This window comes from Saccostrea echinata, unplaced genomic scaffold (assembly GCF_033153115.1).
Source record: "Saccostrea echinata isolate AGI-Se365-2 ecotype Australia unplaced genomic scaffold, CSIRO_AGI_Sech_v1 ptg000032l, whole genome shotgun sequence".
NCBI lineage: Eukaryota > Metazoa > Mollusca > Bivalvia > Ostreida > Ostreidae > Saccostrea > Saccostrea echinata.
This window is the reverse complement of record NW_026889781.1, coordinates 2,998,167-3,070,255: the sequence shown is the minus strand read 5'-3', so window position 1 is coordinate 3,070,255 and position 72,089 is coordinate 2,998,167. Positions and strand designations below refer to the sequence as shown.

General features: G+C 32.5%; 3 protein-coding genes and 1 long non-coding RNA gene across 4 annotated transcripts in view; 2 read left to right on the top strand and 2 right to left on the bottom strand.

The window, feature by feature from the left end:
- LOC133197996 (uncharacterized) overlaps positions 1-6,254 on the bottom strand; it is a 17,414-nt gene extending 11,160 nt beyond the window's left edge. The window contains exons 1-3 of the mRNA XM_061334144.1: positions 5,803-6,254; positions 4,092-4,297; positions 3,721-3,817 (exon numbers count right to left, since the gene is read on the bottom strand). Of these exons, the coding sequence (XP_061190128.1) occupies positions 3,721-3,817; positions 4,092-4,297; positions 5,803-5,968 (469 nt within the window). The 5' untranslated portion in view covers positions 5,969-6,254. The remainder of the gene's footprint in view (positions 1-3,720; positions 3,818-4,091; positions 4,298-5,802) is intronic.
- On the top strand, positions 1,866-3,138 carry LOC133197949 (uncharacterized). The gene is made up of 2 exons (XR_009722457.1): positions 1,866-1,907; positions 2,280-3,138. It is a non-coding gene; the product is annotated as an uncharacterized LOC133197949 (long non-coding RNA).
- A 14,041-nt stretch (positions 6,255-20,295) lies between the features above and the next one.
- Positions 20,296-32,568, bottom strand: LOC133197852 (uncharacterized). The gene is given in 2 exon segments (XM_061334038.1): positions 20,296-24,921; positions 32,186-32,568. Coding segments are annotated over 2 exon segments (4,998 nt in total). The 5' UTR covers positions 32,558-32,568.
- Positions 32,569-37,068: 4,500 nt separating this feature from the next.
- LOC133197948 (centrosomal protein POC5-like) lies at positions 37,069-45,934 on the top strand. Its single transcript, XM_061334118.1, has 12 exons — positions 37,069-37,136; positions 37,952-38,042; positions 38,991-39,132; positions 39,453-39,596; positions 40,016-40,308; positions 40,676-40,746; positions 41,224-41,422; positions 41,787-41,966; positions 42,798-42,951; positions 43,676-43,875; positions 44,904-45,122; positions 45,679-45,934. The coding sequence occupies exons 2-12, from the start codon at positions 37,965-37,967 to the stop codon at positions 45,829-45,831; spliced, it is 1,833 nt and encodes a 610-aa protein (XP_061190102.1). The 5' UTR covers positions 37,069-37,136; positions 37,952-37,964; the 3' UTR covers positions 45,832-45,934.
- Positions 45,935-72,089: the final 26,155 nt, after the last annotated feature.

The following is a 72,089-nucleotide window of genomic DNA, read 5'->3' as shown; positions in this document are numbered from 1 at the left end:
TATCTTCTATTCCTTGGGACTTAGCTCCTGTTTCTTCTCTCTTGTATCCTCAGTGTTTTTCTTCTTTTTATTTGGGATAAACTCTTCATCATGTCCCTTAATTTCTTTTATTTTGTCTGTTGGAGCCCTTGTTCTCTTCCCATTCTCTTCCCATTTGCTTTCTCTGTGTTTAGATTGAGAAATTAAACAGTCTCTCTGGAATATCTTTTGCTTTCTCCTGCAAGTTTCCTAATAATTTGCTGCATGCCGAATAGCAAACTTTGTTAGTTCCTCTTCATCATCTACAAATACACACACATATAACAAAATTATCACCAAGAAATGTGAGCTTTGTGTAGCATATCTGAGCTTGACCCCCCCCCCCCCCCTTTAAGAAACACAAAACAGACCCCTTGTAAGTCAGTAGGAAGGAACAAATACAAGAAAGTTATGAATATATATATATATATATATATATATATATATATATATATATATATATATATATATATATATATATATATATATATATATATTGGGTATGAAAAGTTTCCGATCCACCTATGCATTGTAGCAACCCATTAAACATCACCTTAACCATGTTAACATGGTCAGCTTATCAGAAAGTGCACTCTATTTGTTATCACGACAGCTTTTGATTAAAATTACTGTAATTATTTTGTCTAGTAAAATTTTTAAGACAGCCACCGCGCCGTGTGGCAAATTTATAATTTATACCATCATACGGTGACATACCATGTTGTGATCCATGCGACTTTATATTTCCCTCATCTTGAACCCGACTTTTTAGAAAAAAAAAAAAAAGTGGAAAATGCCTCGTATATTTTTTGTTTTGTATATATTTTTTTCGAAATGATAAATACTAAAAATGATAATTATGCGATCGAAAGATAATTAAAAAAAAAAATCATGGGGTATACAACAGCAGTAGTTTACAAATTCGACAGGTCTCCATGTGTAAACAAACACGCATGCTACATGTAATCTAATCATTAACCATGTTAACAGAATGATTTTAAAAGCACATTTCTTAAATTTTTATAGATAATACTATATGGTATATTTCAAAGTGTTAACCTCGCTGGAGTATGAAAATCTAAAAAATTCTTACCATTGATGATGGGGCCATGAATGATGGTATCTCACTTCGAATTCCGTTCTTATTGTCAACGTTTTGTCTTTTTCTCCCACGACAGTCAAACTGCAATCCTCATCGAAGTATTTTCACTTTCAAGTAAAACCAAGTTGTCAGAAACAAGTAGAAATCGGCAGGGCAATGTTTCTTTCAAAGCAACAGAATTTGAAATGACCATGCGGGCGGGATTTTGATAGCGTGGGATATCAAGTTTCTGCAGCCCCGGTTCGAAGATGCTCTACTGTTGAGGTTCACGACGGGATCGATACAAAAGCTATTACAAACTTTCCCCCAAAAACGTCTCTCAAAATAATAAAATGCGTTCTTTTAGTATTAATTTGTCGAATTTTTTTTTTTTAAGATGCAAAATCAATGTGTAGATCAATAAATTTCACTGAGATCATTTTGTAAGGCGATTCCCCTTGGCCTCTGAGAAAACACCTTAGTTTACAGTTGTTCTCGGCACATTGGAAAATCACGGAATAACCAAACAAAATAAAAGAAGGTTACTTACGGAAAGCGTTTGTAAAATTTAGCAAATAACAAGAACAGGAATCTTTGATTGCGAGAAAACTGTAGAAGATTCTAGGAAACTGTTATCGGTAAGTATTTTACAGTTTAAAAAAAAAAAGATCGACCTACGTATATCGGGATCGACAATCAATTTAATAGAATGTTACTTCCGTTTTACAGATTGCAACCCGAATTATCTCGAAACAAATCGACTCTAAAGTTAGAAGACGAAGGCGCAGAAATAATCATCATGAGCGAGGTAGGTCACCTTAAATAACATTGTTTTGTTTTGTTTGTATCGCTTTACTATTAGATTAAAAATTATTTACTTCTTGCAAGTTGCAGGGACGTATATAGATCCCTGCTACTTGATCAGCTGTTGATGATCATACAGTACATGTAAAGCAAGAGAAAAAAATACGAATGAGTTCTCATCGATTTTTTTTTTCTCAATATGTTTAAAGAAAATTAATTATTTTTTTGTTCATATTGAATAGCTTGTAACAATACAACCTACACACCAATTTCTGGTTTTTAAAAAATTAATATATATATCTTAGTCGATTAAATTAATGTTCACTTGCATGCATTTGATTAACTGGATAATAGTAGTGTTTTATTCTTGAATTAGATGTCTGACCATGAAGAGTCTGAGCTGGACGATTTGATGAGTAACATGACAACATTTAAGAAACAAAGAACCCCAACTGCCAAAAAGATACATAAAATTTAGTGATGAGGATTTTTCTGATAATGAAGAGGAAGTATTCTCTTTTCTGATTTATCTGATGAAGAGGAATACATTTTGGATGATATCACTGAAGAAATTGCAATGTTACGGAGCATGATGATCAAGACTTCCAACTTCATTCTTTGCTCTGTAACATCCGTATTTCAATAAGAGTATTCATGTTAGTGCTTGCTGTGATTTGCACTAATAATAGATGATGAATCCAACAACTTTTGAACATAATTTCAGATGTGATGCTAGCAGAACACATTTTATATACCATTTGACATATATGCATTTAACAGTTGTCCAAAAAAAAACAAAAAAAACTAAGGAACCTTTGTGACGGTGTTTACCACTTTTATTGTCATCGTTGTTTGGGGGCCAATAAAATGTTGATTGTGTCATCTGTCTAAAGGAATTTTTTCAAACACCATTCAAGAAACCAAAAACTTCTTTCTGGAAATACCTGTTATAAATCTACTCCACAATCTATTATTTTTCCAGATGGATTTTTTTAAAGCAAAATGCAAGTGTGGTTTAACAGAAATATAGCTGGTGGAACTTATAAGGGCATCTGTGATGGGACTGTAATTTCAGCTAGAAATTATCTTAGCTCAACAATGATGTTGGGAAGGACAAACACAAATGCTGAAATATTTATCTTAAAGTTTTTTAATCTATAAAGTATTTCACTGTAAATATTGCAAATGGATTTATTGTTCACAAAAGAAAAGTGAAATATAATGTTTTGCCTACATTGTACCTTTTCTATTATTTTCTAAGACCAACATTATGCCTCACCAATTTTTCTAAGTCCAACATTACGCCTCACCAATTTTTCTAAGTCCAACATTACGCCTTACCAATTTTACTAAGTTCAGCGTTACGCCTGGTTTTAAAAAGTTACGCCTGATACAAGAATTACGCCTGGCCCAAGAGGCGGAAAATGACACGTATTCCGTGTGTGCAAAGAGCAGGAATACGTGTCCTGCTCAAGTACGCCTGGTAAAGACACGTAATTCTGAATTCCGTCTAGAAACCAGCTGGTTTCCATGTCTCATCCAGCTGGTTTACGCCTCACTTGTTCGTACGGGCTGGCTTCAATAAGTTAAAAATGGCTTCTCAACAAGTTTTTATTCTGAACTAAACATTATATATATATATATATATAAATTCTTTCAAGTTCATGCAAAACAAGTGGCACTTATGAAATCTTTGAACAATGGGGAAAAACCTATACGTACAAAAATGAGCTAAAATTTAATTAGGCTCCTTGTGACCTGACAAAAATTAATATATGTGTATCTGATGTAGGGGATGTGTAAGTGAAACTTCTCACCTGCTGATAGTTTTGTATTTACATCCCACACTTTTCCATGTTTTTTCCCCGTTTTTACATGGTTAATATGATTACACTTTGTATTGCTGCAACAGACCTGAAATGTGAATGTAAAACCAATGAATCCCCAGTTACAGGTCACTGTAATAAATTCATTCACCGTTAATGAATATCAAATGCTGGGGAAAAAAAGAATTTCAATATGCATCATTTCAAATATGATAAAAAAAAATATTGTAAAACCTTTCAAAACTTTTAATAAGGACATGGAATAATGCCTATTTTACATTGAGAAAAATCCATGAAAAAAAACCTTTCAAGCTTTCAAAGTTGTTTTCTAACTAACTGGACATAAATTTATGAGTTTATACCTTTAACAAAGAAGCTAAACCATGTGTCAGTACAGAAATTGTGTGTGAAAGTTGCAATGGTAAGCCACATTTACAACATCCCCGCAAGCCCTCAGCTAACACTCCAAGTTCTACCACTCTCCTTCCCTCCTTCCAATCCTCAGATGTAGTCACTTCTCCCCCATCCACCACCTCCTCTCTTTCCAGTATATTTAAATTTGGCAATTCTATTAATAAAGAATGAATAAATAAAAATTATCACCAGGATACACATAACGTTCTTTACTATCTACACATGCTGACAAGTTGACTACTTTTGATACACTTACAACAGTTCATAGTGCCGATATACAGCATATTTTTGACATTTAAGAGGTAAGTATATGCTATTTAGCATGTGCATATATGCATAACAAAATTCATGCATTCATGGTGTTGGGATAGTTAACTTGACAGGGTTGTGCATCCAAGTTCTGCTGTTTTGTTCCATTTTACTAAGAAGTAACACAATATAAACAATTTATTTCTATTATTATGGTTTTGGGCCAGTCTTTTTAAAATTTACTGGCCCAATGTGACAGTGAAAGTACTAGACTGCTGAGTTAAAAAATTGACCAGTAAAAATTTAAGCGATAGCCTGAGTGGCCAGTGAAAAAAAAAGTAATTATTTTTAGTCCTGGACCTGTTATAAGATAAATAAACCATCCTGATCAGTGGCGGATCCAGGAATTGCATAACAGTAGAAGGCAGGGGGTATGGGGGACTGCATTGACCCCCAGTGGGTCTAGGGCAAAGCCCTGGTGGGGGCCTGGAAGCTGATGAATTCTTACAAATAAGAGATGTTTTTTCCTTGATTTTAGGATAATGGACATAAAAGTTCTACATACAAAAAATTCAAAAGGGGGGGGGGGGGGGGGGGCTGGCCCTGTATCCACCTTTGCTGATAGAGATTTCCAAAGTTTCTCCAAATATGTTGTTGAAATCCATTTTATTTGTTTTCAATCTCTTATTTGCTATGACATCTCAACCACACATACATGATGACACAGCCTATTCACACTGTGTTACGAAAATACAAACAATTAATGAATAAAGGTAAAGGGAAAATCAAAGAAAATGTAACAACAGAAAATTCAATGTTTTGTAGTTGTATATGGAATTTATTTCAATCATGAGACAGGATTTTTTTTTAAAAATAGATTTTCATTTGTGTTTTCAAAGACACTTGTGAAAATATAAAAAAAAAATCCTATCCCACTAGTGAAATAAATTCCATATTCAGCTACAAAACATTAATCATCCGCTATGTATCATGATACACTGGAACTGCATCTCAGTATTGTGATAAATATTGTGAGATTTCACCTTTCATACATTTTTGCATAATTTGTGTCAATCTGTTTTGTAATGTAACTTTCCATCACAATGTGAAGGGATCAAATGAGTATATTATTTCATCAAGCTTTAACATTTTATAATCTTTGAACCACAGCAATGAACAGCAAAAGTAAATTTAAAAAATATATATCTTATATATATTTATTACATGTAGGTTAAACTATAAAAAAAATTAACATATAGGCCTATGACTTAAAATGTTATAAGGACTAGAACGGCGCACTGTAATGGACATCGTGTGCCTTCCTTTAATATTTCTAAGATAGATCTAACATAGATGCAGATGTGCAAACTGGTTTTTCTTTTTAGATATGATACACGTATGTATACAAACCTTGATCATGATCAATGTTAACAGGAGTTGCACTGGCGGAGTAATTGTGGTCTCTAAGAATAGCTCCCCTAATCCATCGGGTCAATTGCCCTGCAGATACTTTTTCATATCTCTCCTTCTTCGTTTTCGAAACGAACCCATGGCGTCTGTACTTTGGTTTCACCATCTTAACCAAAGTTTACGCGCCGAACGTTACTTCACGTCTGCTTTTTACTTACATTATCGTAATCCGTCTCACATGTCTTAATTTTCCGCGAAATATAAAATAGTTATTATATGTTTTCTTCTGGCACAAAAATCAATATTATGTTACTTTCTACGGATAATTATTATAATTACTTAAAATAAACTATTATTTTTCTGTCATACTGAATTCTTTATTAAAACGACATTCAGACCAATTTCCGGCAGTTCGAGTTGCGCGGTGTATTCAAATTCGTCAGAAGCGAAACACCTTAAATGAATAAAATTCATCAAGAATATGCATATTTAACCACAAAAGGTTATATAAGTTGCATAGAATTTGCAACTTATTTGCAACTTCATCCTAAAAGAAAAATAACAACAAATATTACATTCAAGTTTAGAAAAAAAAAATGAATATTATAGCAATAAGTGTCCACCATACAAGTAAGGTATGAGGAGCTTGTGTTTAACGGAAATATTAACGAAGATCCAAAGAGCGATTGAAAGTTATGTTCTCAAGAGTTAACCACTGCACAAAATAGAAGTTTTGTCCAACAAGACAAAATAAATATAATTATTTTTTCTTAACCGATTGAGTATACATCCGGAAGCCCAGTAGTGCAAACGAAAACAAAATGAAAAACAAACAAAAATACTAAATAATAAACAAGAATACTAATTAAAAAACCAAAATGCTAAACAAAAATCGAAAATTACAAAATAAAAAAACCCGAAACTAAATAAAAAACAAAAGTACAAAATAAAAAACAAAATTAATAAATTAAACGTGAAAATACTAAATAAACAAGAGATGTTTGTGAAACACTTATCCCCCCCCCCCCCAAATAATTGGAATTTTTCTAAGTCCATGGGGCGTAACTCTCGTCAAAAATTGCTCGATCATACCCAAAACAAAATTTGACTTAGATATTCTTATGATAAATCTGTGTACCAAATTTCATTTCAGTATGTGCAACCTCTGCGAAGAAAATGAACGGAAACTGAAAATAATTGGAATTTTCTAAGTCCAAGGGGCATAACTCAGTCAAAAATCGCTCAATCGTACCCAAAACAGAAGTTGACCTAGATATTCTTATGATAAACCTGTATACCAAATTTCATTTTACTATGTGCAACCTCTGCGAAGAAAATGAAAGGAAACTTTTTATGGACCGACCGACAGACAGCAGCAAAGCTTCGAAGGGGGGGGGGATAAAAAAGAAATTAATAAATTAAAAACGAAAACACTTAATAAAAAACGAAATTACAAAATAAAAAAACACAAAAACACTATTGGGTTTCCGTAGTTACGAATAGCTTAAGTTACAAAGAAATTTTCTTTTGAAAAAATTACCATACTGGTTAATTATGCGAGGAATATATTTACTAAAATTCTCAAATGCCTATGCTAGTGCGCCTTTGCTTTATTTTAATAAAGTTTGGATCCGAATAAAAAAAACCACCATTTGGTCAGTATATTCCGTCTCCGATATGGGGGATTGACCACCAAACGGGAGTTAAATCATCGTTTAGTGGGCTGTGCCCAACCTATTGAATGCATATCAACTTGTATAGATGTATAACAAATACTTACCATCAAGAGAAAGAAAACAAAATAGAACATGATTAAGAAGATTTGAAAAGTTACGTGATCGTTCTTTCGTGATCCATTTTACATGTAGGTGACTACATGCACACGTGTATTATGTATTTTTTTTTAACATGTTTAATGATTAGCTAAATAGCGGAATGAGGGTAAAATCCCTAAATCAATAATTTCTTGTTTTGGATTTTGAGCATTATTCTTCCCAATATTTTGTTTAAATTCTCTAATAAACACATACACTTTTATGCAAATTGGTGCCACCATCAAAGAATCATAATATTTTTTAACTTAGGAAAGGCAATCTTTCACAAGGCTGTAAATTTCATGCCTTAATTATGTAGCAATTTTGTTTTATTTTCTCAACACTATTCATCAGTTTATATATGTAAGTAATATAGATAAAATTGTGTTCAGTCCATGGTGCTTGCTTTTTTTTTTCTTTTTTGCATTTTTTTTATTGTGCAGGGATAGGATCTTATCACTGAAATACTAAGTGCAGTATTCAAGTAACATCAATTAGATGATTTCATTTATTCCTGCATTATTTATAAGATAAACAGTTATTTCAATGTTTGATACATCTTTTTTCAAATCATTGTTTTTTTTTATTGTTTTAAAGTTTCATTTTTTGCACAATAGAAATTATAATTATTTAGAAATGTGACGAGTATCATCCATAATTGAAGCCAAAGTAAGCCAATACAATCTTAGGTAGATAAAATGCAAATGTGAAGAACATCAAAAATTTAAAAATACTTGTTTATCATTAGTTCTAGTCTCCAAGAATTATTGACGTTTTAGGTCAATATAATTTATGTCTGCTTGCCTTTCCAACCACAATCAAACAAGAACATAACTCATATTTAAAGAATAAAAATGGTCATTTATTGAAATGATTATGCAATAAATGACAGTGAATCAAAAGCACATTATAAAAACATGTACAAAAGTAACTGAAGTTATATACATCAACATCAAAGGCTAAGAGAAAAATAAAATCAAGTTTGTACCTGAGAGCAACAACGAGTTACATCAAATGACTAGATACAATTATGACATGATTGGCATAAAATATATAACCAAATGGGTCTCAAGAATGGTGTCAATCTGAAAAGGGGCGTTTAGCTACTCAAGGAGTGCAATATTCAATGATCTCGAAGTGTGATGTGAATATTGCACCTGAGAGTTGTTAAATTATCGTATTGACTTATTTTTATTAAGAAATAACAATTTTATTATATGATTCAAGGATTAAATGATACAACTCGTTAAGTAAATATTGCCATCTTTCTTGATTGCTTTTTTCAAGTTCTGTCGAACACAGTGAGAGAAGCTTGATTAAAAAAAACATATTAACAGGTAGTAATTTTGAATTAATTTGGCTTTTATTGGTCTGAAATGCTGAGTTCTTTCTTGATTGTTTACATTTTTTGAAGTCCTGTCGAACTCAGTGAGAAATGCTTTGATTGAAATTAACATACTAGTATACATAATTACTAAATAAGAATTACTTAAGCTACTTTTTATCTGTAGAAAAAAATGTTATGTTCACTTGAAAGTCAAGTGTAGGTGATCTTTTCATTACTAATCAATAGTGTATCAGTTTAGAAGTTCTGTGCAATGTACAAAAAATATTTTATACACTTAGAAGGTCTTGTGCAGATGAACATAACTTTTTAACTAATTCTGCCAATTTGGAAGTCCCTGATCTATTTTTTTTTTTTTTTTTTTTTTTTTTTTTTTTTTTTTTTTTAGAAAAAATTTATGTTAATCTGGAAGGTCTTGTTTAGGTGCATATTCCTCTTGGTATGATTTCTACAATTTTGCATCTCAGCCAATGAGAAATAATTTAATGTAGGAATTACTCATGCAATTGTACAATAAAAACACACTACGTTTGTACACATCATAATAATATTTAACAGATATGTAACTTCTTAAAGAAATAATATATATGCAACCATTTAAAAAAAGGACTTCAGTTTCTTCGGTACTGGCATATGAACGTTTTAGACGACTAGATATATTTACTTGTTTTAAAACGGGCAACTTGATTAGTTGTTAAAAATGTAAACGAACGTACGGTTGGTCAAGAGAGAAAATTTCCGAATAAATTACCCGAAATTCATTTTTAGATGAAATTTTCCGGTTACATATAACTTACATGCTGTTGTTTGTATTTCTATACATATCTCAATAGTTATTTCATTAATTTCCATTCTTTATTTTAAAAATTATTCTGAATTTGGATTTCACTGACATAAAATCATTAAATACACTAAAATTGGGTATTTTATACTTGAAAGGTGCCAAGAATGGTGCAATACACGTTTATCTATTGGTGTAACTTAATTTTATTTAAAAATCCAGTTGTGCTTAATGTAAGCATTTTTTATTTTTTGAAATATATATTGTTATGCTACAATCCTCCGGAACACTTATCTTGGATTATTCTCAGGATATCTTCAATTCTTATCAGAGAAGCCATTTTAATCTTGCCAAAATGATTACATGAACGGGTATTAAGCAAGATTAAAGTTTCCTGAGATATGTTGACAGACCCCTTAAATCTGCCATGATATATCTCCTGTCATGAAAGACGCAAAGACAGTCTTTGATCGTATATGAACTAGTAGCTGAAGATCACTTAGATAGTGATTAGTGTTTTTTTGAATAAAAATGTGTGAAGTGCAAGAACTCTAGCATGTTTAACAGTAGAGTAAAAATTATACTTACAATGTATTTTCTTGTTCTTTTTTATGCAATAATGATTCAAATATTTTTAAAAAATATTTCACATGCTTTTATCAGTATAAGCCTTTTAATATTATCATCTTTTTTATTTATTACAGCTGTTCCTCCAAGATTGCAGTTCAGGGTGACATATGCTATGGCTTGCAATAGGAAAATCTCTAGTAGTTGTTATCAAATCGTAATATAATTCTACTGATAGCTGAGAGAAGGAAATATTGATTACAGAAAAATCTGAAACACGCATTACTGTTGCTGAAATCAAACCTCCGTCCCTTAGATATTTATCTCATTCGCCTGAGCACTCCAAGGAGATTTTTTTTTAATTTGCATATGTCTACATCAATCACTTGGCATTGTTTAAAAGCATAATAGTATTGATATAGTGATTACTATGTTATTCAATTCAATCATGTAATTGTGATTCAGCTTACCTTTGACAGTGAATGTCCCCTTGTTAATAACAAACAGAAAGAAATAAAACAATTTTTAAAAGAATGGAGTGTGGGGGAGAAGTTGCATAAGACACTTTTTAAACAGAATATATAATAATGTCAAAAGGTTATAGTTGAAAGAAGTAGATCTCGTTTAAAAGAACTGCGAACGATAGAATTGTTCTCCCGCCTACCTCCAAGTCAATTTTCAAAAGTTAACATATTTGAATGATTTTTTCATAGATACAGTGTATACAGATATTCATACGAATTTTCATAAAACATTGCTTCTTTTGGGAAAACAAAGAGAGATAACTCTACAATTTTGGTAAAACTTGTGTTTTCACTGTAGAAATCAACGGAAAATATTTTAAAAACATCTCTCCCCCCCCCTCCCCAGTGAAACAAAAATTCCTTTTTACAGGTTATATGGACTGTTATTTCACAAATTCATACCAAAGCTTTTTGTGTTACACGGGGGGACATATGTTTACAGACAAAAAAAACTACTACAAAAATGCTTATTTTTTTCACAAATCACAAATTTTCAAAGGGATTTACAACTAAACATTGTATTAATAACATATGTTTAATTTTATATGAGTAAAACATAAGAAAAGATTTAAGGAACATTTATTCATATTCAAGAATATTTTAAAATGTGGTGATACTTTAAAGTCCCATCTCAATGAAAAATATCGTCTACCCCCCTTATTCAAAGAGCTGGAATTAGGGGTTATTAACTATTTAACACTGGACTTAAAATCAAATGTTGTCTTCAATTCGACATTTAGATATTTAGACGATTTCTTATCAGTAAGCAATATTCATTTTCAATCATACTCTGATTCTATATAACCTATTGAACTAAAAAAAAAAAAACCACTAAAGAGTCTGACACATTTATTTAATAATTATTTGGATATATCACTAGAAAAAGATAGTGATGGAAAACGAACAACTCAAGTTAACGATAAACGTGATGATGTCAATTTTTCTATCATCAACTTCCTTTATCTCTTAAGCAATATACCATTATCGATTGCATATTAGTCATGTCTCCCAGTTGATTCAATGCATAAGATCATGGTATACAAACGATCAATTTTAACCGAGTTAAACTACTCCAAATAAGTTAATAAAAAAGTTGATGATATAAGTATATATCATCTTGTATTAAGTCAACATTCAGCCAATTCTATGTTCATTGTACATTGTTTGCAAAATACATTATCGTTAGGTAGACTTACGTTCCTCATACAAATTGCTAGGCCGATTTTTCACATTGAATTATCTACGTATTTCTTAGTTTACTCGACCTTTACAGGGGACACCCAGCAGGTTTGGCCGACTGGCAGGGTATACTCATGCCTCCATGTCACCTTATTCTGCCTCAGAAATCCGCTCACAATTTGTATTGTTTAATTACATTTTTGAGTATGATTACTTAACTGCGCAAGACTAAAATTGCCTGGTTAAAAAAAGAAGGCCCCATTTTTTTCATTAATTTTGCATCATTTTATTTATTTACATTATAACACACGAACTGGTTTTTTCATATTAAAAATGACATCTTGCAGTTTGGAGTAAAATTCAATCTAAGAATTCTATAACATTCAATCCACCAAATTTAGAGAAACAATAAATACACGACACTGTAAATGTACATTTTCTATTAATCATATTCCATATTTGTGGGATAGACATATTACAGCACACATTTCTGCACAAACTTGAAGTTATTAAATCATTCATTATGTTTCGTTGTTTATTTGGAAAATTCTTTATTTGGATTTCCCTGGCATTAGTACATATTATTAGCGTTATTATTATATATTCAGTTAATTGCCATGATAAGTGTTCAGCATTATTTGATTTACCACATTTGTTCCATATGCATCAACTTGTTGTGTTTATCTATATATTGTAATGCTATATTCATCCGAAACTATCAAAAGAACATATTCTAAAGATATTAAGTGAAGGAACCTATTTGAAATTTGTTTACTGGATCTTGTCTTTTGATCGTAAATGTAAATTTAAAGCTGCCTAGTAGTGTCCAGAAATCTGTTGACAGATCTTTAAAACCTGCCATGATCCATCGCAGAGGGAGTATCTCCTTGGTCCTGGTGGACTAATAACTGAAGATCACTCATTGCTGATCCTGCTTTCACTGGATCAATTTGTGTGAAGCACAAAAATTCCAACAAATATAACAATAGAATAGTTGGAATAAACAGTAGTTCAGATCTTTGATGCTATTCAAACCGCATTGCTGTTTTAGATATGATTCTTTGATATAAAAGATTTTTTTTCTTATTTTCCCTGCCTCAGCAACTTTTCTCTTGTAAATCCAGATCCATTTCTATAATTCACTTGATTCGATCTCTGATTTTCTAAAACACTGATACATGTGTCTTATACATATCTGATTTAGCTTGACCTTGTCACGTAGATAAGCTTGTATCAGCTTGTCGGTAAAAAAGCATGGATTAAAATAACCTTCAGAAACATGACCAAATTAACTACTAATTTGAGCATGTACCTGCATATTTTGTTAGCCTTATACTTAAGTTTGCTTCTACTTTTGTTAAAGTACTGGTTGTGTAATGAAAATGCAGTACTATGAAAAACAGTGAATACCATTTTTTGTATCAAGACGACTTGATACTGTGTCAGTGGTTTACGAATCAATTGTTCAAGAACTTGTAGGCTTTTTATGCAATGGACCAGATCTTCTTTATATAATAAAGTACATAACCCTAATTCTTTGAATGTTACATCTCTGACTTCTATCTCAGGGATGAGAATTTGTTCATCTGTGCAGATAAGCTGCCTTGGACTATGCATCACATGAGTTTTATAGGGGTCGGTGGAGGAACTGTATACAGGGAAGCCAACCCTTCCTTATAGAATGCATGCAGTATTATAAATAAATGTTGCGTGGATTTTGCTTAAAACATGTTGTTTTCTAGAATGAAAAATAGGACTAACTCCTTCATACACACATTTAAGAATAAAATTAAAGCTAATTCAGAAACCCTTCAGGAGATTTTGATGACACCAGTCTTTCTTTAAGTTTATCTGAAGCACCCAGAAAACGGATGTCTTCATGTGATAGGAACACAGTAATTTTTCCTCAGTATTTATCCCATCGTTAATTACTTCTGTTAGAAACAATTTAAGCAAGTCATATGTTAAAAACTGACAATGGTTAATGGAGTACACAAGTTTTGTTCTGCAAGTTAAAAAAAAAAAGATTCTCCTTTTATTGTGTTCATGGTTTCCCAGTTTGTGTCCTATTGGTACAACGTGACATCCGTATTTAACTATTTCATGAACTATATGAGAGTGAGGCCAGTCTTGAGACCTGGTTATCCGTGTGGGGGCTGATGGAGGCAAAAAGTCACAAGCGTCAAATTCCATATCGTACATATAACATCTACTACTGATCCGTGTTCTGTAAAATCTGAAAATAAGCCAGATAGTGTGATTCGTCGAAATGCAGAATTGTATAGAAAAACTCTGTCATCCATACCGATACATGCTGAATACACACTTCCCATATATGTTGGTGTCAATAAAACTAGAAGAGTGTGACCTTGTGGGCTTTTAGAGCAGTCAGAGAGAATCAATGTGTGTATATCCATGTTGTAATTTTAAGACTGCTCCATGTTCCAGCTAACTTAGTGGTCTTTAAAGCACAACATAATGTCTGTATCTGATCCCTTAAAACGGAATCCTGCTCTGCGACTTTCGGTGGTATTTGACATGTCTGAAAATCTGATCCTCGTAACTTCTCCACGATATCTATAGGATCCGCCACATCTTTTCTCATGACCACCTGTTGAGGGGTCCCCACAGTACAACACATTACCTCAAAAACTAACTAACTAACTCTGACAAACGCTGCATACTGATTTCTCTTTTGAAATGCAAAAAAAAAGAAAAAGAAAAAAAGATAGATGGCATTAAAAATATATAAGAGTGTTTATCGACCCATTCCATTTCAGTTGGAATGGTATAGCTTTACTAAATAATGAACGAAAGATTTATTTGGTTTTTAAATAAGTGACAAATAAATGAAATAGAGATTATTTTGTATCAGACAATATTTTTGTGTGCTATAATTTCAACTTTTGTTAACAATTTAAAAGAAACACCACAAAGAATATAATCATGCAATTTTTCTCCCGTGAATTGGACATGTTGGAACAAAACAATTCATTACGATTTTCTAACTATAAAGTGCATGCACTTATGATTCAATGATAAAAATGCATTGTACTAGGATAAATGAATCTAGCCCTGGCATTTAAATATATATTTTTGCCATTCCTTATATTCACAACTATGCATGAGATGGATGGTTTGCGTATGAGAAATAACACAAGATATAACTTAAGTCTGTGGCAGAGAGTCTGAACCTATTTCTTCAAAAATTACCAGTAAAATCCTCAGTTCTGTAAATATAACAGAAAATCTCTTCCGAGATAGTATTTGTTTGTAGCGAAATAATGAAATCAGCGGACTTAGACTTGACTCCACCTGAATATGGTGGTAGAATGCACAATCAAAAATTGGTAAACAATTAATTTATCTGAGGATTTTGCTTTTCTCAAAGTCAACGAAAGGTCGGTGAAAATAATTATCCAAGTTTTACGTACTAGTACTTTTTGCTTCTTAAAATTTTATACATTGAATTATAGATAATCAGATGAGAAAGAATTACCAGTGATGCCAAAAAAAAAAAAAAAAAAAAAAAAAAAAAGACACCAACGTTAAACTTTGAGAAAAAATCAGTAACTCTCGATCCCACAAACAGACTTCAAAAAGGTATTGATGTAGATATTTTTTTACATTCCTCTAAGACCCTCTAAATTATCTTATTTTGCATAAAGTTATTCGGATATATATATCACCCATATCATTCATAATCCAATAATTGACTATGTTATTCTCTTAAAGATGAAATGTTCTGAAAGCTATCAATTTAAAAAGTTTAAATTGTTAGATGATGAAAGTTGTTTTATTACGTAAACAGAACACAAAAACAAAGTCAATAGTATGCATATCAATACACTGTAGATACATTACAGGTAGAACATTCGAGTGTCTTTGACCATGTCTAAAACAATATATATATTTAAACGATCGACGTTTCCAATAGCACTGAATAGCTTGACTGAAAGCGTGGCCTTGTGTATGCACTATTCGTTATGATCCCCTAAAATCTCGTCTGATCTTGAATTGGGTTCAGTCTTGGAAACCATGTTTCATACACAGTTAAAATTTAATTGTGATCAACACATCGATTTGTTTTGCATTGGCACAAATTAAAATGCTACACATCGCTTAAATTTTTACTATCATGCCGTATGTGATCATATACAACAAATATTGCCACAAATTAAAATGCTACATATCGCATATAATTTTTACTATCATGTCCTATGTGATCGTATGCAATGTGATCCTGGAATAACTGGCAGATTTGAGATGTTTATAGTTCTCAAGACGGCTCGTCTGTGATCAGTCTGTCCAGCGTTTTTTTTTTTTATTTTAAATACTGTGACATTAATAAACTCACTGTTGAATATTGTAAATGTGTAACTGCATTTGATCGATGTACATGTATATCTTATGCCGTATACCCCAGTATATGTCAATCAAATTATATTTTCAATCAGTTCACAGTTCAAAGATGTTGACAATACAGAATGATAATTTGACATTTGATCTCAGAATTGATTGGTGTCTCTGGTGTTTCATGAATGTTTCTTTATTTTCACTTTGAAATAAAATTTCAATTTACTGTTCCGATCAAACATAAATATAATTCTACCTATGTCTTTTACAGGGTTTTTTTTTTTAATATGAATAGACCTTATTTGAGAAAAGAAGAGTATTTTGATACGATCAACGGAAGGTTATTAAGCAATTAAAAATTCTATATTTTATTACCATCCCCAGTGAAACCACTACAATAAAAGAATGTTTTGCGTTGACACATATAACAAGTATCTTATTTGCAATAATTTTTGGAATGAATCTTGAGATATACAAACTATCTCTTAATTCATAATCTTTAGAATTTGATTATCTTCATTGGCATGTTCTGGACACATTTGAATGATCTGTGGGTCAGTGGAGTCACATACTGACATAATGCTGGTCATAGAATATTATTTCAATGTCCGTACGTTAGAAAACTATGTGTTACCTTAGTTTTTATATCATATACCTTCTATCTTGTATTGTGAACTAAATATAGGACTTAAAAGAGTGTAAATCTAAGGGAGACGATTTTAGAACAGAAAAAAACCGTAAAAAGCATTTCAGACACCAAGGGAAAGATTTACGTTTATACTTGACAAATTTATTACGACCAATTCTCTCTCTCTAAGGGTATCTTGACCTGCTGGAAAGAGGAAAGACATATAAAATTATGTAAATATACAGTAAATCTCAACAGGACTGGACACTTTAAGAATTTGTGTCATGGCTGACCGTAAGTTGTAGCGCCGACTGTCACGACTCCTGGATTTTCAGACATCTTTACATGTACCATGTGGGGACACGTGTCCATAAATGACCAAATGTGACGCTAATGGACAAGAGAGGTAGTTTGCAAGGAGTATTTTAAAAAGTATCAAGAGAATTGTTGGAGATTTTCATATTTTTTTCTTGACATTTAACAGAAAAATGTAACAAAAAAAATTCATTACATGACTGTTTTATGTCGAAAAGATGGTGCATTTTTAAAGCTACAGTTTAAAAAAAAATACACGATTATATATCGTTATGTGCATCGAGATAATGCTCATATCGTAATGATTGCTGATAAAACAAATATTTTGAATACTTGATATACTTAGAAAGGTCTTGAAATAATAGAAATGCCCAAGTATAATGCAGCCTGAAGGTGTAGGTCAGTTTAATGTTTCAGGTTTTTGCTGAAGACAGCAAAGTTTTTTGAAAAAGTTATACTTGTATTAAATACAATTTCCTACATTTTCTATACAGAACGTTTCTTTTCCAGATGGTTCTTTTTAAAGATTGAAAATCTTGAAAAATTAATGAGTCGTAAGAAAATTAGCACATCAGAAAATTATATCCCTTGCCTCGAACAGCATTTCAACCAAAAAATAATTGAAATTTTTCTCCTCATGAAATTTTTTAACCATCACAAAAGAGGAAGAGCATAGTCCGAAGACTGTAAAATACTTCAACTCTGTATACCGTCTTCCAAGGAAGACGGTAATTATAGCTTGAACCTGGATTTTTTTTTAATTTAATATTAATTTTTCAAGATTTTCAATCTTAAAAAACCGACAAAACGAACAGCGGAAATGGCAGTGAATGAAATTAAATAATTTATCATGGAAATTATTAAAAATTAAAGGTATTTATAAATATATTTTGACATGGTAAACAGAAAGTTTCTTTATTGCATGCCAATATTACAGCTTATATTTATTCTTTTTTCTTTATTTTGCACTGTCTTTCATATGGTAGGGCTAATGTCTGTAAAACGTTGTTGAAATAATACAAAGTTAAGAGATGCTAAAGAATAATACGACCTGAAGGTGTAGGTCAGTTTACTGTTTAATATTTTTGCTAAAGACGGCAAAGCTTTTTGAAAAAGCTATACTAAAGTCTTGTATTAAATACAATTTCCTACATTTTCTATACAGAACTTTTCTTTTCCAGAAGGTTTAAATAGTCAAAAAAAATTGCCATAACCCTCTTTAAAAAAAGACGTCGGTTAGGCCATTCCAAGTTTTTTTTCTCTGTTTCTGTAATGTAATACCACAAAAAAAATAATAATAATAATTTAAAATATAAAACACAGACTCTATAGTCATATAATGACATCACTCAAAGGATTTGATTTCTATTGATCTTATTAAAAGATCTTTTCTTTAGCAAAAATCAAAATATTAAATGATTTAAATATACCTAATATGACATATTGTAGACAAATAAGTAGAGAAACTTACAGAATTCAAAGATTTCGACCAGAATAATCAATTTCAGGCTAGGACCCGCGATTTTGTTTTTGTTTTCCCTGTTATTGGGTGTCAAAAACTAAGGCGCACGTGGACGCTAAACATAGAAAAAAAAACCTTGGAATGGCCTAAAGGCCGAAAAAATGTGTAATTCTTGACAAATGTAAACAATTATAATACTTTTTTTTATACCCATGTTTTAATAACATTTAAATATAAACAGCAAAACAACCATCCGGATACAGATGTCTATCTCTTTTTTTTTTAATATAAATCCATATTGTACAAAGTTAAAATAAATTACAAACACTGAAACAACCTAGCAAATATGTTACTATTAAATTCACAAGTATATTTGAAAGTCCTGGAATCAATGCTGTTTTAATAACATTTATTTCTGGACATCGTGAATCCGATTAAAAGTGTTTATCTCTCTTTTAAAAAAAATACTATACTAAGTAAAATAAATTAAAAATGTGCCATTACGTTGATTTAAAGTATCAAAACACACTCTTTCTATAAAGATCATCATCTGCGCATCTTTAGCTAATATTACTACATATTTTTACAATGCACACAACCCTCACAAAAATACTATAATAAACTATAGTTTTCACTATAGTTAATCAATGCATTTTAATTTTGCATTTAATGCATTTAACATTGTTATATTTAACTTTCCCCAATTCTTACATGCAACGTTTTGATATTAAAGGGAGATATTACTTGTATATTCAAGACTTATTTCTAAAATTTACATCTTTGGTATGCAATTAACGCAATATTGAGACTCTAAATCTTGAAAAAAAAAGTTAAAGAGTAAAGTTACATAGTAAATAAAAGTATTTACTATAGTTAACTATAGTTAACTTTGTTTACTAAAATAAATTATAGTTAACTACAGTAATTTTACTAGATATTGGAACCCTCAAAGAACAGAGGCGTTTCCCAAAACCCTGATATCAGCATGTGGAATTTAGCAAATAAAAATGTCTCTTTATCATTCAAAATATGACCCATTTCTATTTTTCAATGTTTCTTTTTTTTAATAATGGAAGTAAAAATAAAATTCGTATGGTCTTACAAAAAAGTTATCTTTTATTTACAGATATGAAATTTGTAATCACTCCTATTTTTAGATAAGTGTGAATGTTAAGATACCATAAACAAAAGTAACAAAAAGGTCATAAGATTGTAAATTGTCGGATATCTAAAATTTTATATTTTTGTTTCATAAAACACAGAGCGCTAGCTATTCTAGCTATCAATTTCCTACACTAGTATCAGATACATCATGCGTAAGAAATTTCAAATATGCTTGACTGTGCTTTCCGAATTGGAAATTACCTCAAGATTGATTAAAATATATAAATCAAAATTGACAAAATTTGGAAAAATATTCTTAATCCTTATTTTCGTATGGATTTCGTATACGCTTTGAATCAGAATCAATACTGGTTTTCATAGCTTTCATTTAGTTCCTTAAGTTCAACCTATCAAAAATTTATCTGTTTTTCTTGATGTCAAATAAAGGGCCAAATTTGGTCTTTCTCGTAGCTTGTCCTTTTTTTATCGGAGAAACCTCACATTTATAATTTTCATATACAGTGCTCCTTTCATGTAATTTCCTTTTTTGTCAGCCAAACACTTCTGAAATACGGAAACCTTTCCTATTTGCGTTGCTAAATTCTTTGTATTGTATCGTATTTTCGATTGGTTGACGCACAAAGTTCTGAGACTGTGCATTAAACCCAAATGCATTACCAAACGCTTCAGTCGGTGAAGGCTGTGTTGGACCATCCCCGAAGAAATTGTTTAGATAATCAGGGGAGTGTTGCTGTTGTTGATGATGCTGTTGAGGTTGTTGATACTGTTGGTGCTGATGTTGCTGTTGTTCATAATTGTTATAAAAAGAGGGTGCTGATGACATTAGATTAGGAGGAATAGTTGTGATTGGTTGTTGATAACGAGGCAGAGTTGGATATTGTCGCGGAAGTGGACGTTGTGTGGTGTGTGGTCTTCTATTTATAAACGCTTTTGTTGGAATAGGCTGGTGATGATAAACAGGGGGTGTTGCTATTCTTTCGTGACGGAATCCCTTATTATTATTATTCGTCTCAAGAGGATAGACGTCCGGGGGAACTTGGGTTGGTAGGGAATTAACAGGTGGTATCGTCTTAGGAGGGACTTGCGTTGGAAGGTCTGTGGTTATTTTAGATTTTAATGCTTTCACTTGAACACCCATTAAATCTAATTTTGATTTCTTGGATGGCGATGGTACGTTGTTTTGTATCTCGAACATTCCGTGTTTCGTTTTCTTGGGGGATTGCTTGACATTTTTCTTTTGCTGAGGTATTTGCTTTCTGGGATCGTGCCTTGAGAAATTTATCTGTACCTGTCTATTGTTTCCTACTCTATTGTGGCTTTGTATCATAGGAAAACTCCTCTGTTTTGCAGGACTAGCCTGTACCGGTGTATGATGAGGACGTTGCTGTTTTTGAAATTCTGTCTCAAATGTTCTAATTTGTTGGTTTTCCTTTGGTTTTTGTCTTCCTTGCTGTTGGCTTTGTCCACTTTGTTGAGCATCTATTTGTTTCCCTGGAGCTGGAGTTGGCGGCAATCGTTTCTTAATGTTTCCACCAGTTCTAGTTATTGGCGACAATTTTTGCTTTGATGTTACCTTTTCCACAGATAATGAAACATTGCTGCTCTTTGTTGAGTTTCCGGATACGTCTTTTATCGACACGGGCGTTTTTGTCTTGCTCTTATCAGTAGTAATATTTTTGTTCACGCTTTGTGCACTACTTGTTTCAATTACTCCTGTAATATTTCCTTTCGATGCTTCTGTAGCTATTGAAGAAGGTGGGGTGTTCGTAGTCGTTGTAGTGGTGGATGGTTCGTAGATCAGAAGCTTCACTAAATTCATGAGCTTTGCTAATGTTTTTGCAGAATGCCGCACAGGAGAATCTGTGGTTGCCGGCAGTGCTGGGGTAGTAGTCAACTGAATCATATCAAATATTCTGAAATCAAATAGATTTTGAGTGGTTGGTGGACGAGGGGACGTAAAGGAATCGTGTAAAACTTGAGCAATTTTTGCCGCAACGTTTTTCACAGGTTTATTTGTTTTGGCAGACGAAAATCTGATGATGTCAACAAGATTCAAAATACCACGTACAACGGAAGTAGGAATACTGCCTACAGTATCTTTGAAACCTCGATAGAACGAAGGTGCTGAGTTTTTAATGGACATGAACACGTTGTATGGAATATTGGGCATCCAATACTGAACTCCATGTAAAACCTGCGATGGAATTCTAGACAGCGAAAACTGTAGCAGATTCATCAACTCGTATGCTTGGTGTGAAACAGCTTCAAATAATGTGGGATCGCGGAAATGTTTCAAATCCATTACATTGGTCCCAAAACCAATAGTGGTATCAATATATCCAGGATCAGATGCTGAGAATATTCTCTCCTCTGGCTCCTCGGGAGGAGGTTGTTGTCTGATTGGGTTATATCCTAATTGGGCATTCTGGTGAACACCTGCTTGAACTCTCTGATGAGCACCAGGTGTAACTCCATGTACAAGATAATCCAACGGGTGATAGATATTCATACCATTTCGATCGGCTGGACTATCCAAAGATTGTCCATTCACTTCTATTTCTTCTGGTACATCTGTAGTGTTAACTCTGTCCGATCGGCCAAGTTTACTTGCTTTTTCACTCTTTCTTATTCCGTAGACAGTTGCAGGAGTTACAGGACGAGTTCCCATATTGTTATGACCATGAACTCCATGGACGTAATTATCAAGCGGATGAGGAGTACCCACTGCATTTCGATCCGCCGGACTATCCAGAGACATTCCATTAACTTCAATCTCTTCGGGAATGTCCGTCGTATTGAGCCTGTCGGTACGATCTAGGCTTCGCAGAGTGTCATTTGTAGAATTTCTATATTGTGGAAGTATCTCTGGATCAAAAGTTGGCTTTGCTGAGGGCGATTTTTTAACCACTATATTTACGGTTGGCGATTTTATTGCATGCTTTGTAGGAGGTGCTAAGGTCATACCTATTTTTGTTCTTTTGAATGGACTTATTGTGTTCGCAGCTCTAAGACTGATAATCTTTCCTCCACCAGGATTTCTCTGTCCATGCATGACTCGTCTTATTCCGGCGCTAGAAGGAGTGACTGCAGTACCTTCACGCCAGTTAAATGCAACAGCAGCGGGTTTTGCTTTTGTTTTGTTCGATACGTTGTTGGCAGTGGAAGAGGCAGATGAGTTCGACGACTTGGGTGAAAATCCTGTCGCGTTAAGTCCCTGACCACTCAACACTTGCTCTATTAACATCTGCTGTAGTAATTGGTTCTGCAACTCAATCTGGGCATTCTGCTCCACTAACTGTTTCGCTTGAGAAGTCAGATTTGATATCTTTGCGTTTTTACTGCTACTGCTTGAAAATAGTCCGAAAGAGAATGGGACTTTGGTAGGAGGCTGAAGGTTTTGAGTCCTTTTAGTGCCACTTGCTGTATTTGTTTCAAAGGCTGCCATCTGTATAGGCCCAGTATGGAATGGTATCTGTGCTTGTTGCTGTCTTGGAGCCACTGTCTGACCAGTTGGAACAAGTTGAAAAGACTGCTGAACGGGAACTAACTGGCCATTAACAATCTGATACGTATTTTGACTTGATGGCTGCAATTGGAGTATCTGGCCCTGAACATCAACAAACTGGCCCTGAACCTGCGACCCAGGAATTCCAAGATTTTGTTGACCTGTTAACATTGGTGTTAGAGATGGCTGAGTATTGAAAGAAGTTTGTACTGCTGGAGCTTGGAATAGTCTACCGGCACCGTTTATTATTGTTTGTCCATTTGTTTGTATTGCCTGTGACATTATTGGCGCAGGGGTAGGCAATACTGGTCGTCTAACTCCGAAGCTTTGTTGATTTTGGAGGAGTGGCACTTGCACTGGCTGAAATCCAGTGGCTGAATTAGGTTGTGATTGTTGCTGCATAATAACATTTTGACTGCCACTAAGCTGGAATGGTTGCTGCTGGACGTTTTGAATTGATTGTGGTGCTTGTCCGAATAATGACAAAGGTCGTGATTGTTGTGGTACAGATTGCATCAAAATATTTGTAGGTTGTTGTGCTTGCTGTATAACATTTGCTACTTGAGGTTGAACTTGACCTTGGAGGTTAAATGAGTTGAGCTGATTTCTTGCTAATTGCTGATGCTGGATTTGTCGCTGCTGCTGTTGAAGTGAAAGTGAAAACGTTGGTTGTATTGGTTGATGGTTAACTATTGTCCGCTGTGGAAATCCAAATGAAGATTGTTGAACGACATTCTGTTGTGATACAACAGGTTGGGCAATAGGATTTACAACATTTGGAGGTTGTTGTGGTTGTTGCACCATATTGTTCATAGACACTGGTTGAGATCTTTGTCCTTGAATATTTGATGCCTGTACTTGCCCTTGTATGAAACCAGGGTTTAACAGACGACGATTGTCTTGAACGGTCGGAATAGGCGATTCTCGTATTGGTGATTGATTTGCTACAAAAATATGCGATTGTTGAGAACTTGATGAAGGTGACGGTCGTTGCCAAGGAACATTGACTGGAGGGTCAGTAACAGATCCTTGACCTCTAACATTTGCACTTAAAGAGAAGTCTCCTCCAGTCGATGACTGTGAACGGGACGAGGATTGTGAAACGGGAATGGATGGTGCAGAATTACGCCTTCTGTTAAACAACCCACCCAAAGAGCCAATTGCATTCATTACCGTACCCATCCCTGAACCCGATCGAGACGTTGGACTTCCGGATCTCGATGTACCTGAATTTCCTTCGGGGTCCTGTATGTGAACACCAAGCCCGAGTCCTATGTTTGGAATTCTCTCCCGAAGTCTGTTAATGAATTGGTTAATTGATGATGGAAACAAATCAGTATTTCCTCGGTCATTGAGCTGTTGATTTGCATCAGCGTTCGGCATAGGTCTTACACGTCCTCTTGGGTCACTTCCGGCTTGTAGACGCCCTCTATTGGAAACTTGATTGCTAATTCTGCGGACATTAAGCCTGCGCCTGTCCTGCGGGAATAACGTTCTCGCATTGTTGGTTCTTTGATTCTGTAAAATATTATCAAAGAGATTTAAAAAAAAAAAACCATTACGTGCATTTAATAGTGTGTTAATCTTGTTAACTTAATTTACGCGTTTAATGTCGTTACATTTATAGGTTTGAAAAATTGACATGTCATATTCAATCAGTTTAACAATAATTTTTGCTTGATTGTCAGTTAAATACATGTATATGCTTTTAGAATTGCAAGCCGGTGGACTCGGACAGAAGTACATGTTTATTTTCACTAGTTTATGTTTTTTTTAATCATATTTGTCATTCTACAAAAGAATCTTTTCATATTGTAGTAAATGTCTCTCGATCTGAGAAATGCATGAATTCATAAAGGAGTGAAAAAAAACCTCATCGCTTTTGCTTTCAGCGCACATAATGTAAAACAGCAAAACCATTGTATAGAGACTCAATATTTGAACCGCTATTCAACAAAAATCAAAGACGCCCTCAAGTTAGTCCTGGTTACCCAAAACAATCATGCTGTAAAACTTGATTGACTAGATCAATTTTTTTTCTTATGTTTTTATAATTTTGATTTATTTTTGTTTTGTTTTGTTTGTGCATGTGTTTAATATTATATGTCATGCATTTATATCCCGTCTTCAATTTACAGCAAGGGACTGTAACCAATAAATAGATATCATGACTTGTATTGACCTGATTATTCGGTCAACATGCAGATCATCTAATTTTCAATTCTGTCTGTCATCAGGGAATATGGCCTTTATGACAAATTTGACCCATCATCGTCGAAACAAGAAATGTTGCAACTTAATTTATGCATGTCACCATAACATTCTTTATTACTAACTCCGATGAAGGCATAACCAACTTATTTACATTTCCAACTATTAATAGATAAGATTCAACACGTCCAATGCGCCGATTCAGCTGGTTTAAGATGTAGCCTGGGATGAGTGACCACTTCATTTGTTTCTGTGGGAAATGTGGTCAACTATGCGTGTGACATTGTGAAAATTATTTTTGGTGAGAATCAAGCATTTTTCAGGGATGGCAATCGGATAATTTCGTTATAAAACCGGTTAACTAGTCTTATTTTTTTCTGACCAATTAACCGGGTTAATCGAACAGATATCTGAATGTAATTTTATTATGAATTATTCAATTTACATCATGTATATTCTTACAAAGGAATTCGAAAAAAAAAAAAAACTAAACTCAAAGACAATCAGAATTCGTTACCTTACATGAAAATTATACTAGTATTTCCTTTCTCTTTTATTCCTACTTTTAAGACTTGATGACATGGACCACTAGTGATAAATGTCAACTTCCCAACTTATTCACAAGAACTCTTATGACGCAGATGAATCGCAAGATACTTTCCTTATAACAGGCGCGGATCCAGGAATTTTTCCCGGGGGGCGCGGGGGGGGGGGGGGGGGGGTCCAGCCCAGTCAAAAAAAAAATCCATACCAAAAATTTCTTGACAAGCAAAAAAAAAATAACCTAAATTCCTTTCCCTATCCAGAAAATTTCTTGACAAGCAAAAAAAAAAAAAAAAACAAAAAAAAAAAACAAACAAAAGCAAACACCCCCCCCCCCCCCGTAAAATTCATTTCCAAAACGTGAAAAACACTTATTTCGTGGTAGTGGGGTCCACGTATTCAAGGGGGGGGGGTTCCAAAGTCATTTTTTATTTGCTTCATTTCAATATATACATTTAGTAACTCGGCAAATTCCAGGGAGGGGGGGGGTCCGGACCCCCGACCCCCCCCCCCCCACCCCCAACAAACATCCGCGCATGTTATAAACTTAAAAGTTGTGGGAATTTTGAACTACCCGGTATTATCAGGTCAACACTGAAGGGGAAGGCGGTCTAATGACTACTTCTTGACCTCATTTCTCTCTATTTCTCTCTTTTTTGATCGTTGGATATTAAAAAAATGCGGAAGTGTTAAGATGTTTTGGTCTTAGGTTTCTGTACTTTTGTTTTTAAAAATTATCCTCCCGGTGCTTCTCAAAATATCGCCAAGCTGTCTATAGCATTTCGCTATATAAATCGAAAACTTTCGTAGTGATCAGTGATTTTTAAAACGAGAACAGTTACTCTGAAAAACGTTACCGAGTAGAAAAATAGTTCTTGCTTGGTATGGAATAGAAAGAGCTAGAATAGGTTTTAATTTTATCAGTAATGCATTCGTCATTACATGTACATTGTTTGCTTCTTATGTGTTACGGTGTAAAAGGGGGTATCTAAACTTTGATTATAGTATTCAGGTTTGCAGTGATATATTGTGGGAACATGTTTTGCCACTGCGGGGTTGTTGTGGATTAACAAATTGGTAAAGAATTCTGATGATCTTAGTTTAGCAGCGGTGTCTTCCACCTATTCCCATTAAAAATGAATAAATAAATAAATAACACACCCACCCAAAAACTCTCTAACTATTCCTTCTAATCGTGTGGTATTTTGATGGTCAATTTGTTTTTATAGTCTTTAAGGTTTACTAAATGTCACCTTACATTTATATGTAGTTAGCATTTTTTTTAAATACAGGTATACATATTATACGTTATTTCTGTGTAATATTTTATTTCCTAAAAGGAAATAAATAGAAAAAAAAAAAGAGGAGAAAGAGCATTGAACAAAGATATGACTGATACATATCCTTACCCAACATTTATTAATTAATATTTATACAGCAAACATTAATCTTCTATTTGATAAATTACTATTGTTCATAAAATAGTTTGTTGTCTTACATGAATGACCTTTACCTGGATTTTATACGATTTTTTTAAACCTCAAGTTGGCAAACGGATTTCACCCATGTTAAATTCGTCAGCAGACAAAAATGCAAAAAAAAAAAAAAAAAAAGGTCGGGTCTGGAAACGGGGTATAAAGACCGTAATTAAAAAAATGTCTATGTGCACATGCATGTATCACATACATTTATACATGTCAATTTGAATTTAAATAGCAGATATGGAAATAGCAGAAAGAATGGCACTGAGTCCAATGAAACGAAATCTTAAGGGATGTGTAAGTTCGGTAGAAAATGGAAACAAAAAAATAACAGGAGTAAGAGAAAAAAATCCAGAATTCTACCTCATCGAAAAAAAAATCATATATAGTCTCTACCTTCCACTTTTTTGTTGAAGGGATTATTTGTCATGCCTGGCTATACCGTGTGTATGTGGCACTAAGCACACACACGCACATGTAATGTTTGCACATTAAGGTAACGGGAAGCGACACATACCTTGACACTTTATCTTCTAATTGACGTTTCTCTTTAGTTACCTTTAATAATAAGTGACATACAAATCTCTTTTTTATGCATTGCTTTCAGAATTAGAACTGAAAATTGTAGTGGACGTTTAAATTCAATTTCAAATTCAAATACCAATTAATTTTCTTATGTACATGTAAAATACCATATATTTTGAGAATAAATAAAGGCAAAAAATCAAGCATACAATCACAATTAACCCCCCCCCCCCCCCGAAAAAATATATCTAAATCACGAAATCGGGAAAATAAGGTATCTTTTTGGGACATGCAGGACACTACCTTCTTTTAGTCCAATACAATTGGTTTCCTGAATTCATTATTTCAGTATCTTATTTAAATGTTTATTTCCAGGTGTTGTATTCTTTTCTAATTTTTGATATAGAGGAATTCTGGCCATCATTTTATTCTTTTCTGTTTTTTTACGATAATTTGTGCAGAATCTGAGAATATTCATATCCAAGTACATATATATGTTACATTAAAAGTTTAAATCTAAAGTTTAAACTTAACTATAATTATCTGTTTAAACTTTAGATTTAAACTTTTAATGTAACATATATATTGCTTTTTTACCTATCTGTAAAAAAAAAAATTGCATCATTTTTATCACAGTTACCATAAAAACCTGCAAGTCCGACAGACTGTTTTCTCGCAGTGCAAAAAAGTACTGATATGCATGATCAAAGACGTGCAATGCAAGAATGTGTGAGTGTACAATCATTAACCATTAGCACCATTGCTCATACTAATGCAATAGGCGATACATCTCACCAAATGACAAGTGGCGACTTCACCGTAGATTTCAGTATTATATTGAGGACAAAATTACCAACTGGAGATAAACCTCAAACCCCACACTAAACCGAGAATCTATCTATATGCATTTCACTGCTAACACAATAAAAAAAATACAAGTAAGGATGATCCCTTCTAAATCTTGAGGATAATTATATAAAATAATATATATTTTAAATTCTTGTAAGCAATATGAAACACACAAAATAATAGGTAAAATTAGTTAATCGTTTGTCATTTTAATTAATAACTTTGCCAAGAATATTTCATATTTTGATAAAAGAATAGAACACCAAACTCTAAGGCCACACACATTTTTTTTTTTAAATTTTCTGTTAAAGTCTTCTTTTTTTTTTTTTTTTTTTTTTTTTTTTTTTTAATCCCAAAACCAATTTTAGTTTATGTGTGCAAGTATACGAGTATACACATGTATTTCTTTTGAAATGTCTTAGAAAAAATTAAGAAATTACATTTAGTTTGAAATATCCATTGACAAAAAAAATGACCAAAAAACAACAAGCTTATGTACAGTAATAGATATACTGCATGTACATTATGAATTATAATGATTACAGTAAGAAGGGGCGTACGGAGCAAAGCGATCTAGCTCCTTCCTCATCGCAGAAAAATTACTTAATATATCTCGTACAATCCAACTTACTATTTTTTCATTGACCGATCAAGTAATGCTTTCCTTCTTTTTAGTGTTTTTGCTTTTCAAAACTGTCAAAGCAAAATCTTTTGTGAATATGAACAATTACAGAGAATTCTTAACGATAAATTATTAACGATAAAGTGAATCTCTCAAAGGAAGATTTAGCGATCGCTGAGAGGACAAAAAAAGCGGGCTATTAAAACAAAAAGAAAAAAAATATATTCCTTATAAGTATTTGAATATATATAAATGTTTTTATGGTGTTTTTATTTGTCTGTTTGTTTTGATATTACTTTTTTGTATTTAAGTGTTTCATTTTCTTTTAAACATTTTTTTGTCAAAACGTTGACCGTCCTGGCCTATATTTTAGCAGGAATGATGGGTAATTAATTACAGGAAGTAATTAATCTCACTGACCGGTAGTCAGTGCAAGTGATCTTTGACATGATTAAATGAGGTGTGAATATTAACAATATTTTCCGATGACCCTTGTTTTAGAACGATATATGTGTTATTTTTCCTGAAAAAATATAATGGAAACATCTGTATACTCTCCAGGAATATAATAAATTAAGAAAAATATTAATTAAATGAAGTTTAATTTCAATGAAATTCAATTATCATTCCAAGTCGATAGAAAATTATTTACGAAGCACACATTATAGAAAAAAAAAAACTTGACAAGTATACATGTGTGAGACTTAAAATGTGTTGATATATTGTAAGAAAGAAGTCAAGATTTCGAACAATTACTGAAATTAATATTTTTAAGTGCAATTCTATGTGAAATGTTTTCGACACCTTCCTGTCGGTACAATGTATGAGCTCTCGTACAAAAACATAATTATAACATTTCTTGTGGAATTATTTCGAGTAATCAAACTTTGAAATTTGTAAATGTACTGTCCTTTCTGACATATTCCATTTTACCAATAACATTGCAACATGATAGTCATATTGCCGATTTTAATTGGTAAAATGAAATATGTCAGAAAGGACAGTACAAGTTTTAGATTTCAAAACCTCATCATAACTGTTAAGACATCACATTAAAGTTTAAACAAGCAAACAAAAATACACAATGTTTCTTATAAATTATCCGTATATCTTTTTCAAGGAAAATTTAAAAGGATTGTAAAGCAGGATTCGTGTAGTTTTTGTCCCAACTTGGTGTGGCAATTTGCGTCATTTTTTTTCAGTTCATTCAAAATACCCGAAAAAGTTTGTCATTAAGTTTATATATCCATCTATGGCTAAATTAAAAACTGTAAATATTTGAATCATATTTATATTCTACGAATATTTATTTTCTATAGGACTCTTAACCACAAGGTACGATGATACACGACATAATATATGCAGTACAAACATCCGCGGCCATGCACAATCAATATAATAGTCATAAAAACGCCACCTAGCGTCTCTGTATATGACCTAGGGAACTTAATCAAGAATAAAGTAATGATATAATCTGAATAAAAAATCATCTTCGTAAATTTTGTGGTCGTTTTTATAAATCAAGGAAAATTTGGCTATTTCTTTTACTCGTACCCCCCCCCCCTCCTCCTTTCGAGTCCTTTGTATTGATTATCTGTACTTTTACACCTAATTAGTTTTTGATGAATTATATATTCTGCATAAGCATGTGTTTTCACGCCTTGTTGCATGTTATGACGTGAATCTAATATGCATGTATGATTGTCCAGGATCGACAAAAATTACATTACATCCTATGGAGAACGGAACAATGGAAATAAGAAAAAGAAAATATGGTTGGGGGATTTGGCGGGATATTTTTTAAAAATTTTTTATTTATTTATTTTTTTAAAGAAGTCATATCATTATTTTTTTTAATCTCTTGATTACTGTCAATTTTGATAAAAAAAAATCTTAATATTAATTTAATCCAAACTTTTTTTTGTTTTGTTTAAACGCAATATTGAGAAATCTTACATCTCTTTTTCTGTAAGAAAGGTTGACACATGCATATTTCGAGCTGTATAAAAGGTTCCATTAAGTCAACAGAAATTGCTCCATTTTCGTCAATTTATCATCTAAATATGGAATTTCACCTGCCTCCGTAGACAACTTCACATTATCATCAGCTCTAACTGATAAACGTCCCAGCGACAGAGCTTGATGGATACTCCTGCTGACGTGTTTATTGGAGGAAGCATAAAACTTTCTTCTGATCAGATAAAGGGTTTGTCATAAACAAAGTCAAATATATAAATTAAGTATCCTTGTATTCTTACTTTCTTTAATGTTTGTCAGTTTTTTCTGGCTTACATGTAGTTTTGTTTCTGGGATAAATGTACCAGATAAACTTTGATAAAAGACACTTTTTCTCATCACATTTGAACATCACAATTGAATGAACTGACAAGTATGCATTTGATGAGACAAAGCTATGGCAAAGTGTTGCATTCACAGTACATGATATTGCAATAAATGATCAATTTAAATATTGCAGGAAAATTAAAAAAAAAACAATTTCATAACATTAAAACATTCATTCGAGAGAAAAAAGAAAAAAAGAACCCCTTACCCCTCTTGTTCTTGAATTAGTTGTACTAAGTCGTTCAGTCCGACGGGAAGCTGGGTTCCGTTGTTGAGTGGAAGCTCTTGCATTTTGCATTGAAAACCTCCTGCCATTTCTAAAGTTGGAATTTGAATTTGAACCACGTGACACAGTCTGCTGCTGCTGCGAACCACGCCTGCGCTGGGCTGCTGAGAGAGCTTCCGTTCTTACAATTCGTCCTCTATTTGCGTTGTTGTTTCCCGGAACTGGCTGTGGAACATGGTTTCCTTGTGCGGTTTTTGTCAGACATAAAATCGCTAACACGAAAAATGCTAAATAAAAAAGAATTTTAACACGGGAATTCGTTGAACAAGGGATGATTCCACAATCACTGGCCATTTGTTGCAAAAAGAAAAATACTTCCACATGGAAAATAAAATCTTTAAACTACAGAATTTCACCACGGATGCATCTATTTGGCACTTGAAACGTCTGCTACTTTCCGGACTAATCCGAGGAAAATCCGGGAATCAGAACTTCATCGTGACCGTTTTGGAGATGCTTTTCTGCAACGTTGACCAAAAACGTTCACCGTGCAACGAATGCGGTGTCCATTCTTGCAATGATTGATCGCAAAATATCGTTTATGTTGATGATTGTTTATGCCCAATAAAATGCGTGTTAACCGATCGTTTTCTGTGTTTCGGCGCGTGACGCTGCCCTATGGTCAAGATAGCGTGAACGACTTATATAGGGAAAATCAGCGACGAAGCCTTGGTCACTTTTCAAGATCTACTGCAGAGAAGAATGAAATATGTCCCCTTTGTGATCTAAATATTTACAATTTCGGACCTTGAAACAGTTCTATTTGGGGAGCCACATGTTGGCCACTAAAAAAGTTGTAAGATTGTTAAACATGTTAAAGCTATGGTACAAATATATCAAAATAATATGAACTGCATTTTAAAGAATTTTATAATCAATAAGACTAAAACTATAAGCATTAATTCCGTCAGAAAAAAAAGATTTCTGTACTATGATGTAGAATTATACACATGCATCAAAAATCATACGTACAAGAGGACAATAGCGATATTGTGCTTCAATCGGAGATTCAAATATTTTTCCAGTGAAAATATAATTAATTAAAAGAAGTTTTTAAAACTTAAGTACATTTTCGGCAGTGAAATACTGTTATTTATTTTTCGAGTCATGGAAAGAATAATATAAATTTTACAACAAAATTTCTGACGTAAAAGTTGTAGCTCCTATTGTTAAAAAAAGGAAGAAAAGGTCATCAGGACCCAGCGTAATCATTCCCACTTTCTCAAAAAACCCCATAATCTTTCCGTTTTCTAGATATCTATCAAGTTGTGAATTTTGAATTTTGTTTGAATATCATGCAATTTGCTGGATGGATGTACTATGTAAATTTTGCATTTACCTCCAACCAGTAAATTCAAAATTTATACAACATGACATCTGCATTTGAATTATTTTTCTCGATCCTGGCACACGTTTGCCCCTATTTCCTTGCACGTTTTAAATTTAGTATTTAGTATTGTACATGCCTGTATGTTTGTATATTACCTGTCTTTATATTTAATACGTTCATTTTCCTTTTATATATTGGAGAGAACTAATTCGTTATTTATATATATATATATATATATATATATATATATATATATATATATATATATATATATATATATATATATATATATATATATATATATATATATATATATATATATATATATATGAATTGTCTCCAGTCAATGTGAATATGTCTTTCAAAATACGTATACATGTATTTTTGCATTTTAATTTTCAGTTACAATATTTTACATAAATATAATTTATTTGACTTTAAAAATTCGTATCTACAAAAGGCATTTCTATCTATGTACCTTACAGCCTAATTATGTACGATTATTATTATGCATGCACATTGCACATGGCTATAAACGTGGACATGATTGACATATGTACATGTCTAAGGCTTAAGCAAAAATACAGTGCGCAAATTTTATACTTGTCATTTTTAATCAGATTATTTTTGATATTTATCTAACATAAATATCATTACAAATTAGAAATAATTATCAAACTAATAGATCGCCAAGAACTGTTTTCTTTTTCAGTAGTTTTTCTTCAGAACTTACACTAAAATTTTCTTCAAATTATAATATCATTCATTCTATTAAAAGGGAAACTTAATATATCGATATTGCAATACTGCTAAAATATAGAACTAGAATTTACTAAGAAAAAAGAGTCCAATAGCCCCCCCCCCCCCCCCCCCCGCCCGATTGACAAAGCAATCTATAACAGATTTACTTGTTTATTTTATTTTTATTTCTTTTATCGCCTAACAAAAATTGATCTGTTATTAAATAAAATTGGTAAATTGGTTGAGAATAATTCAAAAACTAAGGGGAAAAAAAATCAATTTTATGGGGGGGGGGGTTAAGCAGATCTATCATTTGAACTTCCTAAACACAATCAAATCCTATTTGGGGGAGGGTGTCAAATTTCGGTCCCCAAATGTGTACAATTTCCTTGGACCTTCGATATAGATATTGCAAGAAAAAGTAGGGAAGGGTCGGTCTTTTAATAAAAATCTACATACAAATTTAAGAATGACTACTTCGAAATACCCCCTCTCCCCTTCCCGAACTACGGGCTTGGCATGAACATTCAGATCTGCAGGTGATCAAACAACGAACTGAAATGGCCTATACTGCAAGTCCAAGAAATGTACAGGATTGTCACATAGGTTACTGAAAAGGAGATGCTGGTAGTGTTTGGGAGGGGTACTCCCTCCCCGAACAGTGCCGTAGGAACCTGGGTGGGGGTGGGGGGCACGGGGGAGCCCCCTCCCCAACCCCCAATAATTTTGCCAGTGCAATAAAAGCAAAGTACTGACTTGATGGACTTTATTGTGCCCCTTCAGTAATAAAGTCTGATGATTTCTTTTATTTGCTTAAATTGGTGGCCCCCTCCCCTACTGAAAATGTTTGGTTGTGCCCCCTCCAAAATTGTTTCATAAGGGATTGCCAAAGCCACATTTACACAGTATACCATTTTGATGGAATCTGTCGAATTTTGGAAGTAATTTTCTAATAAATAAAAAAAGATACCAGTACTTTAAAGCTATATATGGCATATCTGAGCTTGAAAAATAATAATACGAGATTGGGTGTAAATATACATGATATTATGTTATTTGTAATTAAGAAATAAATAACAAGTTTAAAAACTTCAATGGGAATTGAAGTGGGTCGGTCACGTGATCAAATCCTGTGAAGGCCGAAGGCCTTCTCAGAAGATTTGATCACGTACCGACCCACTTCAATTCCCATTGAAGTTTTTAAACTTGTTATTTATTACTTATATATACATTTGAGACGGACAATCGAATGTAATCGAATATAAATATTGCACTAACTGTACGTCGTAGATTTTGACAAATTACGCTAGGTGTAAATCGGCTTGAAAAGCGGTTACGCTTCAAATTCATCTGGCAAAGGATTGTTTTGAAGGGAATATTCTGTGAGAGCTACATGTGATCAATTGTTATAGTGAGCATATTGGTGTCTGGGAATTTTTGTATTCATGAGAACCCATATTCGATGTTAAAAAACACAAGAAACACGTCCGATGTTGCATACTAAAAAGTTGGAGGAATTTCGGTCGGAAAGGGATGGATGGAGACACTTGTCCGGAACAGATAACTTGAAATCAAGTACAAAATTTGATCAAAAACATAAAATCTACGATTTCAGTAAGGCATATTTATTAATTTATGATGTTGACACGGAGACACTGGCGACAGCTTACATTGTTAAGACAACGTCACAACGATCTCGATGATGGAGGTGTGCCTACCGAACTTCCAAAGTGCAGTGTTTGTCAGCTGTTTGTGGCGTGATTGCATTACATTGATATTTTTCAACAGATTTTCAAATTTATTGTGAGTAAAGTTTAATGGAAAAAAAATAATAGCATTCAGAGGTCTGCGAGAAAAATAAGGGTAAACGTTGATACTATGCAGCTCAGACATGAAACTTATAACACGTAGTTTTCTATTCTCTATGTAAAATCGATCAAGAACGGTATTAAATACTCGTTTACATTGTAAATAAAATGATTATTATTTTACTTGCGTATTTTGTACATTTTTATGCATGAAAAACATGCTATATTGCTTAGTGGAGTAAGTCTTTTTATGTTTAGATATTATTGCGCTGTGTGATTAGGTCACGTAATGACCTATGACCTTCGAAAAACTTCATACAGGTATGAAGATATTTGCTCTCTGCATGTTTATATAATAGAGAGATACCACAAATGTATATATATACGTTTAAATTAAAATTTTCACCGATTTTGAGCTTGAATAACCTACCATTATACATTTCTGCAGTTAAATTGACTTTAAATTTGTCCGTTATTTAAATGTGGAGTTGGTAAATAAATCGGTTATTGCTTTAGATTTTTAGTATCTTTGAAACGCGATTGATTTAAATTGTGTAAGTTACAGGAAAGTCCTATCTTTATCTGTTTATATAAAGTAATAAAACAAATAGAAAGATCTTTTTAATTTTGGTTGCCTGAACTTATCAAAAAAATACGCCATTTATGACTTTAAATATATGGATTTACATGATTTTATTTTGTTACAAAACAAGAATGATTTCGAGGGGATGGCGCACTTTAAACGCACACAAGGGCTTGCCTTGTAGACAAATTGCAGCCAACAATCCGGATTTTTCTAATCTTTTCAAAATTACTTTAAATACTACTGCTTATGTATCAGCCAATGAAATCAATGATTACAAAACTTGTACGAAATTGAATATTGTTTACAAAACATGGTGGAACACTATTAAGACTGACTTTGGGAGAAAAAAAAACTGCTTTTCAGACAGCTTAGAAAGGAACATATTTTATTCCATCATACGATCGTAAGGTAAATACTTTTCAGCAATTATCAATCATGCAGTTTTCACACAAAGAACTCCAGGGGGAAATTTGAGTTTGCAGTAATTAGACATGTTTCAACATGCTCTTATTAAAAGTCTTATAGCTATAAATCTAGAACTGACATAGAGAGAGAATACTTAGGTTATCTGCTACTTAGTCAGTATTACTTAAACTAAATTAAAAGGCCTGAATGCAACTTGTTGGACAATAAGTAGCAGAACGCTAGAAGCTTGAATGTATGTGTTCATTCATTGTGTTCTTTTGTGATTATATCCCATAACGTTACACTAGCTATCATACATGATATGTAGTTATGACTAAAAATTTTATATCAGAGTGAATTTTTTCTTTCCAAATCATAACTGTTAAAGCCGGACATTTTGTTGTATTTTGATCCTGTTGATGTTGTGATTGTTGGGGTGGAATTTCTCTGATTTTCCCATTGCACCAATGACTTATAGGTGAATTACTTTTTTGCATTAGTGAACTTTTCTTTGGTTATCGTGAGAATTTGAGCCACAAAGCAGTACTACAGCTATGGAAAAAAAACGATCAATTTGCTTTGAATTGTGGGTTGAAGCGTTACTGCAGAAAAATATTCCTGCAGATCAATATGCACAGTCAGAATTTTTTCACTCATGTGTTGAGCACGCAGTTCCTTTTAATTTAATTTATTACACTGTAATGACAGTATGCATCTTTGTAACTAAAAAAAAAATAATAATAAAAAAAAATAGAAAGCACATAAAAATACTTTTAAAGAAAATATAATTGATCAAAATTATTTTGCCACATTTTTAGATCCTGAACAGACATGTCTTCGGTGGATGAGGAAAGCCTGCCAGATCTTCCCCCTGATTCTCCAGGGAGTTCTGTGTCCAGTAGATTGATGGTAGGTTAGTGAGAGGGGGATCCAAGAAATTGATTGGTGGATTCAAACTTCCCTCAGTAGATGTGATGTAGATTTATATAATTCTTCTCCCCAAACTCTTTGAAGTGAACTCTCAAAAACATTTCTATATACAGTTTTGATTTCACAGAGGTTTAAAAATATTGTGGTCCGAGGTCCAGGACCTAAATTTTATGGGACAGACAAGATAATTATCACCCTACAATAGCCAGTTGGGCCAGTTGTATTATGCAGAAAAAAATATCTGAAAGTTAAAAAAATGGAAAGAAAATCAGAAATGTGTTCCTTCTTCTTAGCTGTTTCACAAATCACATTTAGAGCAGTAGACAAAAAGTTTACTGTAAATTCAAGGCACATCGCCATGACGTTTGATATGAAACAAGTTTCAAGCATCAGTTTGATAGCGTCAGATTGACAGCTTGATACAAAATGAACCATAAGATGAGTAAACTGTCAACATTGTTTCAGTGTTTTTTTTTAATTTTTTGTTTTGCAATGGACTAGTGATTAATGTTAGAGATTAGTGAATTTCAGAAGCTGCATTGTCCTCAGACCAGTGAAAGTTTAGTGAAAATTTAAACCCCTGTCTCACTTTTTTCGGGTTTAGTAACAAAATAATTGTATTGTCATGTTCTTTTGAATTCTGACAGTTATTACAATACATAACTATGTACAATGCATATATGCAATCAAGTCAATCTTATACAGTCAAACCTCTTTATCTTGAACAGGACTGAGAAAAAAACTTCGAAAAATCAGAGGATTCAAGATATCAAGTGTAAAATACTTTTATAATAAGTGGTTGGAACTTCAAAATTACTTAGACATATCCATGTTATTCATATATAGGTGTTCAAGATAAGGAAGTTTAACTGTATCACAGTTCGTGATGATAAATTGTAGTACATGTCTCTTCTCTTTCTGTGTCAGGAGGAATATGAAGAACTTCTGAAGCATGCAGTGGTCATCCCTAACTACGACCCCAAACATATCCCACAAACCATCACAGAGGTCAGAGAGACATTTCACCAAGTAACGAGAGAGACATTGGTTCAAGTTCAACGCGAGGAAGGTACTAAATCACGATATCATAGATAGATTACAGTACTGTAAAGTCTTGTGAAGTAAAGCACTTGTAGATTACAGTACTGTAAAGATTTGTAAAGTCCCCCCCTTCAATGTTGGGGAAAATCCTGAAAAATGATATGTAGGTTATAATGTATTGTAGGCATCCAAAAATGCAAAAATTCTATTTGAATTATTTTAGTGGTATTAGTATATTAAATGGAAAGTTATTTCTTTGTATCAATAGACATTTGCTGATCCAGTTTTTCATTTTCTTTGAGCCATCATGGCTTCTGAAAAGTTCTTTTGTGAAATTATATTTTTCAGAGTCTGAAGATGATCCAGACACAACACCAGTGGTTGTCAAAGTTACCAGAGAGTCACAGCTTCCAGATTTTGGTCAGAGTCCAATCAATTCACAGCGTTCTGAACAGTCAGATCAAGAAACACCTCGAAATGAAATGTCAGCAGGTAATTGTTGGATGATAAAATGTCTGAAATGTGTTAGATGACTTGTATACAATGTACTTTGTTTTGATTCATTTTTATGGGTATGAAATTGCGTGGTCCAAAAATTTAATTTCTTTGATGTATGTAAATTTATGGACAGCCACTTTGTCCAGTTTCATCATTATGGTAGTAAAATTTGTAGTTTGTTGCTCTCCTAATCTTTTTTTTTATTACCTGACTTAATAGTGAAAACAACCAAATTCAGTGTTCAAGGAAAAAGTGATGAACCCACAGTATGCAAATGTTTTCTTTGTTGCCAAGATGGATCCATAAGGAAGAATTTAGAATTTATAAAACACTCACATCATTTCAACCCAACATACACACATTTTGAACAGCTAAAACAATTGGAGAAAATTTTCATTTTTTTATTTCATCAGAAGAACAGCAGAAGATCCCACCCCCTCTCTTCCAGTCCAAGAACACAAGCCAACCAGAGCACCAGGAGGGTCAAAGGTCATTCCATAGTGAGGGTCAAAGGTCCTTTCTTGGTGAGGGTCAAAGGTCATTCCATAGTCAGGGGCAACGGTCTTATCAAAGTGAAGGTCAGAGGTCATTTCCAAGGGAGCAGACCACAGTTGAGACAGAATATGTGTCTTCTATTGACCCAGATGTGACAAACATGGAAAATGTGCTGGATCATTGGACGTCAGATCTGAAAAAGAATGTCTTGGTAATTAACATAATTAATTTTTGTTATTGATTAAAAATAATTGCATTTTTTGACAATGTATACTTGAAAAGAAAAAGAAAAAAAAGAATTTTGTCATGTATTTTTTTTATAAGGATTGAAGAAGCTTTGTATTTGCTCATACAGTAGCCATTCATGGTGCTACTCTATTAAATTAACTGATTGGTTTTAAATTATGCAAAGAATATTTACACTGAGAGTCAACTTTTACATACACGAGAAAATTCCAAGCTTAAATTCAAATGATAGAAATACTGAACAAAGGTATTTTCTTTTGTTAATATTCTAATGCAAAATGTTAAATATGTAAAAATGTTAAATATGATTTCAATTCCCTTTGATTTTGTAGGCCGAGTTTAGTAAAGCCAAAATCAAAATTGTTGAGAGGTGCAAACAGACTTTACTCAGGGAGCAAGAATGGTAAGTACTTCAAAAAAGGATAAAAATAATAATGTTATACTTCAGCTTTTCATGGTTTAAGAAGCCTTGAGAAGATGAATTTATAATTGAACAGTTTTTTTTAAAGAAGAAATGTTCTTCTCTTTCTGAAAGTTATCTCTTTGTAACTTTGAGATAGCTGCATCTTCGCTAGCCAAGAGTTTTCGGTCCACTCTGCTCAGAGCAGACCGAAAGCCCTTGGCTAGCGAAGATGAGATAGCTGAGGATTCAAAAAAATCGAGATTAAAATACGTAAAGAAAAAAGTGATTTCGACTTTGAAATTAATTAGACATATCCATGGTATTCATGATATCAGTGTTTGAGATATTGAATACTAGTATTCAACGGTACATATCTGTCCATGTAAAGTCTTAAATTTTAAAATTTGAAATGAAATGTTTCATCCACTTCTGTGTAGCCTTTACTGTCTTTCTCAAGTTTCTCTCTTCACATTCCAGTTCTGCATCAGAACGAAGGAACCTTCAGGATGAGATAGAGAGAATGAAGGAGCTCCTCCACACGTACGAGACATCAATACAAAGAAAGGACCAGGTCATCTCTAACCTGACACAGGCCCTCAGCAAACAAAAGGAAAAGCAGGACGCCATGAAGACTTTCTCAGAGTGGAAGATACAACATGTGGATCTGAAAAGGGAGGTAAGTCTGGTGTTTATTTGTCTCATAGGAAGATAATTTAACAACATGTTGATCTGAAAAGTAAAGGTACGTCTGTTGTTTTATACATGTATGTGTGTGTGGAAGATATATGCAGCATTTTGTTGTGAAAAGAGGAGAAACTCTGTTGTCTTATTTGTGTTTGCAACACATTGCTGTGAAAAGGGGAGTAACTAATTATGTTTTATTTGTGTGTGTGTGTGTGGAAGATCTTTACAATATGTTGATGTGAAAAGGGGAGTAACTTGGATGTTTTATTTGTGTGTGGAAAATGTATACAATATGGCTGTGAAAAGGGGAGTAATTCAGTTGTTTTATTTGCATTTAATTTTTTTTTTTTTTTTAGAAATTTGCAGAGAAGCTGGCCCAGCGGTACCATGAGAGAAGACTTCAACAGAAAGTTTGGGAGGCGTGGCACTCTGTGATTGAGAACAAATGGCGAGCCAGGGTGGAGAAGGCATGTCAGGCCAAGGCTCAGGAGATCTGTATGCAGCTGACCAATGATTACGAGGCTAAAGTAGCATCTGTAAGAAGTGACACACTAATCTGTTATTATCAGCAAAAATCTGATCAATGTTTTATTTAGAATCTATTGTTTTAAGGTATTTTATTAGGCTCAATGACAATCATCATGCTAAAGCAAAGATAAGCTTCCAAAAGTCCTCTTTTTTCTCCAGAGTAATATATCTTGAGAACTTTTTTTTCAATTATCCTGACGGAAAAATGGAGATTGGTCTAGATTTTTTTATTTTGGTAAGAGGAGTTGTGTGTTTAATATTGTCTTTGTTTAACCGTTAAATGCAAGGTATACAATGTGATATTGACTCATTGTAGAAAAAGGCTTCAAATAATACAGATTGTGTAGTTATATCAAATCATATGTTTTGACAAAAGCAAATGGGTCTTTTTTTCTTACACAATCGAACCTTGTTCATGTTGTTATCTTGAACTTGATAGAACCAAGAACAAAAAAACTTTCCAATAATCAAGTATTCGATATATTGAGGTGAAAATACATAAAGAAAAAAATAAATGTAGTCGGGAATTCCAACTGACTTTGAGATATCCATGGGATATCAAATATCAGTGTTTGGGATAACAAAGTTCATTGTCTGTTTAATCTGGCAAAATTTAATGGTTATTGAATATAAGAGACCAGACCGTATTGTCATGCATAGTTGAACTTGGGTATTTCAGTCATCAGTTTCTTGAATACCATGGATATGTCCAATTAAGAAGTCTTAATCACTCTCTCTTTATGTATTTTAACCTCAATAAGCAAGACTTTGAAAAGAACAAGGTTCTTTTTCTTTGTCCCAAATAGCTCATAGATTTAAATGTATTTTTATTTCCTTAGTTGACAGAGTCCCTTAATGCTGCTCGCGAGGAGATATGTAATCTACACAAAGAACGAGAGCAGTACGAGGAAGCCATGAAGAAGGCGTTCATGCGTGGAGTGTGTGCACTCAACCTTGAAGCGATGACCGTATTTAACAAAGATGACCAGAAAGGTAGCTTTTATTCCATAACAAGTAACAATTATTTGTGTTGACTATTGTTCTTCTAACAAGCGATATCATCGATCACTTTGGATATGTTGATGGAAGTTTGACAATAATTCAAAATGAAACACATAATTTCAAAGATCCATGCAATGATAATTTAAACATGGAAAGGTTGAAGAAGTTGGTACATTGATGAACTTCTACGTACAGTCAAACCTCGTTATCTCGAACTCAATGGGACCGAGAAAAAACTTCGAGATATCCGAGGATTCGAGATATCTGATGTAAAATACTTAAAGAATAAGGGGTTGGAACTTCCAAATCACATCGACATATCCATGGTATTCAAGATATCAGTGTTCAAGATACCAGAGTTTGACTGTATAATCATCAGTCATTTAAGAGGAATATCAAATATTAGTAAATCATTGAAGTTTCCACTTGCCAATTTTTGTCCAGATAGAAAGAAGTCAAACTTTTAACCCATCAATATGACAACATTTACAACATATTTTATCAATTTTTAATTGTGTTTGAGAGAAATTCTTAAGTTTCGTATCTTTTTTACTTGCAAATATTTGTCTCTGCAAACCATTTACTTAATTGCATATTTATATGAAATGTAACACAATAAGTAATAATTGTGGACAGCTTTGCCTTTCAATTGACATTTAAAAGTCGTCTGGAACAATAGTTGTTTTACAGTATTTATTGCCTTTTTCTACTACAGAGAACAGACCATCTGGAGATTTTTCTGACAATTTAGAGAGCAGCCTTCCAGAGAAAGATTTCAGTGCCCCTAAAACTATCCCACAGGAACCCATATTTACTTCTCATCCAGGTTATGAGGCCTCTGCACCCAAGGTCATAACTAGTCAAGGGTCAAGGTCAACAACTCTATCTAGTATGGCACAGTCCAAAGCAAATATGGTATGTATTTGACTTGATGTTTGACAAAGGCCCTTTAGTTTAAATTAATTGTAGTTACCATAAGTATATTAAAATTTCTTTTGCTGAGCATATGTCTGAAGAGTACATATGAAAAACAAAATATACAGAAAATCCATCAGTGTAAAAAAAATATTGTCATTTTTCTGAGGGTTGATTCAACTATTACTAATGTGTAGGATGCCATAGATTTTACATTAAATCTAATATTTACTGCATATACTTGCCTATAAGTTGGTTGTATATTTTTCCATGTCCCTCTTATTTTTTGCCAGAATCAGTTATTTTCAGATCTATGCTCTGATATTCTTTCTTGAGTTTCAAATTTTAAAATTATGAAATTTTCAGAATTTGTCTCTTTTATGCTTATCTTTTTACTGTGAAAGTTTGAGAAAGTACTGCAGGAGCCCATTCAGGAGCCCATTAAAGAGATGGAACAGATTTTTTTTTTCTTTACAAATTAATTTCATATCAATACAATAGTGTATTTATCTGTGTTCAAATGATAATTTGGGAGATGGCAACAAATTTTAATCAATTATTCTCAACAAATCCCTTTTCATGCTATTATTTTCTGGATTGCTTAATAATGAATGAAACATTTAGCCATCCAGTAAAATATCAATACTTCTAGGACTCGCCTATACATGTAAATAGCGCATAGAGTCAAACTTTCAAAAATCTGACTTATAGGAGAGTATATACGGTAGTTTAGTCAGTGCAAGTCATTCGTGAAGTCCCTTATTATCCCTCTGTCAAGCAAGTAAATACAGGTAAACTTCAGTATCTTGAACACAGATATCACAAATACCATGGATATGTCGAAGTTTTTGAAGTCCCAACTGCTTATTCCTCAAGTATTTTACCCTGGATATTTCGAATCCTTTGTTATCTCAAAACATCTCATCCCTTCAAGTTCGAGATAACAAAGGTTTGACTGTACTTGAATGGGAATTGTACTTAAAATTATATCTCTTCACAGAGTTTTTAATGTTATTCAATATTCACAGGCAGCTACAAAAGCATCTTCTTCACAAAAAGGAAAAATGGTTCCAGCGAAAGTGACAAGTAAAATTGACAGTCATCGACCAAGTTCTGGATCAAGGGGTGGAGTTAAGACTCCACGACCATCCTCTTCTGGTGGGTCACGACCTGGTGACCTTGGGGTCAATGGTGTAGCTCCACCTATGAGTTCTGTCATAGTGGAGAGACATCAACCTGTTACTAAGGCAAGTATACATGTACATTTAAATCTGAGTCATTATTCTGAATATGGTGGGGCCCATGAAAAAACAGAGATATCCAAGGATTGAAGATATTGAGGTTAAAATACACACAACATGTAAATAAAAAGGGATTGGTCCAACTCACTTTGACATGCATCTACATAATACATGTAGTATTGGAGATATTGTTGTATGATATAGGAAAGTGACACTGTATATATCTACATTTAAAAATTGATGATTTGAAATCATTTTGCGATGTTATTTAGAATTAAGATTTAATAAGTATTCAACTGAAAGCGTGCGATTATTTTCTCAAAAATTTAATTGATTGATTATATAAATAAATATTTGCAAACAATTATCATATTCAGCAAAACACATGGTTACAGCAAACACTCAAAATGAATTTAAACTTAGCACAAAGTGATTTTATTTCCTGTATTTTTCAAAATATATTATGAACTTATCAGATGATTTCAGTAGAGAAATTTAAATATATTACAATTTAGTTTCTTAAATAATTATTGTTAAAAATATTTCTTGTTATTAATCACAGGAAACAATTGGAAAAGCTACTGCAGTAAAATATCCCTCCAAGAAAACGTCCACTTTAGCTGATCATTCACAGGGGGGCGTGTCTCACAGGAAGATAGCTGGACAGACTTCAACTGGCCCCGCCCACATACAGACTGTTAAAGTAGTGGACTGATAGTGATTAATTTTTAATTTTATAAAAGTAGCGATATGTATATATATTTTAAAATATGAAAAAAATGTGCTGAAATTCTTTAATGCATTTTCTTACTTTTTTGTATAGACAGTGGTATAACATATGACAGTGAAAATGAGTGAAAATAAGCAATGGATTTTGTTAGAGGTATTCAAAAAGTATTTTAAAAATACTTTCAGTATTTATAAAAGAAATTTCAGTATTTAAATGTATTTAATTATAAGAAAAAAAAATGTTTGTTTACAGTTACCTGGAGGACACTAGAGTTATTTCCACATATATTTTTGATTTTTAATTTAAAAAAAAAATCTTCAGTTATCATAGAAATACACAAAATTCAAGCCTTAGCTGCTAATTCTCAACCCTATGGTTTGCAAATTCCTGAAAAGTTTGACTGCAGCATGAAATGATATGTTTTTTTTTTTAAAAAAAGGTTTTATCTGTGATGTATTTATTTTAAAATTTGTATGAAATAAAATGATACAAATTTCGAACAAATTGTTAAAATTGTTTTATCACTATTAATAGACAGCCAGAAGTCAATATTGTTGTAGGGTACCCCCCACCCCCACCCCCTTTCCCATTGGTTTTGGGATATGCTGATACTACTTCCATAACTGTTGTTCTAATATTATACTGTAAAAAAAGAATCAGTAGAATCTCATAAAATCTGTCTTAATCTTTGACTGTTCTAATTGTGCCACAATGTTCAATAAAATAAAATTTCAGGCAGTTCAAATTGATTTGTGAAATAAGGATTAATTTGAGTAAGAATAGACCATAATTTATTTAAGTTAGCATTCAAATCATAACCAACAAGAAAAAAAATACGATTAATACAAAATCAGACATCAACTTTAAAGAACAGAAGTGTATTCCATTATGATATAATGTTTGAAATTTAGACCCTCCCTCCCCCCCCCCCCCCCCCAAAAAAAAAGAGTTTATTATATATGGGCCCTTACACAAAGATGTGCAAGAAATATGTCAAACATCTTAAAGGATACTTCCAGAACAATTTCTGGAATGCAAAAGTTTTGATTAATTTTCAATGAATGATGGAATATAACTCTTGAAATACCTTAATCCGCATTTATCTTCAAATTTATCTTTTCATGGTTGAATAACAAGCAAAATTTTTATTGATTTCTGTTTTATCAAGAAGAATATCTTCTTTAATAGGTTCAAACTTTTATTTGCAACCTTTTTACAGTACGATGAATATGTATTAAAAAAAAAAAGAAAAAAAATTGCAAAAGGGGTATTGTAAAATCACTTATTATCGGGGTCTGAGGAAAAATTACTGTGGATTTGATTTCGTGGTTAACAGGCCCGTAACAAGGGTTTCAAGAGTAAGGGGCCTACTTTCCATACAAAAATCTGACCAAAAAAACCCCTAACTGATCAAAAGGGGAGGGGGGGGGGACATACCAAAATAATCTAATAAGCAAAAAAAAACTAATTAACCCCTCCCCCCCCCCCCCCATTTACTGTCCAAATCCTGGATTTTGCCAGTGCTCGACCCCTTAAAGCAACAAAATCTATAGCAAAATACTATGTTCTCAGTTGGGGATATGAATCCGTGGGTCTCTTCATACCACGAAAACAACGAAAATTAAACCCCACGAAAATTTGTGATTTCACAGTATTCCCTTGATCAAATTAATAGTTTACTCATTTTGAAAACATCAAACAAAGCATCATTGCAGTTTGTACATGTACGCAGTTATTTTGCTTATATGTCCACGCCTGCCATATGTGATTCAGTCAGAGACTGTTTTAGAGACAGGTGTATATCTTAGCAGGAATGAAAACACCGGTATTTCTGTGGAATCTGTTGCCTTCGTTAGTTTTAACTACATCAAAGACGAGGGGGTGATGACCTCCTACTGCATTCATATCGGCCGACATATAGGCGTAAAAAGCTACCGTTTTTTCCAGAACTGGTTGTGTGGGAACCGGCGAGAGTAATCGATCTGTAAAAGACAATTTTAATGTTAGATTTATATTTCTAGTGTTTTTCATACACTTAACACCAAAAGATAACAAAAAAAAAAAAAAAAAAAAAAAAAAAAAGAACAAGTAGACTACTTACTTCTTAAAATCGAAAATGCAGGAAAATTCTTCGGAAAAGAAAATCCGTAAAAAACCTTTGAATATGAAAATGCAGTCCGCAAAAGGACAACATTTTTGTGTTTGATAAAGATTACAGTGGAATAAAAAATAGATTACATTTTCTAGTCAAAGTTCCTGAAATATTTTGATGTGTTCCTTCTTCTTCATGATTCTCAGTGCCGAGTTTACTGCTGTAAAACCTTTCTCTATGGGGCTTAGACATTAAACGTATTTAAGAACTTTTAATTTAACTTTTCCAATACGATTTCCTTAAGTTTTTTTCATGTTTATTTTTGTTTTTGCTTTCCGCTGCTCTGATCAGTGTTCAGTTCGGAATTTATTTTTGTACATTCTTAAGTGGCATCTATATTTTTGCAAGCTTAAGTCTTTTTTCATAAGCGACTAAAGTAAATCTGCGTGTACTCCTGTTAAGTTTCGTATTTCATTTTCATGTTTTCGTATAATGTTTTTGCTGGTTTTGTAGTTTCACTTAGGATGATTATCCTTGCAGATTGCGTTTCAATGGTATTCTGAAGTTGTTTGATAATGTCTGCTTGCTCTTTTCCAGCTTTCCTAAGATGGCCAACATCATGCGAGAGAGCTTTCAATTCTTCTTCGATTGATTGATTTGTCAGTACTTTTGCCTCTGTATACACTGTCACTAATATAATAAAACTTGCTAGAAAATAATTGCTATTTCCAATAGACTTTTCTTCAAATTTTAAGGATACGTATATCACGTATATATGCTATTGCACTTGCAGTGAACTATTCTGAACTTCAATATTATCTTCACAGGACAAACCTTTGAAAAAAAAAAAAAGGACATGAAATTTACCTTATCTAAATGTCTGGTACTTAAATTGTGCAAGTAAAACATCAAAATTTTTATTTTCTTTAATATTTTTTATTATTTATTTATATTTTAATTCTGGTTGTAACGCTGTATTTGATTGGATAAAAAAATTACTTTATATAGTATAAAATAGGTTGCCTACGTCATAATGACTTGCGTCAAAAACGTATCGATCCGCCTGACGTTACATTCAAATTTTGTATAAATTGAAGTCATTTTTTAAGGACAATCATCTTTTTTTCTTAAACCAAATGAATGAAAATTAAATCATAAGAAATGAATTGAATAGCTACCCAATTTATACGGTATAAACTGGGTTGGAACAGTTTACGCTTTTTTATAAACCGCTTCGCGGTTTATAAAGCATAAACTGCCCCAACCCAGTTTATATCGTATAAAATGGGTAGCTATTCAATTCATTCCTTAAATTTATTTAATTATTATTATTATTATTATTATTATTATTTTATTTTTTTTTTTTAGAAATTTCACTTCATTATCATTTATATATTTTGAAGTTTATGTTTAAATAATTCTGATTTATGGATTTAGAAATTTCACTGATATATACATGGATAGGTCTGTGTTATTCTTTAATGTATTTTAACTGAATATTTTAAATGTTTTCCTGATCTTTATATTTCCAGTCAACTTAGATAAAAAAGCTTAATAATATCGAATATATCATGCATCCATGTATCACTGATTGAAGTTTTCTGCATTTAGAAAGTGAGATAGGCGTAATGTCATGTATGTTTGAGTGGTTTGATTTAATGCCAATATATTTTTTTTCCTTGAAATGTAGATTTCTTTCTGCTATGCACCTGTTTTCAATGAAATAGCTAAAATTACTTTTCTCTTTACTTTGTTAGCATTATTAATTAACAATGCCCTATAATTTTTACAGACAAAAATATAGAGACATGAGACATAAACCGATTTTATAAAAAGAATTGATACAAATTTCAAGCAATTAAAACTTAGAATTATCAGAAAAAATAAGAAAAATGGTCTGAAAACGTTCTTAAAAATAAAATAACAATTTACCATTGTTCAAAGACTCAAAAATATTGTTGAAAAAGAAATAATTGTTGCGTAGTTAAGTACATGTAGTTCACTTTGAAAATATATAAAAATCAAAGTCTGTATCTATTGGCCTAAAATGTACAGTTAACAAAGACTGAATTTATTAGAATTTTAGAAACACTGTGTTAGTATTTCAATCATTTTCATTTTGAAAGATTCACTCTTAAACTGTAGAAATATGGAATTAGAGAACGCGTTCATGTGCAGTGTACAAAGGATTCTGAACGCATTGATTAGAGTCTCTTGATCCTGATTTTCGTTAAGAGCCAGTCCGCGAGAAAACCATGCAAAACCGTCCAAATCGAAGGTTGTCATATCTTGATGAAATTTGGTGGGTAGTTAGACTTCATAACATGTAATTCAAAAAAGTCAAAATTTTCTCCATCATCCAACATGGCAGCCGTAGGAAGCGCCACCTTCTTTTTGCACATTTAAGTGCAAATGCACTTAAATAATTCAAGCAAAATGGTAAAAATTACATTTGATTTATTTTACTCAAAATTAAATTTTTATTTCCTTTCAGGTATTTTCAAGTAACATATGACTATGTTCTTCTAAAACTGACATTTATCATAATCAAATACGCAACATATCAAAGGGTAGACAAATCTTTTTCTGTAGCCCCAGAAGAAGACAAAGAGAGAAGGGATATTGTTGTTGTCCTTCCAAGTTGTTCCAACCTGGAAAGTCAATCCGGCGAGGAGCACGAGATCCAAGAAAGAACTGCTCCAGCTCCCTGCAAAAAAGCGCGTACCACCATTGGAACAAGGCCTCGCACTGCGCAGCCTCGGATTAGTTCTACCTTGCCTACCTCCGGTCACTCCTGCAGTAAAGAGTCCAGGGTCCATGCTTCCAAAGTTCAGAAGGAAAAGAAAAGCAAACAGGTAAAAAGGTTAAATGACTTACAAAATAAGATATTAAAATTATTATTTAATGCTGATTTACCTTGTGAAAGGAATCTATATAATAAAGAAACCTATAGCATTTTATGAAGTCCACTAAATCTACCACATGCAATATACACAAAGGCACCTATCGGTTGGTGCCCACCGGACCCCCCCTCCCCCCCCCCCCACACCCTTTCTCATCTTCGCTGATGTTTTTGCCCATAATTAAAAAAGCCCCCTTTTTAATAAATTTTGGGAAGAAACTTTTTTGCATTGAAATCTTTAAAGAATTTGGAAAGTAGTAATTTTTTTTAGATTGGGGGGGGGGGTTTCGAAAAAACATATTGCGAGCAAACTCTTATTTTTCTTTGTTGTATTTACATCAACCTCATCAGGCTAGGTGTGCACAAGGGCATATTTCCTCTCCAAGAAAACCCCGACCCAAATCGTCCCGACCCAAGACTCCCAAAAAAGATCGAAACTTGGAGCTGGCGTATAAATGGAAGTCTGTCCAAAAATGGATGAAGAGATTTACGGACACAGTCGAAAGAGCAGACAGCAGGCCAAAAAAGCCCCGCGCTAAATCTGCTCCAGCCAACGCGAGTGGTAGACGTGGACGTCAACAGCCAACTCAGGAGAGGGAAGGACAAGAGGTGAGTTCTATATAATAACAAACAAACAAAAGACAAATAACGAACAAAAGAAAAAGCGTCATAATCACAGAGTTAGATCTACAAACAATGGGTTTTCACGATGGAAACAAAATTTAAAAAAAATGAAATAAAATTAAAAAGAATAAATAAGACAACTACACCTATATATATATCCATGTATTTCTTTGTTTGTTTGTGTTGTTTTGCAAGATATCCGGATGCATTTTCTTTCTTTCCTCTTTTTTTTGGGGGGGGGGTGAGGGGAGTAATTTTAGCATGATCTGGATCATTTACATTATCATATTTTTACACTTTAATTAATTCCTTGTTAATCAAGTTTTATAAAATTTAAAACGTATTTAATTTTCCCAGCCCTGCTGTTCATACACACAGACTCCCGCTTATGCAAATGTTAAACGATCTAGGATCCGCCCCTGGGATATGGACCAGGGTGTAGTCACGTCCATGATGATGTTGGAGGAATCGGGGGAAGAAACTGAGGAGGAAGAGGCCACTGAGGGGAGGCAGTGAATTAAGGGAAGGGAATGTGGAGCGTATCAGAGAATTAAAAAAAAAAAAAAATGAAGCCATCAACGAGGATTAGCAAACATAATACGATATTAAATGTGAAAATGTATATTCATCTTCTATAAATGTAAGAAGATGCGTATAGTTTTTGCAAAACTGGCGAAAGAGATTCTTTTGGATGACATGATTTTGAATATCTGCAAGTTTTCATTATCTTACTGGTGAGTAGAAAAATTTATAGCTTATACGTAATTCTCGTAATTTGTTGCTTTCTATCTCTACCTATGTAAAATATAGAGGCGTCCCGGAATTACACGGAAAATCTAGAGAATTCAGAAACCGCGCCAAACTTGTTCTCTCGATTTTCTGTGTAATTCCGGGACTGGCTTAATGGATGGAACACCAGTGCAGAAGAAGGTGAAACTGCCCCCCAATTTTCTTCATTCAGTATGTTACAAAATTTATATCATGAAAATAATTAGCATAAGCAATAGAAACAGCTATGTGTACCTGATAGACAGAGGTTATATAATCATTTGCAAACATTTGAAATATTTAGGTTTCTAAATGCCATCTTGATCAAGTTACTAATTTCTTTGCTTTTCAATCTCATCATTGCAAGCCCCAAGTTTAAAAAAAAAAAAATAATTTTAATTAATAACTCAGGAAAAAAGTTTAAATATGAACTTGCTCTTACAACACGTTTGAATCTTGTCCTACAACAGTGTTTCAACCTAAGTTTTGTTACGACATACAGTAGATTTCTAAATGTACGCTAGGAATAAATTATCGCGTAATTTCTCTAGATTTTTAGCGCCAATCACAAAAAATAAAATAACTCGCTTTTATATTAATTTATGGCGCTTAATCAAATGTATGTAATATCTGTAGAATAATCATCCACTCGCGAATTAATGTTCTCGCGATTTGACGTCTTGGGGTTAAAAAATGGCACAATGCCAAGTTTGAAGAATTGACAAAATTATTACATATTGAATGGCCAAAATCTTCCAAGACCAAGCTACAAAATTATAATTTTTGATCTTATTGTCAAAATATAACTCTAAATATTATCTTTGCAAAATATTAAGCTTGGGATTTCATAATTTATTGAGATATAGAGATTTACAAACTGTCAATTTTCAAAAAAATATTCAAATTCCAATGGGATACAAAGTCAAATATAGAACTTTAAATTATAAATACTTGTTGTTAGATAAGAAAAAAAAATGTTACCATTTTCTTTGTAACCATAATTAGTATTGAAAAAAAAGATATGAAAATTAATTAAAAATTCAAAAATTACCCCCAATTTGAGGATTGGCATTTTGCCAATTGTTTAGAAATGGTATGAATTCATGATAAATTGTTTTGGCTTACTTGTAAATTTTCAACGATCATATTGAATATTCATGTTTCTTTCATTTTTGTAAGATAGTTTCTCTATAATTAAAAAAATGGAATTTACATGTCTTTAAATTCAGGAGGACTCTATTACATCACGGTTCACAATACATATAAATTATGAGACTTGAACACATTTGAGCTTCCGATAAGATGTTTGCATTCTGTCAATTTTAAATTGGCCCACTCTTGTCAAAATAACAATTCTGAATTATCAAAATACTGACATGAAAATGATGAAGTGCTACGCAAAATACTCCATAAGGGAGTTTAGCTTTTTTTTCCAAATCATAGAACTTAATTTTCATACATCCATGTAGATTCATTATGGTAGAATTCTGAGATATGAGGAACATAAGTAAAAATCAAAGAATTGTTTTTATTAAAATCTGGGTTTTTTTCTTATAATCTTACTAAAATGGATTTTGTAAAATGATATATACTGTTAAATCATATTTTTGTTGTTTGAGGGGAAGAATTGGTTCTGGAGATTCAATTTTATGGCTCTGAGGTGTTTAGTTGTTGCATATTCCAAAATTTACATTTTACACTCTTCATACCATGACAACAATAACTCCTCCCCCCTTTCAGTTTTAGACTCCAAATCTTTAACTATGTTATTACACATGTAAATGAGTTAGCCAGTAATTTCAACATACCAATATTTTCAACATTCACTTAAAAATTGTATTTGTGTAAATATTTTTTTAACAAAATTCTAAATATATAGTCCAATTTCACAAAGGTTTTCATTTTAATCATAGTGCAAGTACTAGAAATAATATTTCACTAAGTTTGCTCTTTGAAAAACATGGCCATAGAAACATGACCGTAGGAACAGGGGGGCTGCCCCCCCCCCCTCCCCCAATAATTTTGCCGATATACAGATTACTATAGAAAACATAGCTACTATATATATGCTTGTGCCCCCTCAATAAAAACAAAACGTCTGATGACCTTTTTTTTGCTCGTCAAGGAATTTCAGGCACTTGATAGTCCCCCCCCCCCCCCCAACTAAAAATGTATGGTTGTGCCCCCCCCCCCCCAACTGAATTTACTTCCAAAGGGCCTGCTTAGATAATTTTCTTCAGGACCCATCCTTCTGGTATTGGTATCACTATATCTGTACTGCATATACACATGCTGCGCTACGTTGTAACTGGTAATTGGCATACAAAATGTGTATATTTTATAGGGAATGAAAAGTTTTACCAAAACTATGTTAATGATCCTATGTGAGTACCTGGAATATTGTAGACGTATATCACGATACTTGCTTTGTCCGTGCTTGTTTTAGGATGATCCTTCTATCCCCATACATGCACAATGTTAGCTGTCTCTCCAGTAAACAAAACGTAATCATGAATGTTTTAAAGCATATATTGGTTTTAGCAAGTAGAGTTTATCACAATTTCCATTTCTACATATATTTGCTTGTTCAAGCTGGATTGTTGTTGATCTTAAAAATGAGTTTTTCCATTCATAGTGCAATGATGCTCCACAACAACTCCCTAGGTTCATATAAAATGATCATACATGACGTTCTTTATTCCATGTTGATATACCTGTCATTTTTACCCAATAATACTAAAGAGTTCCAACAAGGGGAGATAACAATTTAACTCCAGGAAATTGGTTGCAGGCGGCTAAAATAAGCAATAAAAATCTATATGAAGTATCTAAATCAGTTATTCATATCTTAAAAAATATATTAGATTTAGAATCTTCTTTTTTCATTTAGATATTTAAGAAATAGTCTATAAATATGTTAATAGACTGTTATTTAAAATATGTGAAATTGTAGCGAAGTATGGTATTTCAAAGTTAATTTTCAACATGTAGATATTATTTCCCAAGCTCAATATTTTAATACGTAGTAGACCTTAGACCATTCTAAAGATAACACGTAATTTAATTTAATGTTTTACTTGGTCTTGAGAGAAAATTGCATCTAAAAATGGCTAAAAAATCATACTCATTGATTTAGGATCTATAAATAGACCTTTAAAAACTTAAACATTCATTTGAATTACTTTTTTCTACATTAATTGTATAAATAAGACCATTATTTTGAAAACAAAACAAAATTTGAAAATAAACTGATGGCAGAAGGTCACCTTTTGGATTAATCAGTTTGTATGGTTTTTCCATATAATTTAGTGTGATTTTCGATAAATATGCAAATGAGCTGTTACTAAAAATAGATGCGAGGTTTGACAATTTTTTTGTAGATATTTTGACTTCTACTTTTATGTAGAAAATTTTAAGCCACTAAAAAATCCTATGTTGCAACCTTCCATTTGGACGATTTGTTGAATTTTGCATGGTTTTCTCGCAGACTGGCTCTTAAATATTTTGCAAACTTGTGATCCTCTCTTCACACAAATCAATACAAAAGCAAGCGCAAAAAGGATCAGCATGACGAATACAACACTCATTGTGGTTACAGAGAGTATTCGGTTTGTTTTATTCTCTGAATTCCTAGATTCTGAGAAATCCCCAAGCTTCTCATCTAGCAAAGACGCTCTGAAAAAGGAATTTTTCTTTTTTACTTGTTTCATGCTGGATGTTAATAGCGATTCTCTGTAACCATTTAAACTTCTTTGCCACGCATGGTCACCGATTTTGATGAAACTTTGCACATTATTACATCTTGACACCAGAAACATATATATAATAAAATTTCGTTGCTATGTGTCTTGGTTGCCATGGTAACAGCCAGAAAAGTTGGAAAAATTGAGATTTTCAGCTACTTTGAATCTTTATTAAGCCTTAATAAAGACTAAGAATAACAAACAAACAATTCTCACAAAAACCTGAGAGCTTGTTGCCACTAATGCTATAAAGAAACTATTTAGAATTTATCTCTAAGTAAGTGGTAACCATGGGTACATTTGGAATACATTTTAGATGCTGAAAAATGCAGAAAAACGTTCAATATTCACTAATGATAGGTGTTAAATGATCAAACTCAATCAACAACCTAAGAAAAAACAATAAAAATATTTGACCTTAAGTAATTAGGTATTGGCAATATTATTCTAAAAATAATTTTCATGGTTGCCATGGTAACACAGTGTTACCATGCTAAATGTGTTGCTAAGATTGGGTAAATGCTACTATCTTCAGGAAAAACAATAAATTTCATGACTGGCACATATACATCCTTAGGACCTTGCAACACCGACAACATAAGAAAAAATGGGATTAATTGTTACTTTGCAGTGTAACCATGGAAACAATGTACCAGTTGTTTAAAGTGATATTTTTTGCTGCATTAGGAATTTACTTACCTTTTATTCAAGAAACGTATTATTTGACTCACCTTGAATAGTACTTATCTGGTTGAATTAAAGTTGAATATCATATATTGATAACGTTTGTTGAAAAATACAACACTGTTGCTATGGTAACCAAGAAGGGAAAATGTTCGATTTTGTTAATTTTATATCAATATTAAACCCTATGTGCCAGCTTTTTGCATCCAGTTAGAGATTAGGTGGCAGTCAAAATTGAAAGTCAGGTTAGTTGTTCATAATTATCAATCATAAAAGTTTTGGGAATCTACATACAACGGTACGTATCCAAGGAAACAGAATATTTTTCAGATTTTTATGTATATTTTTTCGGCTTATTTCCATAGCAACGCTCTATTTAAAGAATTGAATTTGAGTTTTTTGAAATGTGAAAATTAGGGTCACATGAACGTCTTTAAAAATTGATCATTAGTTATATAAAAATATGCTTTTTAAAAAGATAGGATTAGATTTAAACACTAATAGAGTAAATTTAAAATCCCTTCTTGGTATTAAAACCATGGCAACCATTGCCAACCTATAAGAAATATCATATTTCTTCCTTGGTATATGTTACAAGGATCTTTTGTCTATTATTTGCTTGCATTTCAACCTTTAATTTTTTTTTATTCCGAAGTGTTTGATTTTATAAAATTAAATGAGCAAAATTATTACTTTTGAATACTTTGTTTCCATAGTAACGTATGTAATAGTTGATTTACCAAACATGTTTATCATGCATTTAAGACATCAGGCCTACAACTTTCAGAAACAATCATTGCCACTTGTTTGCTTTGCTGCAAACGTTAACTGTGGGACTCTGAACATGTTGAAAAATGCCATTTTTCAAACTTTAGGACATGTTGCCATGGTAACCATGACACGTAGCAACCAATTTCTGCCTGATTTGAGTTTATGGTATCAAAGACTTTTATCATAGAGAGTTTGGAGAAATTCTGAGACTATGCGTGCCACAGCTTCTATATAAAAGTTCAAGTCGTTACAGAGAATGGCTCTTAATAATCTTAAAGCTTGACTTCTGAAGGACACGTTCTTCATCCCTGATGGTACCATGTTGAAGATGTAATCTACGTTATATGAAATAGGAAACGTCATACCTCTGTTATGTTGTCCAGAAATGCAGGTTATATAATCATTAGTTTAAATAAGAATATTAATTTCCTGTTATACAAAGATAGGAAAAAAAATGATGAAAATCATTAATTCTTTACCAGATTCCTAGATTAATTCATTCAAAAAACCTTAATAAATTCATAAGAAACTTTTCTTTTACATCTTTATAGAGAAAGGCTAGTGAAAGCAATGACATCTAGTATTATCTTAACAATGCGAGGCAGGGTATTTTGGAATGTCTTAATGTAACCCACTGCAAACGTCTTAGTACATATATATTGATATTCTCAGTTACATAGCTACCCAGGATAATTTAAGAAATCACTGTGTAGTTTGCTGGGCATATGTCATGACATTTTCAACAGTTTGAACTGTGGGATAATTTGCCTATCTGTTCCTTTATGGCCCCGGCAAAACAAGATAGTGCTTCCCAATACACTGTACATCTTTATTTTGCTTTCATACATGTATGTAAAATATTACTAAGTATGTAATCAACATAATAAAACATACTCTTTTCCACATCACATCCCGTATCAGTCCGAGACCAATATCAGCATTTGGCCTTCAGCCCTCTGGCTGATTCTGGTGTCTCAGGCTAATACAGGATGTGATATGGAAAAGGGCACATGTATTATTCTCATTGAGTTGATCCTATTTACAATAATTAAAATGCCAAATATTTGAAATTGAATTAAAAGTTCTTTTCCTTTGCTTTAAATGAATGACAATGTTAGATACAGGAATGCAAAGTAAATTTTAAAATATTTGTCTTACTTATTGTACGAGGGCTCTCACAAAAAAATTAGCAAATGCATCTGATTTTTCGTATAATTAATAATAAAATTATTTGATCAAGCTTACGTCATTCTTTAAAGTACACTATATAAATTTCCTGTAAATGTTCTTGCCCGACAACTGTTAGGAATTCTACGATGGCCGATAGCGGCCGTCAATTTACACTAACTTTATCTGTGTAACGTGTACAGCATTTTCACTGAAAACTCACTGACACATTACACCTAAAAGGAAAAGTATGCAAAGTGTGCAATGTCAAAGCAAAGTCCATGTACACTCTACACCAACGTAAGTGTGTAAAAGTGTCAGGAAAAGTTGCATGTACACTTTACATTTAAAGGTGATATCTGAAGTATCAAACAGAACCAAACGAGTGTTTCTTTGTGTTGCTCCCGCAAAGTGCTTGAAGTTCACATAACATAATGATAACATAACATTAGTGTAAATTGACGGCCGCTATCGGCCATCGTAGAATTCTGTACAGCTGTTGAAATCAATAGTTATTATTTCCACAACTATTTGTCTTAACTATAATGTTTTGAAAACATTACAAGAATTAGAAAGACGTTGTCGTCTGCATCATATTCGGCTGTTCAAAATGCATGAAGAGAAGACATGAATTAAAAAAACACCATAATATATATTGTATAACATGCAGTAACAATATATACATTTACATAATAACTCAATTTTTCCAACCAGCAAAGGAGCTCCGTCCTCTCTCCTCACTTGTGATGGGACCAACGTTATATTTTGCTCATGTTCTTAAATAAATATCATCACCCTTGTTAGAGAACACAATTACAGTCGCACTGCCCTGATCACAGTTGTCGCTTTCAATTTGATAGGTAGCTCCCACTACATCATTGTTAACCACTAACTCGACTGAGTGATGGGCATGGGCCATTACTCTAATAGTCCAAGAAAAAACGTAGAATCCAGGTTTAGGAGGAATCCGTTGCCTTCGTTAGTTTTAACTACATCAAAAACGAGGGGATGATGATTTCTTATTCCATTCATCTCGACCAACAAATAGGCGTAAAAAGCTATTGTTTCTTCCAGAATTGGTTGTGTGGAACCGGGCACAAGTAGTCGATCTGTTAAAAATAAATTTTAGTGTTAGATATATATTTCATTCATGTATCTAGTATTTCTCATACAATTAACATCAAAAGATAATAAAACAATGTGATTTTTTTTTACATCTAAAATTAGAAATTTTTCAATCTATCTCAGATAAAAAAGAAATCAAAAAAACACCTAAAATGCAGCCCACAGAAGGACAGAATATATAGTTATGTATTTGATAAAAAGATTATATAGAAAAATAATAAAAAAATATATATTACATTTTCTAGTCAAGGTTTCCGAAATATTTTGTTGTGTTAAAATTCCTCCTTCTTCATCATTATTTTCATTTCCGGCTTTGCTCCTGTAAAGTCTTTCTCCTTGGGACTTAGCCATAATTATGTCTTTAAGATCTTTTATTTCAATTTTTTTCAATTTGATTTTCTGAAGTCCTTTCACGCTTATTTTCTTTCTGCTCTCCGCTGCTCTGATCAGTTTTCCCTTCGAATTTTATTTTTGTACATTTTTGAGTGGCATCTATAGGTTTGCTAGTCTTTTTCATAAGCGACTCCAGTAAATCCGAATTTACTCTTTAACTTTCCAATTTCATTTTCGTGTTTCTTATAATATTTTACTGGTTTAGTAAAGTTTCACTTAAGATTGTAATCCCGGAAGATTGCGTTTCAATGGTATTCCGAAGTTGTTTGATAATGCCTGCCTGCTCTTTTCCAGATTTTATAAGATAACCGATATCATTTGAAAGAGCTCTCAATTCTTCTTTGATATTATGATACGTCACAGTTTTTGATTCAGTTATAAACGCTGTCCAAACAATTATGATGCCTATCAAGAAATTTCGTATTCCTGCATCCATAATTCATGTAATACAATTACTGCTCTACAGGTTTTTCGAACATGTATACATGATCGTATTTGCAGTTACATATAATAAACTACTATTATTAAATATCTTATCTTTACAGGTCGATCCTTTGATAAAAACGGGACTCGTCAAGGATTCACACATTCAAATTATCTTCTACTTAAACTTTATATATATATATATATATATATATATATATATATATATATATATATATATATATATATATATATATATATATATATATATATATATATATATATATATATATATATATATATCGATCTTGCATTATTTCAAATCTCCTTTTATTTTTTTCTTTCTTCGTAACATATTGGAATCTTGGCAGAATTTTGTTTTCAGAACGTATTTAATATGTGCATTTAAATTTTCCATATGCAGAGAAACTTTGTTGAAAATAAAATGCATGTACTTATTGGTTACATTTACTCCTTACAAATATATTATCTAGTAATTAAAAGGAGAGATTTCAGACGTAATTCTAGAAGTGATGTAAACCAAATATGCATTCTCAAAAACTACAAAGAACTTTTAGAAAATTAATAACACCAAATTTTTCTGATGTAAATGATATAAAAACGTACGAATTTTTTATTCTTTGTAGAACTATTCCTCACGATAAATTAAAAACTAGGCTTTTAAATGTCATAGATAAATGCTTTGTCAACGTAAATTTAGCTCAGAAATTTTCGTACGTTGTGATTGGTCATCTACACAATGACTTTGTCAAATATAAATAATTGTATACACAAATATATGTTGTTGATATCAAAATGATCCTGTAGTTCCCGGTTGACATTTATGTACCTTCGTAAACCAGGTCTTTATCAAACTGTTGGAAATACCCTGAGCACTATTTGTGTTCCTTTATTAGCCGACCTATGTTTTAGATTCATATGAAGGAGAACTTTTCTAACTACTTCTACATTAGAAAATAAAAAAAATCTTGTTGTGTCCTTCAACTCGACATTCCAGTGTATCGACGGCGTTTTGTCAATTAACAAAAGAATTCTACAATACATATTTCGACACGATATATCTCAGTGAACTTGAATTAAAAACCACCGCAAAGTTTTTTAATATTCCGATGTTTTACGGATTATAGGCTATTAGGGCAAACAGACAATTAATTGTATGACAAAAGGGGATGATTTCAATTTTTCCATCGTCAGCCTTCCTTACTTATCTATTCATATTCCGTTATCACCTGCATATGTTGTTTATCTCCAAACTAAGGTATGATCTGAGTACGATAATTTTTTTAAACAGAGGCAGGCTACTGAAAGAAAAATTTGATGTTACAGGGATTTCAACAACCTCGTTTAAAGACAGCATTACGTATATTATAAGGTCATTATAATGACCTTGTTAGCAAATATAACCCATCATTTGATAGTATTTTGGCTGTCGCGTTTCAAACCATTTGTGAGGTCTTTGTTTTTATACTAAATTTGACTAGGGAACGATCCGTCCGCCTCATAAATACATACAGCTCATGGTGGTTGTGTCCTGTCAACAGGGGATGCTTACTCGTCCTAGGCACATGATCCAACCATGGAATTTTTCGGGTTCCATGTTTTATGCCTGTTCGCAGATTTGTATTGTTTGTAGATTCTTTTGAGATCGATCACTGATCGTTATCGTAATTTTTTTTCATTATACATCTATACAAGTTTTGGCATGCCCGCTGCGTGAAACTCAAGTTTAATAGTACTAGTATGGCTACTTCATTTTAATATCAAATAAGAGCGGGATGGATTTCCTGCTAACAGGACTACAACTACTGTAAATGGTGTTTAACTTCCTTTAAATTACTTCATGAAATGTTTCGAAATTAAAATTAATGAGTCAAATTTCTGTCTTTATTTCTAGTTTTCATTTTTCCAAGTTCTAAGTCTTTGCTGCGGAAGGAGCTTGCTAAGCAGGGTGTTAATATGATTCATGTACTTGCTAAGAGATGAATAAATAAATAAATAAATAAATTAATTAGTAAAAATAATTTAAATAAATGTTTCTTTTTTAATCAAGCTGAGCTTCCTCGATCTGAAGTTGTTATTTCTAAGAAAAACATGCCAAATGTAGATGCACTAAATGCCTATACCCATTTTGAGCAGAACATCTACCATTTTATGTCTTTATTTTGTTGAACTGTAGTAATTTTTTTTTAAATGGGAAAATTATATTTAACATGCACTGTTAATATATAAAGAAAAAATACATATAATGATATAGATATGCCGACTGAGGTATAACATTTTGTACGAAATGAAACTGCAAAAGATGATATAAAATATCAATATGTTAACAATATGTTTTCAAAATATGTTTCGCCTTTGATGTACAGATAATATTCACCACAGGTTTGAAACTCATGTCAAACAGATTCATGCAGATTTTACATGTGTTAACCATACGTAGATGTATGTATATTTAAAAAGCTCTGTAACATAGCTCAATTAACATATGTCCTTCATTGTGATGATTACTTCTCGAAGAACATATTGTTAATATACATAGCAACAAACTTGCAATTTATCAAACAGACACAAACGTGCACGCACTGGAGTGTTATAAATAATATATGCATGTATTGAATCAATTTCTGTCATTAGCTCTTACCACACTGAAGTCTGCATTCTATATAACAATTTTTCAGTAACACAATGTAATTCTGCGAAACTGTTATAGGGTACATCTATGACTTGTAATCTCAAAATACATGTAGTTCAAAGGATGAGACAAAAATCTAAAAAAAAAAAAAAAGGACTTTCTACATTTGTACGTTGATGCTCCTCCAGCTCTTCTACTGCAGCAAAATAATTCCTGTCACTTATTTTAATGATGAATAATATCAGTATTATTTGTTAAAGTATAGGTAAGCTGACTGAGGTACCAGCAATAATGTGACTTAAATGTCGAGAAAATTACAATGTAGCAAGTGCGTAGAATGGCGCTGTTCGATGAATATTCACGCACAAATATATATATATATATATATATATATATATATATATATATATATATATATATATATATATATATATATATATATATATATATATATATATATATATATGTCACACTAAATATGTGTCATCAGGAATTTCATGTATTTTCTGAATTTTAGGAAAAACGTGGAATTTTCATTTTACGCGGGATATACTTGGATTTACCGGTATTAGTTAGGAAATACAAGTGTTAACAGATTTTTCAATATTTTTACCCGTATTTACTGACTGTGCTTTTGGTGAGACAAAGTATAATTATAATGCAATTGTTTTGTTTAAATGCATTTTGACTGGCTAATGCACTTCACAGTACAGTTATACTGTAGGTGCGCAATCAAAGTGTCGGCGATTTTTTATAATACAAAATATATTCTTTTTTTAGGATGGTGATTCTTTTAAGCACTTTACTAATATCGGACAAATGTAATTATGGTTATTACATGTAACTACATATTGGGGACGATTGGATTTTCTATTTAGAATTGTCAAGTGATGTGGCAGTCGCGTGATTTTAGCACATATATGTGCAATATTAAGGTCACCTATAGATTTCAATAGTGCAAGGGCATAATCAAGATAATATAAAAAAATTAATTTTTAAATAGTTTCCTGATTCTTTGATTCTATTATTTCATTATTAAAATCATATTTTTGAGAACGCATACTGAATTATTTGCTGGTCAGCTTCATTAAATATAGAAATGATTAATTCAGTTTTAAGATTTCAGCAGGATCGCAGCACTTTTCAAATAGCTTAATACTTCTAACTTTTATGATTATAAAATTGCCATGATTCATTGAGGGTATGCTCTTGCACTAGATCGATTTATTAAGACCCTTAGATTAGCCTCCAATGTACCTGCATACAAATATACGGCAGTATCCGTTCAATAGAAAATGTACGGAAAATATATGAACAAAATCATTAAAAGGACATTGCATCCAAATTAATGGCCTCTAAAAATCTGCAAATAATATCTTATTTGATTATAAAATACATTTCTTCGTTGTGAAAATATTACTTGATCCGCCTCTCACTGTATACACACTACGTCAAGTTTTACGAAATGACATCATGTCGGCAAGTGCGTTGCGATCAGTGACTTGTTTAAACCTTGCTATGTGGGATTTAACTAACGACAGAAACGCTTGTTATAGTAAGTTTTGATGTAGTTTAATTATCTCCTACAGTTTATATTCACAAATCACTTCATTTTGATGTATTTTAAATGATTGTTAGTTTCTTGTGATGTCATAGTTAATATTTCCCGTACAAAAATAGGTCCCGCCTCCTTTTGGTAGCCTTAACTGTGCTGCGTGATGTTTCAGTAAAACGAGCGTTAAGGAGAGTGAACGATTTTGATTGTGACGCCATAATAGAGCGACGCAAAAACACAACGCTTTGTGATGTATTTCATATAACTAAACGCAGCAGAATAAGACGTAAACATAAAACAAAGTGCATCAATAACATCATTTAAGGAATTTTCTTAAGTTTTGTACGAATTATTGGTATGTAAATCACACAGACTTGTCACGTAGGCATATTTCATGAAGCGCTAACACGCTTCATGAAATATGCCTACGTGCAATATTTTACAGGTGTAAATGCGCCCAAAATATACTCAATATTTGAATATCTCGCTTCCCTATCTATACTTATAAATTAAAAAAAATCGCAAATAAAGTCCGAAACGGGTGCACCAGTGTTCTTACTAACTCCTCTATGAATACACTAGATACAAGATGATGTCCGTAAACTATATTCAGATTTCACTCGCATGGTAAGTATCGTACATTAAATTAAAATCTACTTTCATTTTCTATAAACAGCCATGAAATAGTAAAAACATGAGTACGGTGGCGGTTCCAGTTGGCGGATCTAAGTTACCGGTAATTTTTAATGAAGCTGACAACAAACAATCGTTTATTTATTTCATAAAGCATCATCATTGAATTATTCAATCAAAACTTGATTTAAATGATATAAAACAAATAAGTTGTCATAACCGATAAAAAAGGAAATGTGCAAATTATTTTCGTCATTCACCAAACTTAATATTGATGGAAACTTCTAGAACATCATATAGCATCGAGTCCGGTGTTAAAAAAAAACGAGGCGATTATAGCAGCATAAACATAAATAAATCTTTTGTGTGAATGGGCATTGAAATAATGGTAAATCATTGACAACACTATAAGTTGTGAATATATTTATATATCGGAAGGTTATAAGTAGATTTTCCTTATAAATTAATCGGTAAAATTATATAGTCCTCAGTGAGAGCATAGTGACAACGAACCCGAAGTACAATTTGTACTTTGTAATAAATTTGCTTACATGAAAAGAAAAGATTAATGAATAAGATAAGGTATTGTTCAAATACAATAAAAGACGTTAAGATTTTGTGCTTTAATGAATATATTTCAGGGTTTTTTCTTTCTGAATACAGTCTTTTGTATCAAATACTCGGCCTATTTTTAAGGCTTTAAAAGCTAATGTTTACAAAAAAAAAAAAAAAAAAAAAAAAAAAAAAAAAATCAATTTATCATTTAAATGTGCATATTCGCTGCTTTTATCCTTGAAAGAAATGAAATAAGAGCACCTGAAGTACAATATCCATAACATAGTATAACAAGCTTCACAATTAACTCAATTAATGAAACTGTTATTTTCAAGTTTCCGCAGGGGGGTGGGGGGTGGGGGTGGGGTGACGTACATCGACTTTTGCTACAAAGCTTTATGCGGGATTTTGAACAAAGTATTTCTTCCTGCTATAAGCCTGTACGTTGTCAGTAGAAACTACAGTAAACACTATTGGTATTTTTCTGTCGGTAGTAGTATAAATTCAATTCCCCTCGCTTGCGTGGGATTTCATCTACAATTGTCATATTTTTATTAACGTCTCTGTAGCCTTATTATGACGTCACTTTAGCTCGAGGTTCTCTGTGTATATTTCTACGCGTGAGTATACACAAAAATGGCTTTCAAATCAATTTCACAGTTGGTTTAGTAGAAAAATACAGCAAATGTAAATTAAACGGGAATAACTATCTTCTCATTTGATATTTGTGTCCCTTAATTATGGGACGCCACAGTTCTCTTAAGGGTATAAAATATGCATCATAGTGTCAATTTTATATATTATTAAGTCCATCCTTTATATCATTCAGTCAAATTTATGTAATATGTAGTACAGAATATATATCATTATATCCACTTTATATAATATATAGTACAGCATTTATCACATTAAGTCAACTTAATATAAAATGTAGTACAGAATTTATATCATGAAGTCCACTTTATATTATAGAACGCCAAAGGTGTATTAAGGGTACAAATTATGCATCATATAACACTTAGTCTATCCTTTGTATCATTAAGTCCACTTTATATAATATTTACATGTAGTACAGAAACTTTATTATGCATTCAAATTAAAATACTACATAGTCGGATGCATAAGTCTTCCTTTTATATCATCAAGTCCACTATATATAATATGTAGTACAGAAGCTTTACTATGCTGACAAATCAATGTACTACGAGGGTTGTTCGAAAAATGAATAGAAACTTGCAAAAATAAAATGTTTTTATTTTGTTATGCTGTATCTGTCACTTGAATTAGAAACTCCGACCGATGACGTTATATCTGTTCAACAAGTAACTTAGGTATTTGGCTCCAGATTTTGGCATCTTTTTCAGCTCTTCCAAGTCTTTTTTATTTAAATAGTTTGGATTTCCAACGTTTCCGCTTGAGCATCACTGAAGAGACATAATTTGTGGAAATGCGCATCTGGTGCATCAAAATTGGTACCGTATATGATATACATTGAAAATTGATCATGTTGTGTAACGAGAATTTGGCTAAGACGGCATGTAAAAAGATATGTAAAAGGGGGTTCAGAAGCAAATACCGTGAATAATGTGTGTGATTCATGTGAAGTTAAAGTTTGTAAAACAGGTATGCTAATTCATTTTCATCGATTATATCTTCTATTGAAGACAGTCAGCTATTTACCTATCCCGATCGGCCTTTCCTCTGTTATTCGTGACAACAATAATGCAAAAGAACAACACTAAGCTGGATACTTCAAAACATGATATTTGTACATATCGAAAGCTTGCGCTCTGTAATACCTGAAAAGTGCTGCTAGAGTCGTGAGGTAAACTTGGTTGAAGAAATATCTCGGGTTATATGTATAAAATGCAAAACATTAGGTAGGGTTTCGTGCAAATATGTGGAATAATTATTTTCTCGACCAGAAAGTGGGATTCTAGCGGCACTTTTTAGGCACAAGAGATTTTTTCAACTATATTATTTTACTCAAACGCCGGGGTATTGTTGTTCCGTTAACTTTTTTTATTAAGGAATATTTTGCTATTAATAGCAGTCACGTGAAGACGTAGTGGTAATGCACTTCTTGGCCTCAGACAATCTATTGTCTTTATACAATAGTTAATAATTGTTTACGTTTTGTCGCCGACTTTGATAAATTATCAAACTTAATTTTCTTTAAAAAATCTAAATTTCCCGACAAACTATTTGTATGCTTCCTTAACATACCCGCGATGTAGCATTTTAGATTTGATAGCATATTAAAGCTTCTGTACTACATAATATATAAAGTGGAATTAATGATATAAATTCTGTACTACATATGATATCAAATGGACTTAATGATATAAAGGATAGACTTAATGTTATGTAAAATTCACATTATGATGCATAATTTGTACCCTTCACACAGCTGTGGCATTCCAAAAATATTAAGTGAACTTAATGATATCAATTCTGTACTACATATTACATATAAAGTAGATTTTATGATATAATTACTGTACTACATATTGTATAAAGTGGTCTTAATGATATAAAAGACAGACTTAAAGTTATGTAAAATGGACACTATGATGCATGTTTTGTATCTTTTAAACAGCTGTGGAGTTCCATACGCCAACATCCAGGATAGGAAAAAGTACAAAAAGAAACTGTTTTAATGAACCTATCCGTTTGCAAAAATCATAACGTACAAACCAAAAAAAATAGACAATTCATTTATTATCAGAGAAAAACAAACACTGAAGAATGCCTTTTGTCGTTTTAAAGATATCACAAAGATAGCACAAACTGACTTTTTATAACACTTCCAAAAATTCAGATAACTTGAACCACTTTAAAGAAATGGAATGAAATTCAATAACCAGAATTATAAGAATGTATAGCTCCATTTTGACTTATTTACTTGGATGATAGTTTTAAAGGTTATTGTTCCTTAAGACGGAGAAACACCTAAAAATAAATGCAATGTAATATGCAAAACAAAACCACCGATATAAAGGCTTTCCAGATGAGTAACCAGCTTAACAATGTCGATGTTCCTGAAAGCACTGCATGCCTCTAATTACAAATTTATATGTTAGCATATATAAGATGCTTGTGTATTTGGAAATACAAGAGATTATTTTGAAACTGTCATTATAAAAGTGTTATATTAGTTCGCTTTACCTAAAATATATAAACACTGAATTTTAAAAACTAAATACAAAAAGAATATTCTGACAGTACTTACACAAAATATGAAAGATTGGTCTTATTACATTGCATGCTAAAATAAACGATTCTTTAAAGCAGTATGACTTTTGAAATGATTTATTACTAAAACAAGACTTCAGAAAATGTTTACATAATGGATGACTTCATAAGCATTTTTCCATTTAGAATCAAGTTTTCTCTGTGTTCATTGATATGTTAAATTCCAACTTATTATTGTAAAGCACTGAAGTGCAGGATCTCAGCACATTTTAAAAGCATTGTTCATGATCAAGTTAACAATTTTACTACGTTATTACAGTTAATCCTCACATATTTATAGGTATGTGTTGGTGCGTGCAATTTTGAAGGGAGAAGCTATTGAGAATTAACGAATATCTTAGTAACAAATGCATACGCCAGAATCTTTTTTCAAACTCATCATTTATAAAATATGAAGGCAGTCATTTACATTTTTTGAAACGATATGCAAGTTTATTTATCATCTGTTTGCAAAATAACATTTCTTGATTTTTAAGAACATAAGATAAATTAAATGTCACCGGGTTCACAGGTGCGTGAAAGTCAGTCAATATATCGGATCTCAATAGCTCAGTGGTTAGAGCGCTGGCACGGTACGCCAGAGGTCCTGGGTTCGAGTCCTGGTTGAGACTTGATTTTTCACCACCTGTGGCATTTGGCGCCCAACGTACAAATACCCACTATTCCCTAGGAACATGCCTTACAGCATTTCCTTAACTCCTAGAATTCGAGGACGAATTTCTACAAAGAGGGGGAATATGTCACCGGGTTCGCAGGTGCGTGAAAGTCAGTCAATATATCGGGTTTCAATAGCCCAGAGGTTAGAGCGCTGGCACGGTACGCCAGAGGCCCTGGGTTCGAGTCCCGGTTGAGACTTGATTTTTCACCACCTGTGACATAAATAAAAAAGACCCATACTCTAATTTTATATTGAAAAAGAAAAATGTTTATTTAAATGTGATAGAATTTGATTCTAATCTTATTTTTTTATGAATGATTACCAATATTCTACTTCACAACTTGTTTAAGCTTTCTAGCACAATGCTAGAGCCTCTATTTTAGATGGTTTTGAGTGAATAAATGAACTTGTAAACTTGCCAGCTTCATTTTGTGCAGGCAGATCTACATCGGAATTTGTTATCTAGGTTTTAATTATCACCTTGCGCGGCTGGTTGCGAAGGGATATATAACATCGCTACTGTGTGTGTGTTTGTGAGTGTTAGTGTGTCCGTAACAGCTTATGGGCAAGATTAAAAGAGAACATTTGCGCTATCAATTTTCAGCCTTCAAATCCTTATGTGACATTGTAAAAGGACGAACCCTATTCATTTTCAAGTTAATCGTTGAAAAATTTCTGAAAATATCACGTTTTACTACCTTCAAACCCTGAAATTTTTGAACAGTTACATAAACACCTAATACCGAGTGCTTGACGATGCAACTGTTACTTACAGCTGGCAATCAGGGCCATTGAAATCTGAGGGAAAATGACCTTAAATAAGAAGAACTGGCCAAATATCAAAATAATTTTGACACTCTTCAGGGTCCTCATGTTTTACTGTGTCGGCCCCGACGCAGTAAAATTTCCCCCGACACAGTAACGATTCAAATTTTATGCGTGCGACACAGTAAAAATTTTGCGACACAGTAGGATCTCTGATAATCAAAAGTTGAATTTAACACAAATTCTCTCTAACTGAAACTTTAATAAAACAAATCTACTGTCTTTCAATTTTTAAGGCAGAGAACTTAATTATCTCTTAATTAGGGTACTTTATCTTGCTTCACTTTGTATAATCAATTATCTCCTAGACTTTACGCATGAAGGAACAAAGAAAAAAAATTCACACTTCTCTAGAATTATGTTGGCACCGTGAGTCAAACATCTACCGTAATCGTTTAATTGATGTAAATGTATTGTTGAATTTAAATGCACCCCCTAAAAGTATTTTACTATTCTAAGGTTTTTTTTTTTTTTTTTTAAATACGGTAATTCGATTAACAGACAAAAACAAATTTACTTTTTAAGATGGTAATTAAGTAAATTAATTTTCTCTGCTCTTTAGAGCATGTGTAACTTATGAACTTATACAAAATGAAGTTATACAAAAATATCAAGGTTTAATAGACACATACAACTTTTAGAAAGTGATACAAGTATATCATAAAAGTTTTTTTTTTTAAACGTACTGATTTTTTTAAAGTTGTGTGTTGGGGGGGGGGGGGGGGGGGAGTGTTACAGTTGGATTTTCTTATTGTACATTGTGTGTGCATTATTATTTGGATACATTTTAAGTGTTTTAGATATTCATTATTTTTTTTTTATTAATATGTACGACCATACCATTTGCATAACGAAGTAGTGATTCAAATAAGTTGTGTGTGTGTGTGTGTGTGCACACGTGTGTGCTTTTGAAATTATAATGAATAGTGATTCCGTTGCGAATTGGATCGCGAAAATACCGCAAATATTAGTGGTTCATGTAAAGTCTGCAACACAGTAAAATTTCAAATGATGGAGAACCCTGCTCTCGCCATTCACTTTTAGACTTATGCACTTAACAGATTCTAGCAAGTAACATCCGTTTTTCATGCAAAAATAATAAATGAAAATTTGAAACTAACCTTTACACAGCCAAGGCTTCGCAACATAGATCAATGATATTAAATTGTTCTTACTTTCTTTGAATTCATTTTATATCCTTTTCAAGCTTGTTTTTATGGCTTAATATAGCTTCCTTTTACATTGTAAATGGCTGTCATCATATGACCCCGAACGAAAATTAACCTACGCTGGCCAAATGACAACTTTAAAGCTATATGAGCTGGAACTTTTTCTTTCGAAAATTTTTGTTGAAATATTGTAATGAACTATTTCAACGACAGAAGAAAAGAAACTTTATAAACTTTCATTTTTTTAA

Coding starts and splice junctions, on each gene's coding strand:
- LOC133197948 (XM_061334118.1), top strand. CDS start 37,965: ATGTCTTCGGTGGATGAGGAAAGCCTGCCAGATCTTCCCCCTGATTCT. Junction 40,747..41,223: donor TTACTCAGGGAGCAAGAATG/GTAAGTACTTCA, acceptor TTCACATTCCAG/TTCTGCATCAGAACGAAGGA. Junction 41,423..41,786: donor ATGTGGATCTGAAAAGGGAG/GTAAGTCTGGTG, acceptor TTTTTTTTTTAG/AAATTTGCAGAGAAGCTGGC.